This window comes from Peromyscus maniculatus, chromosome 4 (assembly GCF_049852395.1).
Source record: "Peromyscus maniculatus bairdii isolate BWxNUB_F1_BW_parent chromosome 4, HU_Pman_BW_mat_3.1, whole genome shotgun sequence".
NCBI classification, from domain to species: Eukaryota; Metazoa; Chordata; class Mammalia; order Rodentia; family Cricetidae; genus Peromyscus; species Peromyscus maniculatus.
The window spans coordinates 69,689,738-69,761,570 of NC_134855.1; the positions used below are offsets into that span (position 1 = coordinate 69,689,738).

Genomic DNA, 71,833 nt, shown 5'->3' on the forward strand with positions numbered 1-71,833 from the left:
ATGTGTGGACACATGTCCTCTGGTGGGTACTGGGGAGAGGAGGATGCTGTGTTTTGATCCCTAGAGATGGGCAGTGAAGTAAAACTGGGCTTAGCCACACCTGGGAACAGTCAAGAGAACACAGGACATGTAAGGATGGGCAGCAGGGCCAGGAGCCAGCATCAGGACCACTTTGAACCTGGAGGAGTTCCTTTCCAGTGCCTAGCAGCTATGTGGCCTTGGCCAAGTCTCTCTTCCATTCCTCCCCAACTCCTTTCACCCCTGGACCTGGTGTCTGCCCCACCTCCTTTCCCACATGCTGCTGCAGCATCACCAAGAACTCCTATCAACCCCCAAATGCCTAGGGATGAAGAACAGAGCTAAGAAAGTAGCTTGAGAGAGGCGTGCTGTTCTCAAACCTGCCCTTGTTCTCTAAAGCAGTAGAAGTCTGGACACTCTGCTGAAAGGGCTCCCAAAAAGGGTGACTTTGGCTCTGAACTTTCGTAAGGAACTGAGAGTATGTCTGTGAGGAAGTACTGTTGAGGTTGGGCTTGGGGGACCAGAAAGACATTGCTGGTAACCACCTGAGCTTTCCAAATCACCAGTAGCTGAGTTGGAACTGTCTCAGCTGCAGGGTAGATGTGTGACCCTGAGCAAGCCTCATAACCTCTCTGGACCACCTGGGAGGAGATCATGAGGACTGAGAGCATGGATGTAAAATGGCTCAGCAATGAGGCTGCCATGAAACAGGCTCTTAAACGGCTTTTGTTTGGAGACTGGCCTCTCAGTATCCTCAGCTGGTGAACAGCTGAGCTCTTACTGTTTTGGGAAAGTGAGTGGAAGCTGGATGCCCTGCCCTTTGACCTCCAGTTGGACAGAGTCAAGGGATATTAGAAGATCATGTGAGTGGTTACTGAGGCTGGCAACTGAGAAACAGGAACCCAGCCCACAGGCATGCCTCTGGGCAGGTTCCTTGGGGGAATCTCCGTGTGTGTGTGTGTGTGTGTGTGTGTGTGTGTGTGTGTGTGTGTGTGTGTGTGTAGGGGTAATGTATTTTTTATGTAGAACTGAAGTATCTAGAATGACCCAGATGGAACTGAGGACCATCCTGGGCATCCCCCTTAATTTCCTTTAGCCACTTATATTAGTTGTCTTGCTACGCTAACAAGTCACGACATACTTGTTGTGTGTAAAGCCACATTCAGAGTAGGGGGGATGTTTGGGGCTGGAGAGATGCCTCAGTGATTAAGAGTGATTCTGCTTTGGTAGAGGACCTAAGTTCAGCTCCTAGCACTCATGTCTAGCCAAAAGTAAAAAACCCAACGATTTATTTTTATTGTGTGTGTGTGTGTGTGTGTGTGTGTGTGTGTGTGTGCACGTGCATGGTCCTGCATGCCATGGCATGTGTGGGGGTCAGAAAGCCACCTCAGGCATCAGTCCTCATCAGGACTCTTGACCAGGTCTCCTGGACTGGGTTCTGGGGTGCTGGTTGCATCACCGACTACACCAAGCCAGAAGAAGATCTTCAAGCTTCAGGGAGCTTCAAGCTTCAAGCTTTCCCTGTCTTTGCCCTCCATCCCACAGAGGTACTGGGATTGAGATTTGAGTGTCTTATGTAGATGTTGGGGATCTGAACTCAGGTCCTCACACTTGCTTGGCAATCATTTTAGCCACTGAGACATCTCAGCCCTCAGCCCTTGGTACTTTGAATGAACCTGTACAGTCTTTTCACAGACTGATCTGCTTTGTTTTGGTGAATGTTTTCATGACCCCATTAAAGTTATGCCATGTTAGGACAGACAGAATGTAGGACGTGCCTAGTCTCAGAGGGACATGAAGATGGAGAGGCATCTGCAGCCAGCCATGTCCCTTTCCCCCTCTTGGCTCTGTTCAGATCAGAGTTGCTACTATAAACCTAGTGTTTTCCTTTCTAATTGCTCAATACTTGAGGGACACGTGGCGGTCTCTTGTCCCTGCCTAGATGATGATTACGGATTTTAACCTCTATGAGGAGAGCTGGTCTATGGTAACAATGGCTCATTCCTTCTCCATCTTTCACTTAGACCTCTCTAGGGCAGGCCATCCCTCCTGACCCTGTGCGTACTTGTGGTTCATCTGCCCAGTGTAGACTGGTAGGAATCAGCTTTCCTCTCTGGTTCGGCTGGCCTTCAGCATCTTCATTATTTATCTTTTTGATCCAGTCCATCATTACAACTTTGGTGAGAGAAACTTCTCTCCGCAGTGGGCAGCAGTTAATGCTGAGACTCATTCCAAAGAGCTGAGAATGAGCGGCTGTTGGGTGCTTAGCCCTAACTGAGACATCTCCATCAATACCTTGCCTCCAAGCCTAAGGGGACATGATGGAAGACAGAAAAAAAAAGTGAGAACCAGAAGACGGGAAGAAGTGCTGCAAAATGCTGTCTTCTGGCCACGATGTGGCATTTGTACCCATGAATTCACAACAGCCGGAATCATGTGCACAAGACTTGCACAAGATCAAGCCAGTCAAAATTCCAGAATGGATGAAGGACGGGTTCTTGAGGTTCCACCCACTGCTGAGAAGCTATCCACAGTTGATGGCTTCTTGGGGTGAGAGTCAGTTTTCTTTTGGGGTGTGGTTCCTGCTATGGTGCCAGTTTGCCAGTGGATGGTCCCATAGCCATGCGCATGCAGGCGGTGTTACATCTGCCTGATGAGTTATTGTTGAGGGCTTGGGGGAAGCGGGAGGGAGGGAGGACTGGGGGATGGATATGATCAAAGTGGGTATGAGGCTGAAGTGAGTATTGATGTAGTACTGTGGCTGCTTCCTCAGGGTCACCATTTGCCAAAACACAGGTTGCAAGGTGATGGAAAGTACCATAATCCTAAAATAGAACGTGCTTCCTTTAGAAATTGTTTTCAGTCCCAATCAGGGCAGGATTGTATGCATATGGAATTGTCAAAGAATAAGTTAAAATACTTTTGAAACATTGTGATGGAAATACATATTTACTCTACAATCTTTGATAGACAGATGTGTAAATAAAACTCTTCATTCCAATAACAATGGCAGAAAATCAAAGCACTGTAGGACAGACACACCTATAACCACAGCACAGGGAAGGGAGCTAGGAGGAACCCCTGGCTTGCCGGCCAGCCAATAAAGCCAGATCAAGGAGTTCTAAGACCAGAGACAGATCCAATCCTCCCCCCCCCAAAAGGTAGAGAGTGATTGAGGAAGACAGCTGACATCAACATGCACACACACACACACACACACACACACACACACACACACACACACAAATAAGGTGTGTATTAGCCGTGTGTCCTCTTTCTGTCTGTTAGCAAAGCTCCTGTGTGTTCCATGTTGCTGGCCTCAGGGAACTGCAGGTCCTGAGGCTCTGAGGCCTCATGACCTGGTTGAGCATCCCTTATACAAGTAGGACAGTCCAGCAGGCAGCAATAGATTTTTTCCCTCACAGGCAGAGAAAGATTGCTTATTAAGGAGCATACTGAATATGTCTTGATTTTAATCCCTGCTTTAAACTTAGCATAATAATTTTTTACAATGAAAGCTAGTCTATTCCACAATAGGTGCTGAGGGTCTGATCTTGCCATTCAACCAGGAGAAAGCCTGTTCCGCCCGCTAAGAAAAGGAAAAAACAAGTCAGAAGTGCACAGATGCCAGCCTGCCCCGAAGCCTCGCCTCTCTTCTGCAGCTACTCAGCTACAGCTGCTGCTTCCTGAATGATGTTCCGAGCACCTGCAGGAATGGGCAGTAGTGTGGCCAAGGCTGCCCTTCATCAGGAAGAAATAATAAAGTCAGTGAGCTGAAGCTACCGTGAGTGTAGACCCAGTCTGGTGGCTGCTTCATTGGAGTCAGTGTTTGGGGCACCAGGTGTTGGAAGGTGCCAGAATTCTCCGGAAGGTTCTTCCTTTAGAAAGTGGCTCCAACTCTGGACTAGGCAGGAGAAAGTCTCTGCAGGAGGCCTTGTTGTCTTTACTGTGGCTCTAGCCCCAGCCTAGCTCTGGGGGCCCCAGCCTCGCTCTGGGGTTAATGAGGGACCAGAGGTCTGCGGCCGCCCCTTGTCAAGGTGGCTTCTATAGGCAGCCATTCTGGTTTTCTAATGTGGGAATCAGAAAACTGTCCTTTCTAAATCAATGGACATAGGACTGGAAGCCGCTGAGTGCTAGAGGGCTCACCTGGGTACAGGAGGCCCTGAGCCCCACCCCCAGCACCCTGCCCCCACCCACAAAAATATTAGGATTTACATCCTTAGTTTTAGCTACTGGGGAGGCTGAAGCTGAAGGAGTTCTTGAAGCAGGAGTTCAAGGCCAGCCTGAGCAACCAGTATTAAATACCAAACCAATCCCCAAAACAAACTAAAAACAAAACAAAACAAAAAAACAACAAACAACAAAACCACAAAAACTGGAGATGTAGAGAAGTGATCTAGTGTTTTCCTTGAATGCCTCCGAAACCAAGCCAATCAAAACAAACACACGAACCCTCTTCACAGAAGCCTAATACATCTGTGGTTTTGTTTTGTTTTGTTTTTATAAAAGGCCACGGTAAAGAAACACACCAAGTAAGCAGACAAGTGGGGGGCGTGCTGCCACAGAGCTCTGGTAGGTGCCCAGTGCTCCTGTTGCTCAGGACAGTCAGAAGCCACTGTGGGGCCTGGGGACCTGGCTCAGTGGGTAAAGTGTCTGTCACAATGTGAGGGGGTCTCAGTTTGGCTCTCCAGCACCCACACAAAAGGTGTGCATGGTGGTGTGATTCTCCCCAGTGCTGGGGAGTGGGTGGGTGGGGAGGCAGAGGCAAAATGATTTCCAACCTCATTGGCTAGCCAGTCTAGCTGAATTGGTGAGGTCCAGTTTCAGGGCAAGACTCTGTCTCAAAAGGTAAGGTTGAGAGCAAGTGTGGAAGACACCTGATGTCAACCTCTGGTCTAAACACATGTATACACATGAGAACACACACACACACACACACACACACACACACACACAGAGAGAGAGAGAGAGAGAGAGAGAGAGAGAGAGAGAGAGAGAGAGAGAGAGAGAGGAGAGAGAGAGAGAGAGAGAGAGAAAGAGAGAGAGAGAGAGAGAGAGAGAGAGAGAGAGAGAAAGAGAGAGAGAGAGAGAGAGAGAGAGAGAGATTAGCATTCTCTTTGTCTTGATTGCCCAGGTACCCTTGCTGACCTCAAGCATAGAAGCCCCAGCTCCCAGGTGCCCTGGGGCCAGAGGGGCAGATGGGAAGTCTCTTCACAATCCCCATGGTAGGCCAAAGGGTACTGATCCATGAGTGTCTTTGGAGGCCAACAAAACGATGGCAGTAATCAGAGCATAGCATCCACGTAGAACACAGGCAAGCTCAGAGAGGGCTCTTTCCCACCTGCGACCTTGAAAGCTTGGAGTTGTCATTCCTAAGGAATGTGCCCCTCTGCAGGCTTCAGTGGTGGTTTGTCGCTTTCAACTTCAGGAATGCTCATGGTCACAGGGAGAGGGAAGAGAAACCCCCCAGGGAGGGACTGGGGTAGCCAGAAACAACAGGACTAGAGTCTGAGTTAAAGTATGCCTGGAGAAGGCTCTGTGAGCTTTGGCAGAGGAGGCTGGGAGGCTGCCAAAGGCAAGGCACTCACTCCTACATCTTGTCACCCTTTGGGCCACCCAGGTCTCTGTAGGGACAACCCTAATGTGGCTGACAGAACCTGGGATTGGGAGTCAAATGGACCTGAGCTTCAGTACTGGTCTTCCCAGACCATCTCGGGTCATGGACAAGTCACTTTCTGCTCATATGGGCAACAAGGTATGTCGGGGACAATGTAGGCTCGACCTGGCTGTCAGCCTTCCTGGCACACTGCACTTCTAAATAAGATGCATGACACACCGTGCTCCTGAATATTCCCAGAAGTCAGAACACCGAATTCCAAAGTAGCGTGCATAGCCCCGTTGCTGGCCTGTGGAGGACTCTGCACTCTCCATGTCTTCTTTAATGTGCTTCTTCCACATAGAGACCCTGGTGGTTTGAGCGCTCACTGTCCAGTCCGAGCTAACGTGCTAACCAATCACAGCCGATAGGCTTCGCCATACATAAGTAGTTGCTCATGTGCAATAAGGCAGATGCGCTTCCCTGAAACTGTCTCCAGAGTGGTTCTTCTCCGTGCCCTTCATGGAACCACAGACATTGCAGTCTTTTGAGGGGGGGACACCCCAGTAATGATGGCAATGGCAAAGGTAGAAGCTGCTGCATGACATTTTTGAGGAAGTCTCTCCAGGGGCAGTCTAAGAAGTAACTGCCCCTCAACCTCCCTGCCACAAGCGAGAAGACTTTCAGGAGGCTGTGGCCCAGCAGGATTGAAAAGCCCTGAGCTTTCAGGCACTGTCGGGGTTGGGTCCCCTAGAAGCTGAATTGAGATGATTATTCCTGTGCATGTTGAGATTGGGAGAGAGTGCTCAGGGAGGGGTGCAGGACAGGGCAGCAGCAGCAGGGGATGGTGTGCGCTCAGCAGCAGCTGGACATTGACTTGCTCCACAGAACCGAGGCAGGGATTGCGATATCCATGCTAGTCACAGGGCCCAGGCTGCCTTGAGACTGGGGTGACCTCCTAGGCATCTCTGTATGCAGTGGCCACAGCCAGGCAAGGACCTTCAGAGAAGGGTGCACTGTGAGCACCTGCACCCCTGGGTGGGGGCACCCAGTGAGTGACATCTGTGGCAGGCTGCTCTGTTTTGGGAAAATCATTGGCGTTTCCTTTTATTCCTGTTGCTTCTAATCTTAGCATACTGGCATGACCTGCCGAGGGAGCAGATCTAATAAGGGCACAGGGGACCACCCATTTTTTCCCTATATGTAACAGGCTGTCAACAGAGACTAGAAGAACACCCATTGCCCAGGAGTGTGTGGCTGGCAAGATCCAGTGAGTCCAGGTCATCAGGAACCCATAAACCAGACAAATGGATATTTGATAGAAATGTAATTCTGGGCTCTGAGGGCCTTCGCCAGCCCCATGGTGAAATACAGCTGCTGTCTGACCTCTGGGAGGATAAATCTGCCCGGAGCTTTCCAGCCTGAGTTCTGGAAAGCCCTGGCAGGCTACTTTCCTGGAGGAGTGCATGCACTCAGCATGGGGTGTTTATGCTCAGGCAGAGCTCCCAGACTCCATGGCCAGCCTGGGCCCAGCTCCTTTCCTGCCCCAAGTACATCTCAGTGCTGCCCTGGTGTCCTGGGGCTACCTGGAATGACCCAAAGCCAATGTTGAGAGGAAGAGCTGCCTCTCACAGCCTTCTAGTCCTTGTTGAAGGAACAGGTCCAGGATAGAGAGGTGACTCAGCTGGTAAAGGCCCTTGCTAATAAGCCTAATGGCCTGAATTGGATTCCCAGGGCTCAGATTGGTAGAAGGGGAGAACCAACTCCCCCAAGTTGCCCTCTGACCTCCAAACAAATGCTTCGGCATGAACAAGCCCTCCTCCACACACGTGCATAAAATAAATATGTAAATATACTTAAAGGAAAGGGTTAATATAGCATAATAGCTGCCACTTGGAAGTGGCCAGTAGATGTGTGAGAATATGGCAATGGACTTTTCAGCCCTTGACCTTGGGGGCAGTTGTATGCCAGCTTCAGAGTTAGCAGCTTTGGCCATCAGCAAGGGCTGATACCAGTCCTTTCCTTCTAGGGCTTGAGGAGGATAAACATGTGACTTCCTAGAGTACTCTGTGGGGCACCTGTCACAGAGTCACTGCTCCAGGGAGGTCACCCGTTATGAGGGCATACTGGTAATTTGCTGAGAGACTGACCAGTGGTGGCATAGGGGTATAGCTTACCGCCGCATAAACAGGGCACGATGGTGGTACACATCTGTTACCTCTGTGTTCTGGTAGTCGAGGTGGGAAGAACAGAAGCTCAAGGTCATCCTTGGCTATGTAATAAATTGTAGGCCAACCTGGGCTATGAGAGATACTATCTCAAAATAAATGAGTGAATGAATAAGAGAATAAGGAGGACACTGACTACATGACAGAGACTCAAAACAGAATCCAGGCCAGAACTGATACCAAGGCTATAACCCACGAAGCCTGCTTCCTGGTCACTACCTACCTACCTCTAAATAGCTTGTCATTTCCATAGACAACTGTTCTTGGCCTAAATGCCTCCCAAAAAATCCTGGCCAGCCAAGTAGACAGACATCTCTCACTGGTATAACAAGAGGTCACAGGGCTCATAACAGGAGGTGGTGGGATTGATTCCACTTAGAACAGCTCAGAAAATTAAGGCAGGACAAACAAGCTGCTTCTGATGCCAGGCAGAACACAGAGTGCAGACATATTCCAGCACCACGGACAGCTCCTTGCAGGCTCGTGGCTCTTTCACGGTGCTGCTGATTCCTAGAAGTTCAAAACCTGAGCTTAACCTCTGAGGGTGGTGGTAGACATCCACAGGTTGACTGAAAAGAATCCAAGTGTTTGCAGAAAACAAAGTGTGATTTGGTTTTTTTAAAGTTTGTTTCTACTTTTAAGATAGACTCTCAAACAGCTTAGGCTGGCCCCAAGTTTGTTATAAGGCTGAGAATGACCTTGAACTTCTGATCTTTCAGCTGCCACCTCTGGAGTGCTGGGAATTTAGGTGTGCATTACCACACCAAGTTTAAGTGGTGCTGGGGATTGAACTCAGGGTTCCCTGCAGGCTAGGCGAACACTCTCCCAAATGAGCTCCATTCTCCGCCATACATACACAATGTTCCCAAAGCAATTTAAGATGAAGGAGGTGCCTAGCAGCACCAGAAGGGATGAGATAGTTATTTTAGAATGTGTTTAAGCCGTGGTACGCCTCTTCTATCCACAGTAGGGAGAGAAAAGGGAGGAGGCAGGAGGAGAAGCCAAATGGGCAGAAAGGAGAAGGTCCTTGGAGAAAGGGTATGAAAGGGCAGCTGAAGGCTACAGAAAAAGAATCAGGGTGAGGGGTTGGGATAAGAGAAGGTTCCCAGCTGCTGTGGAACTTTCCATGGGCTCTCTGACACTCCCGGGGACCCATGGCTGCTGGGAAGAATGAGTGGCTTAGCTGCTTTTCAAGTTCTTCCAGAGCGCACCATGTTGAAGTTACTGAAACTGCACTCTGATTAGAAGCACCATCATAGTCTGTTAGAATAAAGCCATCCCTGCAACCATCAGAAGAGAGCTTAGTGAGGCTGAAATGGCCTGGCATGGGACATAGGTTTACCTAGAGCCTGTGGTCCTTCATTGCTGGTCCATGAGGTCACTCGTTGAAGACAGGATGTAAAGAGTGCCCTGCTGGGCCATTCAGCGTGTCACTGAGCAAGCTAGGCATCTCAATGTGCCTAGAAATCAACAGAGAACCTGTGCAGATCTCATCAAGGATGCCTCTGTGCATCAATGTTAAGGGTTTGGTGGCACTCAGTAGGCTCTGTTTGAAAAGGTAGAAAGCTATGAAACACCCCCAGAGACAATTCCCTCAAGATAATTAAAGTTCAAAAGCTTAAAGGCGTTAAGTTTCTGAATCTGGGGAGAGCTGATTCATGTGTGATACCTTGCAGCCCATTGGAGCTGGACGGTAAGGCGTGTGTGCTCAGCCAAAAGGTTGATGCTATTACAGTGAATTATAATGAATTAATCTGAGAGGTAAAAATACAATAATGTTGCAATGTTGTATGAAAAGGAATTCATATTTGGAGTTCTGTTACAGATAAGCATGGTGCCAGGGCTCTACAAGCTCTGATAGACTGGATTTCTGCCCAGCAGATAACCACTTTCCTCTCCTCTGAGCCCATGCTTTCGTCCCTACCCCATTGCAGGGTCAGTCGAGTGATTTATCTTGCCCAATAGAAAGTAGGTGGGAGTGACATTGGCCAAGTGTAGAGCCTAAACCTGAAGAGCCGGTGTGAATTAATCCAATGACCTCATCATGAGATGAGCAGGCTCCTTCATGTGAGGACATGAGTACACAGAGTCTATATCCTGAAGCAGAAATATCTGGGAGAAGTCAGGCTGGATCACAGAATGCTTGTAAGATCTATGGGTTCAAAAATAAAGTATTTGGGAGCTGGGGGGCATGGATCAGTAAGGAAAGAGTTTGTTGGCCAGACTAATAGGAAAGATGATTTTCCAGTTCAGTGAAAGACCCTGTCTCAAGGCAGTAAATAGAGAGCTATAGAAGAAGATACCCTATATACATACGTGACTTCCATGTGTGTATCCCTTACATGTGCATGCAGTACATATGCCACACATATGTGCATCACACATACACCACACACACACACACACACACACACACACACACACACACACACACACTCACACTCAGAAAATAAATGCTTGGTAGGCAGTGGACTTTGAGGGCTTTTGTTTTTCAGCAGAAACTACTAAATACAACACATGCTGTCTGATCTTACCCACCCCCTTCCACTTTGTGAAGAGTACTACACATCTCCACATTTTAAGAGTCCGTCTCAAGGCCACAGAGTGGAGAGAGCAGGTGGTTGGCCCCACACTGATCTGGAGGGACTGCCTGGGCTCCGTGGGGCTGGTGGGATCACCTGTGCAGTGGCATCAGGCTGGGGAGCCAGCCCTCGTTCTTATCCCCTCTCTGGTCCTTCCACTAGCTCAGGCTGGGATGAGAGTGGGATGCTGAGGAGTCGCAAAGAGAGCTATGAAGCTCCTTTCAAAGAGCCAGCAGGGGCTCCCCGCCCCATGGTTACTGGAAAAGGTCACCGTTGGCGATTCAGCCCACAGAACAATGACATTTCAAGGATCAAAGAAAAGGTTAAAATATTCCTATAAATCTATTCTTGGGACTTTTAAGTATTTCCAATGTAAAGGGAAAATGTCATTTCTTTTCCCCTCAAGAGTGGTGGAGGGTGGGTTGCTGGGAATGGGAATGGATGGGTTTGCCTGCAGAGGATGAACAGGGAGGAAGGAAGGGCTTCGTTCCAGGGTTTTCCACATGGAAATGAAGGTGCAGTTAACCCCAAACCTCATTTGTTTATGGAAATTGAATCTCCACTGGCCCCAGGAAAAGCTTCCCCAGGGGAGAGGTGGGCACTGTCCACCCAGAGCTGCTCCCTCTCTGAGAGTGGCTGATATACTAGTGCTCTAGAGGCCTCCATGGTGGCAGGACTGGAAGGAGGTGAGGCTGGTAGAGGCAGAGAAGTCCCAGGAACCTGGCAGTCCCCCTTCTGCACTTCAGATCCTTTACAAGTTATTTAGTTTTTTTTTTTTTTTCCAGTTTTAGATAGGGTCTCGTGTAGTCTAGGTTGCTTTCAACTGACTTTGTACCAGAGGATGAACTTGACCTTCTGATCTTCCTGTCACCACCTCCCTCCCCAATACTGTAGTACACCTGTGTTCTACCACACTCAATTGACATAGTGCTGAGGCTTGGCCCTTGGGCTTGATAATTGAGTTACAGCCGCAGGTTGAACATCAGGACCTTATAACCAGCTGCCCATGCATTTTTGTGATGAGCTTCAAGCCCCTCCACCCTAGGGGAGCCCAAGCCGACTCTCCATCTCCTGGATTCCATGTTTGAGGGAGTGACATAACCCTCCTCCTTGGTCAGCAGACACACCTAAGAGTTACATTCCGAGTGCCAGGTATTGTCCCTGGCACAGGGCTGGTAAGGGAGGGACTCTTACCCTTCTTGGGACAGTTTGTAGACTATTTGTGGGGACAAGTGTTAAAAGGGACAGGGACCTACTGTGGGTACATGACTAACACATTTGGAGGTCAGGTGTGAAAGCAACCCAGAGGAGGTTTTGAGAAAAGACTTCCCAGGGAGTCCATTTAAGCTGAAGCAGACTCACAGGGCATCTTTGTTCAAGACACAATTTGGGCAAAGGTTTGGGGATCATGGTGCACCCCAGGGAGAAGGCAGCTTGCTAGCAGCACTGCTTTGAGCCAGGCATCCTGCTTGTCTGTGTAGGGGGCCGCCGCTCCCCACAATCTTCCAAAAGCTTCTGTTATTCATAGTCCCCAAGCGTCACTCACCTCCCACGGCCCATCAGTCACCCAGCCCATTCTCATCTGCCTCCCAGACACCTCTCCTTGCTTTCCACCCCTGCTGTCGCCCACAGCTACCCCCCACGGGGCCTCAGCATCCTCCAGGGATAGGCCACCAGTCTCTGCAGCAGGGCTCCCTGTGGACAGGCTCCCTGTCTGCCCGGCCATCCTGGGCAGTTTGGGAGAGATATGCAGAGAAGTCCTCATCTTGGGCTCATTCTCAGTGAGATCCTTCTACTGGCTCCTGATGCCTAAAGGAAGAGGTCCTTCATGGCCATCAGGGCGCCACCCCAGCCTCTGAGCTCCTGGTCGCATTCACCCCTCCAGCCCTCAAGCATCTGGCTGCAGAGACCCATGTACTCTTGCTGCCTTGAGCATGTCACAGATGGATAAATGAGGCTAACAACCATTTCCTGGCCACCACAGCCTCTCCCTGTGTTCTACATTCACTATTCCCAGTGTTTGAAATCATCTTTGTGTATACATGTGTGTAGTGCATGTGGATACACATGCCTGTGTAGGCAAATGAAACTGCATTTGTGCAGAGGCCAAAGGAGGATGCTGGGTGGCCTGCTCTGTCATCTTCCACCCCAGTCCCCTGAGATATGGTCTCTTACTGATTCTGGAGCTAGACTGGTGACCAGCAAAACCTCGTTCTCTGCTCTTCCCCCCGGCCTCCCAGTGCTGTGTGGCCATGCCCAGCTGCTTACATGGGTGCTGGGGATTTGAACTCAGGCCCTCATGCTTGCACAGAAAGCACTCTTAACTGCTGAGTCATCCCCCAAGCCTGAGATCACTTTTTCAATATAAGGCTTCATTTTCAGATGCTTCTCTCATTAGAGTAAGCCTTCTCCATGGCCAGAGGAAGCTCACAGGCAATGCAGATTGTAACACTGTTGGCCTCTGGGGAGGGAGGCAAGGTCCCTGATCCTCACTGGTGGAGTAGGGCTCAATGAGTCTCTGGGGCTAGGGCTGGGGCTAAGCCAACAAATAGACCCCTGGCTCTGAGGAACCACAGCTGGAGCATGGGGTCTACGTGTCTGGCCACCAATGTAGGGAAGGTCCAAAAACAGGTTAACGGCATCAGCAGCCTCCATTTATCTTGCAATGAGCAAGCCCATGAGTCCACCTGTCTTCTCTCCATCCTGAAAGACACTTAGTATCCTCAGGAAAGTGGCTGGGTAGAAAGAGTCCATGTCCTTTAAAAGTGATTTAGTGGCCATGCCTGGGGAAGGCAAGCTGCAGGGTACAGGGCAGTGGGGAGTTGAGGCAGAAGTCCCCCTGGGGGCCTCTTGCAGAGGCAGGGCTGGAGAAAGTCAGACCAGAGAGGGGAAGGGACCCTAGTCCTGGACCAGCATGGACATTTGCACATCCAGTTCAATAGGCTGTTGGTGATGTGAGAGCGAGGCTGGCCTGGTGAATTTGAGGAGCAGGTGAAGATGGGAGACTGCTGCAGAGGGCCCAGAAGGGGACCAAGAAGCCCTGGATGCTGGTTGCCTTGCTGATACTGCTGTGTGGCCATGGATGGTTGGCTCAGCTTCCTCACCACATGGGTCTTGGAAACAGTGTCAGCTGGAGTCCATGCTCAGGGTAAGGAAGTGGTATGTCTGGGGAGGCACTGAGCTGGGTGTGATCTCAGGAGGGAAAATGAAGGTGGTGAGGGTCACTCTCCCATCTTTTTGACTTGGGACAAACTTCTTCTCTACTTATACCTCATGTCTGCCCAGGGATGCTGTAGTCCATCCATAAGCATTGAATCCCTTGGCAGTGAGTGTCTCCTATACCCAGAGGTCTGTTTGGTGATACAGATGTCCCCAGAGGTTGTTCATTCTACTTGCCCATCAATCTATCCACTGGTCCCTCTACCACCCACTGATAGAAAACAGAGTTTCTCCGGGTCCCCCCACAAGGTTAGATCCCCAGGGGAGATCGGATGCTAACTGTGGGACTATGGGTTGGGCAGTGAGAGGGTCCATGCCTCAGGTGGAGAGGCCTCTGGGGTGTCCCAGGTGAAGACTGCATGCAGACTCCCTGAGCTCATCATCCTCATTGCCACCCCACCCCAGCACATTGTTAACCATTAAGAAATTGCTGGTTGGACCTTCAAAACCCACCCGGACCTAGCCACCTCCGCCACCACTGAGCCTGGCTTTGCCAAGTTCTCCTAACTGGTACTCTTGCTCTGACCTGGGTTCCCTGCAGTCTGAACTCAGTATCATTTTACTTTAAAACATCTAAGTCAAACCACACCACTCCTGGACTCACAGTCCTGCGATGATGACCCGTTGCTCTCAGCTTCTGCGAGGCCAGTGTCCTCAGCATGTTCTTCACAGCCCCAGCCATCAGGTCTACTGCTGGATTCTCTACTGGCTCCAGGTCCTTGCCTTTTGGCATGCAGCCACCTACCTGCCAAAGCCTTTTATTTTAAACTCCACTTCTTAAGGTGCACTTTCTGACCCCCATGTTAGCTGGTGTGTCCCCCTTTCCTGACGGAGTCCTCTAGTGACAACTCATCCCTCTTAGCACACCACACACAGGGATGGACTGAGCTCCCCCTACCCCACTACCCCCCCCCCTCCCCGTGAGGAGGGAGCACCAGCCACCCCACACACTCGGTGACGACCAAACCAAAGTCTAGAGGCTGCTGTGAAGGGGTTTTGTAGACACCATTAAAGTCCGCCATCATTAGCTGACTTTAAAAGAGGAAGCTGGTCTCCCAGGGCTCCAACCTGATTAGATTATCCTCCCGTGGGACCAGGCTCTCTGCTAGAGGCGCTCAGGGAATGGAGGTGAGACAAGCTTTCCCTCACCGGCTTTGCAGACAGAGGATTATGTGGTTGAGAGTCACCCCATAGAAGCAGAGTCACCCCACCGTGAACCAAGGAAGAGCCTGAGGTGGCCAGCAGCCACATAACCTTGAAGAAGGTTCCCAGACTCCCCAAAGGAGACCAGAATGGCCCTCACCTCAAACAAGTTTTCTGCTTCAGTGGTCTCACCAAGACATAGGCCCCTTCCCTACCTCCCGTAATAAACCTGGCTGGTCTCCCAGCAGGGTGGGGTGGGATTTCTAGTGTTAGACTTTCCTCTGCCTTTAGGCTGCAAGCCCAGGTGACCTTGCTTCCCACCCAAGAATCATGAGTGCCCTCTCTGGTCCCAGAGCTTGTTCAAAGCTCTAGAGTGGAAACAGCCAGTCAGCCTGTAGATACGGTGAATCATGGTCTACAGGGAATGTGGGAACAGGGCTCGCCTCACCTCTGAGATGTCCATGTCCCTGGCTCCTGTGTCCTAGTCCTGAGAAGGCAGGGTATAAAGACAGAAGCCCAGAACCTCAGAGTATTAGATTACCAAAGGCCATAAAGATACCCTGAGTAATGGCTGAGGCGATGGAGACCCAGAGAGGGTAAGAGGCTTGCCTGAAGTCACACAGAAAGTGCAGGGGAGGAACCAGCTCCTTCTCCGCCATGGTCTCACCACGATAGAGTGAATTTCTAAGGGCAGCCAATCTCTGCAAAGGGGCAGGCCTTCCCCAGGGCCAGCCTGCCAAGGTCTGTTTGCAGCCATCAAGAGGTGGAGGCTGCACATAGAAATCAGACCTCAGAAAGGGCTTAGAGACAGCTACAAAATGGGCTCCCCTTTACAGATGAAAAATAGGCCCAAGTAACAGGCTGCACCCCTCGCATGTTGTATGGCTTCCACGCTCACCTGTTGTGTGACTTTCAGAATGCCACTAACCTTTCTGGGTCTCCATTTTCCCATCTTTCTAATGGGGATATATATGTATATATGTATATGTATGTGTATATATGTGTAAGTATACATATATATTAAACTTCCTAGGGTTGTATGAGGATCAAATGAGCTAATCTGAGAGAACTCTGAAATCTCTGCAGCGACTGTCCTCCTCACCATCACCACAGGGCACTTGGTTCCCAAGCAGGCTGCATGCTGAGGGAGCAGGCTTGGCTCCCTGGCCTGGTGGTCTCTTGCTTGTTTGGAGACTCTGTGTTCTAGGGCAGGTGACTGTGACACAGGACGGAATTCAGAGGTCTGCCTCGTGAGCTTAGGACTTGCTGGCTGCCGTGGCTCTACTACAATGTCCTCGTGATGGCCTGTATTCATCTAAAGTCCTCACGGTAGCCAGACGGTGGTGGCACACGCCTTTAATCCCAGCACTCAGGAGGCAGAGCCAGACAGATCTTTGTGAGTTTGAGGCCAGCCTGGTCTACAGAGCGAGATCCAGGACAGGAACCAAAACTACACAGAGAAACCCTGTCTCGAAAAAAAAAAAAACCTAACTAGCTCACTCACTCACTCACTCACTCACTCACTCACTCACTCACTCACTCCACAATATGTCCAAACCTTTAGTGTGAGAGCCCCAGACAGGGGCAAATGCACAGGAGGTGAGGGGAGATGAAAGAAAAGGCATTCCTACAGACATCCAGCTGAAGGTCAGAGGGAGAGAAGGCAGGGTGGTACCCGCAGAGGGAGACCTGCTGGGTGCTGGCCCAGCCTGTGCCCACCGTCTTCTGTGATGTGACTGGCACTGTTGTGTAGCTTCTGGAGCACTGGGTACTCCAGAAGTAGGAAGGGGCTGCTGAGTCTCCAGAGGAAATTTTGGCAGACTGTTCCAGATGTTCAGTGGAGAGAATAGCATCCTGGGGACTGGAAGCAGCAGCTGATAAGAGCTGAGCTACAGGCTGGCAAGAGAGTGGTCCTCATCTGGGGAGACACTTGGGGGTCAGTGTTTGACGCAGCCTTGTCTGTCTGCTGTTGAGTCCCAGCAATGGGCACATTATAGGAGGCGGTGAACCCAGCCCAGGTCCCAGGCAAGTGGATGCAGTATCTGGGGCCAGATTGTCTGCTGGGCACACTGGGGTCCACCTCAAGTCATCTTTGTGACTGGCCTGTGAGCAAACAGTGGGCAAATCCTGGTCTAGATAAGAGAATGGGGTTCAGAGACATGAATGTCACTGTCAGTCTCCTGACAGGTGACAAGTAGCTAGGCTGCTATTAGGTGGGGAAAGGCTTGGGAACCCTGAACCAAACAGCCTGAGAAAATGTTCAGGCCCATGGGAACATCACCCTTCACATTCAGGAGCCATCCTCACCCCGGGGCCTGCCAGCATGGTTGGGGAGGGTTGGTTCATCCCCTGGGCAGCAAGCACAAAACACTTTGAAATCTAGAATCCTCCATGCCTGCTGTGGTGACTCAGAGGCAGGATCCCGCCTTCCTCTTTGACCCTGAGAGCCAGAGGGGTCCATGAAAGGCTCAAGATCACATGCCAATTGAAGTCAAGGTCAGGGTTCAACTTCACCCCAGGAGGGCTTCCATGTAGATTCTGAGTTGTATTTTTGATTTTGAGTGAGTCTCATGCCATCCACTTTTGTCCCTAAGTGAAGCCGCGAGTTCTGGGAATCTCTGAGACCACCAGTCTATACCCAGCTTCCCAGAAGTCCCTCCAGAGGAGAGACAGGAGCTCTACAATGGAGCTGCTGCCTCCAGTGTGTGCAGACAGGACTTCCCTCATGGCTGGGAACATCACAGTGGGTTGGTTCCTTTGTTGTAAGTCCCTGAGGACTCAAGGGCGGGAACCCGAACCTTCTAGATCACTAGACAGGAACAGTGTCTGCAGTCCCTCTCTGGCCAGGGGAAGCTTGTTTCTCAGTCATTCCTGGGTCTAAGATCTTGGGGGGGGCGGTAAGGACTGTGGTGGGGTTGTCCTACTTGCCTAAGCTCCTTGTATGTCTGGCCCAGTCCCATGTCTGACTTGGGTACTCACGTCAATGAGGGGAAGACCAGATGCTTTAGACAGCAAGTGACAGGCGTTCAGGGACATAAACAAGAACTGGGTTGCCTCAGAGATAAGACATTCCAAAGGAGTTGCTTAATTCTGTGACTCAAACATCCCTCAGGCTCATGGCTCTTTCCCTTCTCCCTATCGGACATCCCTGGAGCGGGAGCAGTTCCGTGGTCACAAGGTGACTGCCACTGCTCCAAGTGTCACGGCCCCATCTAGATATGAAAGACAGAAATAGTCTGCTGGTGTTACAAGCAAGAAAGCCCACCCACCTCTCCCAGATGCTGCTCTCACCCGACGCCAGGGCTCTTCCCTCGTTTGGCTGGTCAGGGCGCCCCACCTCCTGACCACCCCAGAGCATAGCCCTATGATTCCTTTGATTGGTTTGGGTCAACTGTGACGCGCTCCCAGAGTGGCAGGGGTCCAGCCATCCCTGACCTTCTGTCATCAGGGAGGCTCCACCTTTTCCAGAGGACAGGTGAGAACAAGGGCTTGGGGGACAGGAGGCCCAGCGTAGGTCCGAGCTTAGATGACCTACAGCTCATCACTGCCCTGCCCCAGATCCCCGGTGGCTGATCTCAGAGCATTCTGCCTGCAGCCACGCAGGGGCTCTGTCCAAAGGCTATCTGGGAGGTGCTTGTGTCTTCCCAGCCTCTCAGAAGTGACTCTGGCGCTGGCCTCACTCAGCGGGAGCAGGAAGCCAGGGCTGGACAGTGGCTAGGACTCAGGGGTTCTGAGACCACCCCCATTTACTGCAGTTCCCCAGACTGCAGCTTTCTGGACAGGACCTCGCAGGGCTGCCGGGGGAAGTGAGCAGGGCAGCGTAGATAAGGGGCCTTTGGGTGACTGACCAGCTGGCTGATTCTTCTCCTGTGTTCTCAGGAAGGTCAGTGACTCCCGGGATCCTGCATTCTTGGTGTCTGGAAGGGAATTCAGGGTAACACCAGTATCAAGGAACTTGTAACACCCAGAGATGATGGAGCTTGGGAGAGGGAGATGGACTAAGGGCCCACTGTAAAGACAGAATCAATGACTATCTTGGTTCAAACAGAAATTATGAGGCTTGCTGACCTAAGCCAGATACAAGCCTTGCAGACAGCAGGCGCTTACGACTAGAATCAGGGACTGTGGCTGAATTATTCTGAGGAGTCACCTGGGGACCCATCTAACACAGACCCAGGGTATGCTTTGCCTAAATTGGGGGTCCCTATCTGTCTGCACATCTGCCTAGGAACAAGTTTCAATTTCCAGATAACCATGAGGAGTGCACGGTGTAAGGATGTGGCTAAGAGCTTGAAGCCCAGGGCCACACAGCTTCTTCCTCAGCAGGGTTCGCTCGGTCCCAGGGGCTCCAGGATACACACCAGCTTAGGACACATCAGCTCAGGAACACACTGCTGAAAGCTCCCCAAGGCTCTGCAGGCTGCAGGGTGCCACAGTACCAAGACTAAGACAGGCTGGCGGACAGCGTCCAGGCGCCATGGCTTTTCATGCTTTGGGAACTTGGAGGTTTGGAGAGCTGGGCTCACCCTGGTAGATTGAGAGGTTCTGTGGCCTGGACAGACCTTCCTCTGGACCCCTTCTTCATCCAGATTCAAATTCAAGGGGCCCCAGATTCAGTTACTAAAACTAGAACATCCATTTAAGTTTGAGATTAAAAAAAAAAAAAAACCCACGTTCAAAGAATTTAAGTAAAGCCAGGGACAGTAATACAGACGTGTGATCCCAGAACTCTGGAAACTGAGGCAGGGAAATTATGATTCTGAGTCCAGCTTGGGCTACACAGTGAGACCTTGTTTCAGATATTATCTAAATCCAGGCATGGTGGCACATGCCTGTAATCTCAGTACTAAAGAGTCATGGGTAGGAGGATTATCTCGAGTTTGAGGCCAGCCAGGGATGCACCAGAAGACAGTGTCTCAAACAAAACAAAAGTATAAGTGTATTTATTATAGTATATACCCTTATCCACCACTTACTTTAGCATGGATTATCTGATAGACTATTTCCGACAGATTAGTCCTAAGTACAGTCATGGGCATGGCAAGATGGAGCAGAAGTGTCAAGAAGTAAAGCACTGGGAACCTTTGACCGCCTGGCCCCTGTTCCTTTGCAGAATCCACATTGGAAGAAGGATGGAGCACTGGAGTAGGAGTACTCCTATCAGTCCTCTGCCCTTGAAGAAGGTATGGCCTCCCACTGCCTCCTGACAGGCTGCGGTGAGTGTTAGCTTTAAGGGTTAATTGGACGGGATCTAGGATAACTGGGGAGATTATCTACATAGGTTAGCCTGTGGGCATGTCTGTGGGGGACTGTCCTAGTTCATTGATGTGGAAGGATCAGCCCACTGTGGGCAGCAGCATTCCTTAGGCAGAGGGGTCTTGAATTGTAGAAGAGTGGATAGACGGAGGTGAGCACAAGCAGGTCAGCATCAATTCACGGTTACTCTCGCCTCTTGCTGCTTCTGTCACTGCATGTTATCACAGCTTTAGCAATGAAACCCGATCTTGATTGTTAGGCTGGTGGGACAGGGCAAGGGAGGTGGCACTCAGGTGTTGGAGTTCAAGAACGAAGGGAAGGCTTGAAGGCTCGGGGTGGGCCGAGGTGCTGTGAAGCCTGGCCCGTGCCTCTCCCAGCAGCCTCTCAGAGAAGCAGCTGCCCTATCAGAGCTCAGGAAGAAGGGCTGAGTCTCTTCCACAGCCCTTAGCCTATCAGCCTGTGTGGGGCCAGGGCCTTCTGAGATGGGGAAGGGCAGGCTGGGTAGGCCGCTGCTCTTCGGTGTCCCCGGCAGCCATGACCCTCCTTCCCTGCTTCGTCCTGACCTCTAGTCCACTCAACTCATGCAGATCAGAATCTTGACTCCAAGAGGGACTTGGGCTGACTTTAATAGAAATGAGTCTCTCCTGTGGCTCTGAGGCCCAAGCTGCCCTGAAAGGGTAATTAGTTGAGAGAGAAACATCAGCTCTACTCCAGGGTGTTCTAGAGAACTCACGTCCCTTCTCCCGCCTTCCCTCCCATTTCTCTGTGTCCCCCTTCCACCTCACACCTTAGGCTGTAGATGGATGTCCCCCACCCGTGCCTCTTTGGGGGTGTGTGGCTCTGGCAGCCCCTCTGATGGGCTGCGTCTCTGAGAGCTTCTTACTGTGTGATCATTAGTGACAGCAAAGTCGGAGAAGTCTGACCTCAACTCAGGGGAGAGACGGTGTGCCTAAACCACCCTACGGAAGGGCCCGGGGGACACGCCCTAGAAGGCCCTTCCCAGTGGGGGAGGGGGTGTCTCCTTGGGTCCAAGCTGGCCCTTCCCCTCTCTCTCCTATCTCTACTGCTGCTCTCCAGGGCTGAGGACACGGGGAAGCCAGGGCCTGGGTGGGGCTGACATCGCCAGACCCACGGCTCTCCTTCCTACGCGCTACACATTACAGGCGTTTCCGAAGGATTTCACGTGAAGCTTGAGGACCCACAGCCCACCAGCCTGGTGCTACCATTTTATGGAGGTGACAACTGAGGCTCCGAGAAGTTAGGTTGCTCAGTCAGTCACTCGGCTCAGAAGCGGTCGAGGCAGAATTCAAGCTGGGATTTGGGGCTTACTGGTCCTCTCTGGCTGCCCCTGGCTAGGATATTCAGCCAAGACTCAGGTGCCAGCTCTCCACCAGCACCCCCTCTTCCCATCATGCCCCTCCCTAGGCCTCTTCTTTCGTCCCTCTGGTGCAGTCATCCTCCCTCTCTCTTGCCCTGTCTGTCTCTCCCTCATCTCGACAATCAAGACAGATCAGTGCAGCTGTTGTACAAGGACACCAAGGGGCCAGCAAGCTCTGAAGTGAAATTAGATGTAATGAAGAACAAGAGTGCTCAGCTAAAAAGCCCTTGAGAAGTCCCCAAGGCCCCCTCCATGATTACCACTGAGGGCTCTCACACCCCACCTCTACCGGCCCCCAGTATGGCTTCCTCAGAATTTAAGGACTGGACGTAGGGGCTGGGATGTAGCTCGGCTGGTAGCATGTACAGAGCCCCGAGTTCTATCCTTAGTGCTGAATAAAAGTAGGTATGCTGACCCATACCTGGAATAGCAGTGCTTAGGAGAATCAGAAGTTCAAGGCCAGTCTGGGATGCATGAGAGCAGGGCCAGGGGTTGGGAGGAGTGGGGGGGGGGAGGGGGGACAGAACAGTGAGATGGTTCTGCAGGTGTGGTGGTTTGAATAAAAATGGCCCCCATAGGCTCATATATTTGAATGTTTGGTCCCTGGTTAGTGGAAATGTTTGGGAAGAATTAGGACAACAAATGTGGCCTTGTTGGAGAATGTGTGTCACTGGGAGTGGGTGTGGAGGCTTCAAAAGCCCACACCAGGCCTTGTATCACTCTTTCTCTCTGCCCAGAAGTTATAGATGAGGTGTGAGCTCTCGGCCCCACGCTTGCCTGCCTACCACCAACCACACTCCCCACGGTAGTGATAATACTCCTCTGAAGCTGTAGGGGATGGACTGCTTTCTCTTATAAGTTGCCTAGGTCATGGTGTTTCATCACAGCAACAGGAGAGTAACTCAGACAAGAGGTAAAGGCTTGCTGTCAGGCCTGCTCTGATGACCTGATTCCTGGGACCCACGTGAGCCAAGGAGAGAGCTGACTCCTGCAAGTTGTCATCTGGCTGCCACACACACTATGTGGCATGCATGCCCTGTGTGTGCGGCACACACACAATAAATAAATGATTGTAGTACTTAAAAAAAAAGAGTCACTTTAAGCCACGTGTGCCTGTAATCCCAACACTCAAAAGGCTAGGCCAGGGGACTGGAACTGAGTTTCAGGCTAGCCTGTGTAAGCAGATTTTTCTTTGGGCTGCCAGCTCACACACAAAAAAAAAAAATGATGGGGAGACTTATTATTAATTATGAAAGCTTGGCCTTGGCTTAGGCTTGTTCCCAACTAGTTCTGATAACTTAAATGAACCCATATCTTTTAATCTACGTTCTTTTATATGGCTTGGTCACCTTTACTCTGTACCGCCCATCCTGCTTCCTCTCCATCCGGCTGGCGACCCTGCTTTCTTCTTCTCAAAATCCTTCCTGTCCAGAAGTCCCTCCTTATACCTCCTGCCTAGCTATTGGCTGTTTAGCTCTTTATTAAACCAACCACAGTGACACGTCTTTACACAGTGCAAAGGAATATTCCACCACAAGCCTTGGCTACATAGAGAGACCCTGCTTCAAGAAGACAGAGTTTTCTTCAGTGCTTGAGCTCCGAGGCAGTCGGACTGGCCTAAGATACCGTTGGCATCTTAGGATGAAGCTGGAGTTTCGAGACAAAACAGGGGCTCCTTTAAGCAGGAGACCCTTCCTCACTGCAGCACGGCTCAACTACCCCCCACCACAGTTGGGACCAGGGGCAGGTGCTGAGGGGGGAAATCAGTAGTAGGGGTATCCCTAGTGTGAGGACCCAAACTTATGGATCGTGTCTAGTGAGCATCCCTCTGGTGACTGTCTCAGATGTTCTGGGGAGAACCTGGGGTTGACCTAACACACTGCTCTCATGGTTTGATATCTGTAGAAAATCAGGACGGCAGGAAGCACGCTTACCTCCAATGGGAAAGATGAGCCTCTGAGCCTCACATGGGCCGTCTACGCTGAGGTGGCCTCTTTATTCAGTAAGAGTGCACAGGAGGCCTGGGGAGAGGGCTGCAAGCTTGGGGAGCTGAGTATGAACGTCCCAGAATCCAGTGAAAAGCAGGGCATGGTGGCACATGTTTGTAATCCAGTGCTGGGCAAGCTGAAGCTAGGATATCTCTGGGGCTCACTAGCCAGCCTCACCTACTTGGCAAAGTTTCAAGCCAGTAAGAGACCCTGTCTCAAACAAAAGGTGGGGTATGCCAAAGAGTAACAGCTGAGATTATCCCCCGGCCTCACATGCATACACACACACACACACACACACACACACACACACACACACACACACACACATCTCCAAGACTGTACAAGGCCACCAGAGGCTTGATCTTGGAGCTAATTCAGGGAAAGAAAGGAGAAAAATTGGTAGATGGGGACCTTCCAGTTCAGGAGGCAGTGCCTTTCATGTCAAGACTTGTGGTCTGCAGAGGGCGGTTCTGTATCAGTTGTGTGACCCTGAGTGAGTGGCTCCATCTCTCCTGAAGCTCAGTTTTCACATCTGTAAAATGGGCTGGCACCTCAACAACTCCATCTGTAAGAGGTCTGGCCTGGTACCTGCACACTGGGCTGCTTAGAGGTCTCTGCACTTCTTCCCAATCTGCATCTGTCTTTCCAACGCTCTGGGGCGAGGTGACTGCCACCCTTGCTCCTTCTCTGAGGGATCATATTCTCGCACACTGGGGCCTGCTGTATGGGTTTCCATCTCTGAATGAGAGGGCACGAAAGAGCAGAGTCTGACTTGCTTCCCCCGACTTACTCTGGCGAATGGCCGACCCCGCTGGGGCTTGGGTTATAAACCGGGAAACCTGGTGAGCAGTTAGGCCCCAGCTCATGTGATGGCTGGTGGCTGACCTGGATCCCATCCTGACTGAGGGAGTCAGTGGATGGTACCCACGAGGGGACCACGTGAAAGCATACTGCTATAATTAATGCCGAGTGTCAGGGCCAGCGACTGCTTGCTGACGCCTTTCTAGAGAGTCGGGCTGACATCCATTTCTTGTCAGAAGGGCTTGTCAGAATAAGTTTTTCATTAAAAAGGGCAATTCTTGCCAGAGCCACAGAGTCCTGTTGTCCAGGGCTCTTTGGGAGACAATGGGCTCAGAATGAGCTCTGAGCAGTAACATTTGCTAATGGCTGGGGCACAGCTTTGAGTGTGGCTTCTCCAAGGTCAAGGGCCCACAGGCCTCTGTGGGATGATTTGCATGTGGAATGTCCCCCCCCCCCAGGCTCTTGTGTTTGGACACATTTTCAAACCATTAAAAGAATTTATTTTGTGTGTGCATGTGGGTATGCTCGCCACAGTCATGTGAGGGGGGTGGTGGCCAGAGGATAACTTGCATATTTCCATTTGGAGTCTCAGGACTGGACTCAGGCTGTCAGGCTTGGCGGCAAGCACCTTTACCTGCTGAACTATGTAGCCAGCCCACTTGTGTTTGGATACTTCGCTCCCAGTGGGCTGCTGCTTTGGGAGGTTTTCGAACCTTTGGAACTGTGGCCTGGTGAACAGAAATGGTTTGTTGACAGTGATAGCTGCCTCGACCTCTGGGATGGTAGGAACCCTCGCCATACACCCCTACCACCAGGAAAGTGATGGACATGCTCCCCATGGTGGGTGGGGTCATCCCTGGGCTAAGGGTCACAGGTTCTGTGAGAGAGCAGGCTGGGCAAGGCAAGGGAAGCAAGCCAGTGAGCAGTACGTCCCCATCAGCTCCTGCCTCCAGGTTCCTGCCCTGTGTGAGTTCCTGTCCTGACTTCCTTCAGTGATGGACTACAATGTGGAAGTGCAAGCCAAATAAACCCTTTCCTCCGCAGCTGGCTTTTTGGCCATGGTGTATCATCACAGCAGTAGAAACCCCGACTAAGACAGATGTGATGGTCCGTCTTCATTGCCAACTTTGGGGGATTTAGAATTCCCTAGGAGACACACCTCTGGGGGAGTCCATGAGGAGTTTCCAGAGAGGTTTAATGGCGGCGGGGAAGGTCCTGATTGTGACCGTCACCTACTCACAGAGTGGCTGCTGGGTGCCCGCTGTGCCCTTCCTCAATAGAGCTCTGGGACTTCAGAGGGGCTCACTATTCTAGCACGGAGACCTTCCATCTCCAGCCAGCTGGCAGCTCTGCTCTGCCGTGTCCTGGGGACTCAGGTAGTGAGTGACAATGGTGGCCCTCCTGAGGACTCTGTGGAGAATGTGAGGAGATGCCGACCTTGCCTGGAAGTCACCAAGCAGTCCAAGAAATGCCCTCGAAGCCTTCTCAGTGAGGGTATGGCCACACAGAATTCGAGACGAGTCCAGGTGAGGTCCACGGTGCCTCAGGAGAAGTGGAAAGAGCTCCTCAGGTCACTGTAGCTGGAGTACAGACATGCGTGGGGTGGGTGGAGGAGCGTGCGTTTCTGGCCCCTTTAGAGACCCCTGGCTCCAAGCCTGCCTGTTCGGAATTTGGAAGCTGCAGTTGAGGAAGGACAATGGGGTTGTCAAAAGACACACAACATGTCAGCTGCAAAGCTGGGACTGAACCAGGCCTTTGAAAACACTGCAGGCCGTGTCTTCTGTCAGTCCAGCGAAGAGAAGCATGAAGGGCAGAGTCCTGGAGCTGGTGGGTGGGGTGTGAGCACCTTCTGAGGTCTCTGGGTTTACACCCATGGCCTCTGTTAGTTAGGGCTACAGATATGAAAAGCCAGACTCCAATCCCTTCAGCCAGCCATAACCAGGAACCACACCATGGCGCTGCAAAAACAATTCACAACTAAAAGGTTCTCCCTGTTCCCTGTCCCCTGCAGTTCCTGCCTGTGGGACTCACTTAGAGATGTCCCAGATGGAGCTATCTGCTACAGCACAAAGCCCTGGTGCAGGGCAGGAGAGGGGGCTGCCATGCTGGGTACAATGGGCAGGGGCTACGGGGCAGGCCTGTGTTGAAGGCTGGGTGAGTGTCCTCATTTACATATTCCATAAACATGTGAGGCTGGCATTGTTTAGTCCCCAAATGACAAGGGAGCCAGCTGAGCCCCAGAGAGATGGATACACTTGCCCCAAGACACATAGTAGGCACCTAAGCCAGACTCACACACAAGGCTGTCTTACTCGGGACCATGAGAATTCCATCACATCAAGGTGTCCCTGGAGGGAAAAGAAAGAGAGCTGGGGAATTGTCTTCTTGGGGGCAAAGGCTTGAAAGAGGGGGGCAGAGGGAATGGAGAAAATCAGCTACTCCTTGGTACCTTCGTGCTTTGGATTTCACCCCAAGTTCCCCACTGAGTTGAACCCCCATTTGGAGGTTGGAATGGTGCTAAAGGTCTAAATGGGGAAACTGAGGCTCAGATAGGCTTGAGAAACCTCTTAGGCTAATGTGATGAGGCTGTAGCCTAGAGCTGTGTTCTGTCCCCGCTATCTCAGAAACTACTGTGGTTTGGATAGAATGCCTGTGAGTCCCTTCCTTCCAGAACTCTGAGACTGAAATGTGGTCCCCCCACTGCAAGCTATTAACTCAGTACTGAATCTGATTGAGGTGTTTAGTGGTAGGGACTTTGAATAGTGATTAGGATAAGGTAGGCTTACCAGGGCAAAGCCCACACATGATTGGATGCTGGCGGTTTTATAAGGAGAGAACAATCTCTGTCTCTTTGTGGGCCCCTGAGCCATCTCAGGACTCTACCAACAAGAAGGCCACCAGACACGGTGCCTTGACCTTGGGCCAGAACCCGGAGCCAAAATAAGCCTCTTTCTAATGTTCCCAGTCTGTAGCATTGTTATTTGAAGCAGAAAATGCTGTAATTTAGCGATTTTAGCATGTAGATGGAGTCTTGGTCCTGGGCCCAGCTGCTCCCACAGATAGGCAGTTCTTCTCCATTAGTGAGTGACAAGGGTCAGTGGAAATTTCCAGCAGAGTTGCTGTGCTATGAGGGTGCACACACGCATGGGCACCCTTCAGCTCAGCTCTCTCCTCCCTCTAGCTTTCCTTTTCTCTCGCTTCTGCATCCTCATCCCCCCCCCCCCGCCCCATCCCAACCCTTCATCCAGCCTCCCCAGGATGGGGTGGGGAGGGAGCTGGCAGGGGCATCCCAGGTTCCCTTCTCCAATCAGGTGGAGAAGCAGAAAGCTGCCTTGTCCTAGCCCTGCACCCTACCTTCCATCTCAAATCAGCTCCTTTCCCACGGCTTGCCACGGGAGAGGAGAAGGAGGGGGGGGCGATTATTTCTGTTTTGCTCCTAGAAAACTTTAAAATGCTATCACCATGGAAACTGCTCTGAGCAGCCATCCAGCCTGCTTGGGGGAAGGAGAGAGGCAAGGGGAGGGGGAAGGAGGAAGAGATGCTCCCAGCTCTCCCAGCTGCCGAGGCTCCACTCCATCATTCAGTTTAGGATCCCCAGCAGGACCAGGCTTCCCCCCTTTGAGGTGACCTGGCAGATCTGAGGTCACTGGGCTCTCCTTCCGCTTCCTGATGAGCCCCCTCCAGCGGCCTCACTGACTATGTGGGGAGCAGGCTCCGTATGAGTGTGAGAAGAGCACAAAGCTGAAACACAACCGGCCTTTTCCTTCCCAGGGACTTTCTGGCCAGAGGAGAAGGAGGAGGAATGGACAGTCCTTCAGAACCCACTAGTAACACGTGCCTTTGGTTACACTGCCTTTCTACAGCCTTTCATCTATCCTGTCAAAAAGACAGCCATCTTTCCATTTTATAGAGGAGGAAAGTGAGGTGGGGGATGCCAGTGAATACCCCTCCCCAGGCCCTGGACAACAGGGAGCAGATCTTACCTGGGCCTGGAGGTAGAGAGGATGCCTAGAAGGAAAGGGTTAAATACAAGAGGAAAGCTTCTTGCCACTTAAGTTCCCTGTGCTTCCTCTCAGAGAGAAAGGGATAGGAAGGAAATAGTGTGTTACTCAACATGGGCTAGGATATGCCACAATAACAAACGAAAAAGCCAGTGACTTGCTCAAGGATGCTCTACAAGTTGATGGAGAAACTGTACCTGCAGAATTCAGTCTACTGCATGCCAGGCACTGCAAGAGACATTTTGTAAATGCAGAGTTCTCACGGCCTTGCTTTAACTCCGAGTTCGCATAGGAGGAAGCTGAGGTCAGTGGGGTTACAGAATTTCCCCAAAGTTCCACAATCAAGAGGCCACAAAATGTTCTGGAACAGCATGGTCCTACTGTGTGAGAACTAGCATCAAGGTGCCATGAGATTGGGTGTAATTTATAGGGGAATTTGGGACTGGAGTGTGGGCCCCGATGGCAGCAAGACCAGTACAGTGGATGCCAGAGACAAGGATCAGGAAGGACAGGACAAAAGTGACTTTATCCAAGCCAGGATGCAGTTGGTTTGTCTGGAGCCAGCATCTAAGGCTTCTGGCACATGCCTGGAGCCAATGAAGTTCCCATAGCACTGGGATGGTTTGTTCTCTTACTAGTTTGCAGGGAAACTGTTGGGTAAACAGACCAGAGATACCGACAGCCAACTATGGTGAGCACAACACAAGATGGCCACCGTTAGGCTAAACCAGAGTAAGAGGTGAAGGGTAAGGCTGGGATTTCAACCCATGAGGGTCTGGTGTTGAAGCTGGTGCCTTGTTTCCACTAGTGTGGACTGAGGCTGCTCTCCTCATCTTGAGGATCCAGAGTGAAGACCCAAGTCACAGCCTGGCTGCCTTTTCATGCTGTTTCAAAGTCCCAGACAACATCGAAGATCTTGGCCAGGAGAGGCAATGGCTCATAACCAGCCCAGTGAATACCCTTCCCAAGGAAGTGACCATGAGAATGGGTCCTCCCTAGACCCAGAGGTAGGAGAGAGGCTACCTGGAAGGAAAGGGTTAAACAAGAGGGAAAAGCTTCTTACAGCTTTAACTGCCATGTGCTTCCTTTCTCAGGGAGAAAGAGAAAGAAAATAGGGTATTATTCAGCATGGGCTAGGTTATGCTGCAGTAACAAACATCACTAGATATCTGGGGCTCAGTATTCTGACATCTATTTCTTATTCATGCTACATTGTATCAGCTAGTTACCTCTGTGAAATACAACCACTTGAAACTTAGTGGCTCAAAAACAACCATTTAATGCGAAGTAATACAAGGGTGTCTGACCTTTCTACATTGTCGTCTAAAAATGTATTGGGTGCATTTGCAGCTAAACTGGGACACAAAGGGTCCAAAAGATGCCTGGTTGATAGCTCTTATTCTCTGTGTTAGTTGAGGGGTGACTCTGGACTGCTCCAGTTCAGAGGGCGTCTTGGTGGTTTAGAGAGGCTCTGTTCACATGTCTGGTACTGCCAGTGGGACAGCTGAGACCCCTCCCTCTGTGGTCTCCCTTTTTTCCAAGGAGCTATTGGAGGCTTGCTCACAGTGGTATTAGCATTCCCAGCTGGGAGGAAAGACCAGATCCAATGAGCACGCTTCTGCTTCCTCCTTTTCTGTTATCATATTGGCCATATTGACCAAAGGGGCAGAGCAGAGAATGATCAAGGGTCATGGGAAGGGACTCCCTACCCTCACAGAGGGGAGTAATAGGGGGCCGAGCATTACAATAGCCATCTTCCAACCTTCCAGTGCATCCCCATTTCTGCTCCTCTGAAAAGTCTAGCCTACCTCCACCTCATTCTGGAAAGGGAGGGGCTGAGTGCGGCTCCATTTTATCACTGTATTTGGTGAAGGCAAAAGAGGAGATGCTGAATGTCACATGGCTCTTAGAGCGCCCTCAAAGAGTGACACGTGACCCTGGGCATTGGCTGGAGCAGCTCATGAGGCCACATTCAGTTTCATAGGGATGAGGAAGTAAGACCACAAACATCTGGAGAACAGTGGTAAGGACTAGGCAGGTGTCATTCATGGAATACTTTCTATATGCTGGACCAAAGTGTGAGCCTCACGGTGTGTTTGCAGAGGAGGGATAATCTCTTAGCTACTAGAGTAGAGTGACCAAGAAGCCCACCCAAGGCCATCCACTTGACAAGAGGCACAGCGAGCCCTGGGACCTAGGAAGTTTGACCTCAGGTGGCATGCTGTCTATTGTCTCCCACCTCTTCAGAGAACATAGAGCAGTGATGTGGGGTGACTTCTTCACTTATCCATTCACCCCTTTGATCCTAGTTGTTTAAATACCACCACGGACAAGAGGTGTGAAGACAGGATGAATGAAATCCCTGCCCTGGCGGAGCTGTGATTTGGGGCATCCTCTCTGATCTCAAAGGTCAAGGGACCTTTAAAGCTTTGCTTGTGACAAATGGGGAGTTTGGAAAGTGAAGAGGCTCATGGGGGTCCCCAAGGATCAAAGGATCTGGGAGAGACCATCCCAGCTCCTGGGTTTCTCAGAAGGCCTCGTGGGCCTGCACACAAGTGCTCAGTGGAGAGCAGTGAAAGAGAGGAGCATCTCTTGGCTGCTCCTGCTCTAGAGGGTTGCCCCCCCCCACCATGAGGTCAAGCACTCAGGGAACCACACAGTGGATCTTCTATGTATAGGAGAGCTTGAGAAGAGGCCACAGTTGTTCTAAGTCACCCATGACCCTTATAGTGCTCAGTTTGTGTCACTGCAGATGGACACTGGGATCCAAACAGCTAGGTGATATGGTTCAGGCTTCTTTCTCTGTTCTCATCACTTTGCAGAGACCCATGCAGAGACCCTACTGCATGCCTGTCCCGTGGTCCCAGCTCCCCCAGGCTACCTCCAAAGGACAAGGATCTCACTACCTTCAGCAAGTGTCTGTCCCCAAGCCCTTTCTTATTATTTAGCTCACAAAACTCATATATCACCAACCACATGGGGCTAGCATATGCTGGGCTGCTGCGTCCTGGGTGCGATGGCACTCTGGTGGCCTTGGGCTGCTGGGCAGGAAGGCAGTACTACATGAGCAGATGGACAAGGCTCAGCCTGTCGGTCAGAGATGCTGGGCCTGCCCTTGCACTGGCTCCCAGAAAGTACAACTATTTATAAAAGATGAAGTGTGCCAGCCTGGGACATCTGCTCCTTCTGCCGGAGTGGTCTGTGCTCACCATAGGGCCCCAGTTTGAACTCCCATCAGCCCCCATCTCTGCCCCACCCTAATCTCCCAATGGACCATCTTGGGGGATGGTGGAGAATGGTCTGTTCTCTCTGTCTTTCTCTTTCAGATGCAGCTTCTAGGGAAGGAGGGTGTTTTCTTGGGGAAGGCGACATGAAGCCTTGCTGCCCCTTCGGAACAGTACTGGCTTCACCTTCTCTCTCCGAGCTGCTCTCTGGCCACTGACATCCACATCCCCTCTGACTGGCACTGTCCTGGTGGCAGGGATTAGGATCCGCCAGCACAGGGCCATGCAGTCCAGGTATAGCACACAGGCCTGGAGCTGGCTGTGGAACATTCTGGAACAGATGCAGAGAGGGGGCTTAGCACCCTGTCCCAGGGGTTTTTCTGAACTAGTCTGTTCTCACTCAGCAAATGGGTGGGAAGGAAATTTGTTCTTCAAGGTGGTGAAATATTCCGTGTCACCCAGGGTGAAAGTTTCACTGTGATGTGAGTGATGGAGCTCTGAGCCTGTGAGGAAAGGGATAAAGCAGAACCGTGTGTCTGAAGACCTGGGCTCTCCCACTGCACGGCCAAGTGGCAGGAGCTTGAAGTGGCACTGGAGTCCTCTGTAAGCGTCCCCTTTGTCACATGTGCCCCTCTTTGTTGTGACAATGATGTCTGTGGGCCTCCTTCAGGGGCTGCTGAGGGGTCTGGGTGGATTAGTGAAGAGGGAACCGTCCTGTTCTTTGAATTTTATGCAAGTACAGCCATGCCTGGACCAGGTAAGTGACACTCCTGTGTAAAAGGAACAAGGACGGAGAGGACCAAGTGAACAGATGTCAAAATATGAGCTAGAGGCCGGTGGGTGGCTCGGTGGGTAAAGGCGCCTACCTCCAAGCCCACCAACAGACGTTAGATCCCTAGGACCCACATGATGGAAGGAGAGAACTGACTTCCGGAGGTTGACCTTTCACCCCCCATGTGGGCCATGGCATTCACACCTCCCCCAACATCAATAAATGCAATAAGAGATTTTAAGTTGAATTGGCTCCATGCCTAGGAGCTTAATTCTGCTCCCTGCTTTCAGGGGGCTTCCAACCATGGAGCGTACTGCTCCCCAATGTGTGTGTTTTTTTCTCTGTAAAATGGGAACAACAGCATTGCATTTAGGAGGTGTGATGAGGAAGCCAGGTTTTCTAGGGATGCCTTGTGAGGTCATTGAGGTCATAAGGTACACTCACAGCCACCTGTTTGGGAGGACCTAGGACAGCCCTGCCAAGCGCTTGTACTTTGCCTCTCGTGTGTATAGACCAGAGGTCAACATCTGGCATCTTCCTTGATCACTTTCTACCTTACTGTTTTTGAAGCTGAGGCTCCCAGTGACCCTACAACCTGTAATTTGAAAAAGGAGTCTTGACATACTATCCAGGATGTCACAATGTGTGTAGGCTGGGCCTCAGATCCAACCACTGGCTCCTCTATAAGAGAAAAGAAATGGAAGTCTGAAAAACACAGTCTCTTAGGAAAACATTCCTCAAAGGCAGCGTGATGCCTTGGTAGCCACAAGCCAAGGATGCCTGGAGCCACCGACAGCTGAACTGGCAAGGGAGACCTTCCCTACAGCCCTCAGGGACAGTGTAGCCTGTTTGTACTTCTGCCCTCCAGAATAGGGGGAGAATGTTGTTTGACACACCCCCCGCCCCCGTCCCCCAGACTTGCAGAGCATTGGAAACTGCCAGAACAAGATGGGGCTCGTGCCAACCTACCAGATCTCCACAGGGCACTGAGGACGAATGAGGAGGCCTAGGGGAGGTAGAGCCAGAGACAACCTGCTGTGAGATAAAAGGGTTGTGGGGCCAGTGTAGCTATAGTCTGGAGAGAGGGAGGCAGACACCTGACCGTACCTCTAAATGCCATCGCAGGTTCTTACTTATTTCCTTCAGAAACATGTCTGTGTCTCAGGTCCCCTGAGGAGGTGAATTACCTGTGTCTGCTTCCAGGGCCACCAGCTCACCTGTGACCTCAGGTGGATCTTGGGCAGGCAGGTTTCACTGGGACCCACATTCACTGCTGAGCACAAGTCTGGAAGCAGGAGCCGAGCCCGAGGGAGGAGGCTTCCCTCCTGAGTGTCTCCTCTCAGCCTGCTGTGGTTCTGAATTAGATGGAGCAGAATGTTCTTGGCAAGAAACACGGGCTTCTGGGCTCTCAGAAGAACTGTGCCTATAGACACACAGGGGAGGCCTTGGCTGAAGACAGACTCGGTCTCATAGGGAAGGTGGAAAGACCAGAGGCTTCCCCAACGTGGTGGGTAGTGGCATTGGCAGGGGCCACAGAAGGTCGGCTGGTGGAGCTCTGACCTGGTCACCCTGTTTTCTTCCTTATCATTGGGCAGGAAAAGTGGCTGTACCTCTTAGGGCAGGATTATTCCAGAACAGGAGATTCTGTGTTGTTATCGCAAATGAACGCAAGGCAGGGATGGAACAGCTGGAGCTGGGTCTGGAAGGGGACAGGGTGACATGGTGCTAGGTAGGACAGTGTAGCACATGTTTCTAGAGAAGGAAGACTCCTAGCTGGAGGACAGTGGGGTGAGTCCCAATCCTGCAAGACATCTGGCGAGGTGGGGATGGATGGGGTGGGGTGCCACAGTGTGGGTGGGACCAGGCACCGGCACTTCCTGAGTCCTTAGCAGAGTCTTGAGAAGATGGGATTGCTGTGTCTACTTTAAAGCTGAGTCCACGTTCCAAGGGCAGTGTGTAGGTTGGACAAACTGCATGACCCCTGGGGGTCAAGTTGGGAAGATCTTGTGAATTAGAAAGTGGAGTCTGGACTTGAGGATCCAGGTAATAGAGAGCCATGGTGGATGCCTGAACATAGCATAGCACAGTGAAGGAGGTGCCCACACTGGGTGGTGGGAAGAAGATCAGCAATAACGCAGTAATGATAGTCTGCTTCCCCCTTGCCTTGTATGAGGTGTGCTCATGGGTGTGTGTGGTGTGGTCTGGCCGGGCTGGCCTGGAACTCACAAAGCTCTGCTTGCTGAAATCAAAGATGTGCTATTATGCCTGACCCATGCCTTTGTTTTTATTATTATTTTAAGATTTTGTGTGTGTGTGTGTGTGTGTGTGTGTGTGTGTGTGTGTGTGTGTGTGTGTATGGTGAGTACAGGTGCCTGAAGAATCCAGAAGAAGGCATTCACTCTCCCTGGCTTTGGAATTATAGGTAGCTGTGAGCTGCCCCACATGGGTACTGGGAACCAAACTCTGGTCCTCTGTGAGAGCAATACAGGGAAGTATATTCTCTTAGCCACAGGGCCATCTCTCCAGGCTAGAGCAGCGATTAGATGGTAACACAAAGTAACATCACATTAGAGGTACGGGCAGCAGAGTGTCTCTCCTATCTTAGCATCCCCCTTTTTAAAGATGATATGAATCTGAAGATCAGGCTGGAGCAGGGGCATGCCCAGGATGGAGAGAGGTGAGGAGTCCAGGGTGAGGTCAAATGAAGGAGAGTGTGTGAACTGAGCAGGCTGGAGGGTGACCCCTGGGACTGTTTGACTGGGACAGTGAGGAAGCTGGAGGCAGGACCTTACTTGGGTTGTGGGGCATCATGTTATTTCCTTGCTATGATGGAACACCCGACAAAAGCAACTTCAGGGTTTATTTGGGCCCCTAGACTGGAGGTGCAGTCCATCACGGTTCTGGAGTCATGGCAACAGGAGCTGGAGACAGCTCATCACATGGCTTCCACAGTCAGGAGTAATACGAGGTGCATGTCTGTGCTCAGTTCACTTTCTCATTTCTTTGGGACATTGTCTCACGTAGCCCAGGCTAGCCTTGATTGTTGAGGATGACCTTCATTTCTGAACCTCCAGTCTCTACCTCTCTACATGTTGGGATTGCAGGTAGGTGCCACCATACCTGGCTTGTTGGCAGTGTTGGGAATCAAACCCAGGGCCTGTGAATGTTAGGCAAGTACTCTACCAGCTGAGCTGCATCCCCAGCCCCAACTTTCTCCTTTTTATTCAGTTTAAGGCCCCAGACTGTGGGCTGCTGCTGCCTACAGTCAGGGTGGTTTTCCCTCTTTAGTTAAGCCTTTCTGGGAAGGCCCTTGTAGACACGCTCAGAGGCGTGTTTCCATGGTGATTCTAAATCTGTCATGTTGATAATGAAGATTAACCACTATGGGCACCAGCACCCAGCTAGGGACAGGAAGGCACCGGTGCACAGCTTGACTGCTACCCAGCTGTGCCGTCTTGGGCAAAGCGCTGCACCTCTCTGGTCTCTGTTTCCTTTTCTTTAATTATACATAACACACATCTCAAAAAGCCCAGGTGGCTACAATACAGTCCTCACGTCTGGCTTAGGGTGATGGCATCCACGGACAGTATCTCGGTTCCTTCCGGCCTCTTCTAGAGACGGGCATGGCTCCCTGCCAAAAGCCTAGCAGCCAGCTGCACATGGAACCTCTCCTGGGCCCGATGCTGGTCTTTCTGCAAATGCCATGTGTGCTTCGGGGACTAAGGGACACTTGCTGGTGATGCCATGCCATGGCAGAGACCACAGCATGGGCGGGAGGGTAGGGCCTCAAGGCCCTGGCGGTGGTGGTGGCGGTGGTGGTGGTGGTGGTGGTGGTGGTGGTGGTGGTGGTGGTGGGGCAGCCACTGGGAGCAGGCTGTGAGGAGCGAGCGGCTGGCTTTTCTATTCCCATGCCGAAGGGGAAGGCCATTTCTGCTCCAGATGCAGGAGACGCCAGGCTTCATTACTTCCAGGGATTCTGTCCATGTTCTTGCTCTCGATTCAATTAAAACAATCTGAGGTAATTAATTGAATTTGTTATTTGATTAATAAAGATAGAAATTTGGCTAAGTTGCCGTGAAGAAAGAAGCCATGTTGAGACCTGAGGACAGAGGATCCTGGAAGCCTCATTCTGTTCCCGCCTTCCTTTTGGCCTGATCCCCCTCATTCCTCTCGTGTTCCCACTGCGTCATCTCTGAGTCCCCCATCATTCCAGCTGGGACCAGGAGACAGGGCCTCAAAGTCAGGGATAGGGACTAGAAGGAGTGAGGAGGTGGCTAGGGAGCATGTGATCTGTGGGGGTGGGAAGTGGAAGTGGGGAGGAGCCTCCATACATCTGCAAGGGCTTCATGCTGAGAGGACAGAGGCTGGGCAGGCCAGAAGAGCCTGACTGTGTGCAGGAAAACTTAGGCCAAATGCAGAGCAATGAGGAGTGGGAGGGTAAGACCAGGGCAGGCGCCACTGTCTGTCCAGAGAAAGCTGTGCACAGTGGGAGCTGCCAGCATTGATTGCGGGTCAAACCAGAGAGGAAGAGCCAGGCCAGACCCCAGTGTGGGGAGTCACTGGGGATCAAGGGTTAAGACTGAGCGTTTCCTCTGCCGGGCAGTGGTGGCGCAAGTGGATCTCGGTGAGTTCGAGGCCAGCCTGGCCTACCAAGTGAGTTCCAGGAAAGGCACCAAAACTACACAGAGAAACCCTGTCTCAAAAAAAAAAAAAAAAAGACTGAGCGTTTCCTAATACGGCCCAAACCTAGCAACTCTACAGAATTCAGACCTGCAAATTTGATGAAAGTGCATAGATTCAAATGGCAAATGAAAAGCTAGGGGAGATATTTGAAGCTCACACCACATATGAAGGTTGAATTCCTTCCATACGTAAAGAGCACCTCTGAGTCAATGAAAGAAAAATTCCCACTTATAAAAGGTAGAGAATGGTTGGAAGGGATAGCTTGTAGGAATGGAACCACAAATGATATTTGCTTATTTATTCATTTATTTGTTTAGTTGGTATTATGGGAGAGAGGATCTCATGTGGCCCAGGATGACCTTGAATACTTGGTTTGACTGCCTCTACCTCTGAGTTCTGGCATTATAGACATGTATCATCTCACCCAGGCTACAAACGGCTTTTAAACATATGCAAAGTTGCTCATTCTCTTTCTGTAATGAGGGAAATGCAAATTAAAAGTGGGCAGAGATTCCATTTTTATACTTAAGATTGAGCTGGGCGTTGTGTGACACTATTCCTGGGGAGACATGAGCAAACGTCTACTCACCCCAGGTAGAGAACCAGGCACAGGCAGGTACAGATAACACCAAAGTCCGCTGCGGTGAACCAGAGTCTGCTGGAGTTACCTCAACTCCAGGAGTATAGGTTAGGGGTTACTTGCAGAGTGAGCTGCATCACAGAAAGTCCGTCCCAGAACAGGCAAGGACTTAGGAACGCTGGAACCCTGGATCTTTCTGCACAACCTGCAGGCAGCTCCACTGGTCAGAGTTTCCTCTCCTCAAGAGTCTTTACAGCTCATGGAACCCAGGGAGAAGGAGGGGCCTGTGAGTCCAGGAAGCTTCAGAGACATCCTGGGGTTTGAGGAATTTGCTTCCTGGGTCTTAATGAACTTTGCTTTAGAACTTCCTGAGTCTTAAGGAGCCTTCCTTAGGATACAATGTTTCAATTCAGAAGAAATTGCTACACAGCGCTCCACCCCTTCCTCCAGCCATTCCATTCTTTTTGCCTCCTGTCTGTGGTGTTCTCCGAGCCTTGGAGGAGGTGGTGTAGACGTCTAAGCCTTGGGCTACTTTGCTACAGCAACAGCTGCTTGTTCTCAGGACTGTCTCTGTAGGCCGCCACTATCTACAAAGGAAATATCATGACCAATTGCTGTTGACAGAGGTGCTTTAGGACTGGTCTTCAGCACAGATGTAGTTTGACAGACACACCACATCCATTTAAGAAAGCAATGGCTGTTGCTTCCCTTCCACCAATTTCTATCCTGGTTCACAGACTCTGGAGTGATTTCCCTTCTGTGGAATAGGCTTTAAATCCAATCGGAAAGTTGTTGGTTGTACCCCAAACAGTCTGTGCCACTAGTGGACCTGTAGATACATCTCTCTTGACATTTAGATGGTGTTTGCATGCAGCATCTTCAACCAAGTAGGACTATTGGTGAGACCCTCCCCCAGCAGCCTTCAATACATCTTTCAACATGATGAAAGCCAGCAGTGAGCAAGCGAGCGTCCAGTTTAGTCCCAGCCTAACTTCTCTATGTCGTGTGACCAGCTCATGGATTGTCTTCAGCCAGAGACTCTTACCTAATTCTGGTGTGCAGTCAACAGCAGTGGCAGTGACCTTATCATCTGGGGGGCTTTGGGGACCTTCCATCCAACAGCTCATGGGGAGGTTACCCACTCCTGGCACTGCCGTTTTTACTTAACCACTTTATGGCTTTGGACACTTGTCTTTCTCCAGACGTGTAGGATGCCCTCTGAAAAATGTTTACTGTTGTGTTTACCCTCCCCCCCCCCAGATGTTTGTGTAAATCTGTAAGACACTCTGGGGCTGAAGTACTGGCTCAGTGGTTAAGAGCACTTGTTCTTGCAAAGGACCTGGGGTTGATTCTCAGTACCCGTACGGGGCTTGCCACCTCCTTGGACACTAGGCATACATGTGATGCATAGATACACGTGAAGGCAAAACACTCATACACGTGAAACAGTAAACCAAATCTAAAAACTCTATAAGACACTCAAGCACTAGTGTTACATGACAAGACCTTTTTGCAGAGAATGTGCAGGATCTGTGAAGTCCCATCGTTGTCTATTTCAAATAAATGTAGTCAACTTTGAGGGTTAAGTGGATACTAAAAAAGAAATGTTACCAAGGCCCAGTGTGGTGTGAAAGGGTCTCATCGCTTTTATCAGTCCTTGAGTCAGAAGAGCAGTGTTGGGTATAGTCACGCAGACAGGAGACAGCCCCCATTTAGCCTTCCATGATCCATACACATTGCCCCACTGCTGATGTTGCTTCTGTCTTAGGTCCAAGAGCTTCACTATAACCTGCTGTGCCTGCTGCTGGAGCTGGATCTCTCCTTCTGACAGGCTCCAGGCCAGTGCTGTGGCCCTTAACTTTCCATTAGCCACACCTGACTGCTGAAGGGGCCCCAATGTAGCTGGAGTTTTCTTGGTTCTACCTGGCCTACGGTCAGGACAAATCTCTCTCACCCGCCAGTCCCTGCAGCTGCTCAGACCCAACCAAGTAAACACACAGAGACTTATATTGCTTAAAAATTGTATGGCCGTGGCAGGCTTCTTGCTATATGTTCTTATATCTTAAATTAACCCATTTCTATTAATCTATAAGTTGCCACGTGGCTCGTGGCTTACCGGTATCTTACCTCATACTTCTCCTCATGGCGGCTGGCAGCGTCTCTCTGCCTCAGCCTTCCACTTCCCAGAATTCTCCTCTCTCTTTGTCCCACCTATACTTCCTGCCTGGCTACTGCCCAATCAGCATTCTATTTATACAAAGAATTATCCACAACACCCCAATCTGAGTAACAATCTCTCTCTTCCAGCATACTTACCACACACTCTGGGGTGGGCATGGGGGGATTGTTGCCCATCCCTAGGACAGGCTTAATTCTTTTTTTCTAATAATTGTTGCTCAGGCTTTCTAACCTTTCTGGAGTTGACTCACACAGCAGTTTGTTGTGGCATATGTCTTTACACTGTATAAAGATACTTTACATTGTGATTGGTTTAATAAAAAGCTGAATGGTCAATAGGTAGGCAGGATTTCCAGGCACAGAAGACGCTGGGAAGAAGAAGGCAGAGTCACTATCCAGTGTAGAGGAAGCAGGATGTATAGGAGATGAGGAAGCAAGCCACGAGCCATGAGGCAATGCATAGATTAATAGAAATGGGTTCATTTAAGTTACAAGAGCTAATGGCACAAGTATAAGCTATAGGCTAAGCTTTCATGATTAATAAGTCTCTGTGTTGTTTATTTGGGAGCTAGCTGGTGGGAAGAGGAAAAACTAGCTACAGCAGTTGGCTTTCCATTGATTTTTTCCCCTAAGACTCCTTGACACAAATCTTGTCACGTTTGCCTCTGAGTGGTTTGTGCATATCTCTTTGTTCATTGTGTCTTTCTTTCATACCCTCTTGGTTGCTTCGTTTTTAAAATAAGGCTCATTGAAATGGGAAATAGACACCTTACAAACCCCAGGAAGTCCCTGAAACTTACCAGATTCACAGGATCCCTTCTTCCCCAAGATTATATAAGAGTAAAGACTACTGAGAGGTGATGACCTTGAACTTCTGATCCTGCCAGCACCCACTTAGTGCTGGGGTCACACGTGTGCACTGTGACACCAAGTTTCCGAAGTGCTGGGGATGGAGCCCAGGGCCTCCTGAAGGCTAGCAGCACTGTCCTGACCGAAATCTGTGGTTCTAAGAGCTGATGCTGTGTTCCCTGAACTCCAGTCCATGGCACCATATCTTCATGGAGGTTCTTGAAGAACTGGTGTGCCTCGGACCCCCCCCCCCGGCCCCCCCCCCCCCCCCCCCCGTCTCTCTGCCTCTATGTAAATCTAACTTGCAAGATGTCAACATGGCAGTAAGTCATGGGCAAGCACTTGATCTGCTGTTCTGGACACTGGGAAACCTCTGACCTGGGCAACGCCACTAGGAAGTCAAACTCTACCTGGCATTCAAGGCTCCAGCCTGACACCACATGCACTCTGGGAGATGCTGCTGTATGAAACTTTTCCCATATTAGTCAGGCCCTTCTCACTGCCTAGGATCACTGATCTTGGGCCTGAATCTGGGCCTTTCTTCTCCTTTTCCCAGGAGCCTTTCTTAGCTGTCCTAGGCTTGTTTCCAAACTCCTGGGGTACTATCTAAAAGAGACTGAAGGCAAACAGAACCAGTGTTCATTGCAAATGTCTGTGATCGTGCTCCTATGACCCTGGAGAAACTAGACATCCAAAGGAGGTACACATTTACTCAGAGCTCTGCTGGGAGCCATCTCCTTGGGAGGAATGGCTCCAGGCCTTCAGCTTTCTCACTGTCCACAGCCTCAGGAGATCCAGTCAGGGCTCTTCCTTGCAGGTTCCAAATTTCCCTTTAGCAGTTCATTGTGGAAACTGGCATGATGGTGCACATCTGTAACACAACAGTTTTCCAGGTGAATACAGGAAAATCAGGAGTTCAAGGTCATGCTTGGCTACACAGCCGAGTTCAAGGCCAACCTGGGTAAACAAATAAGTATTTAATATCACCAGCCCTCAAGAGACTGCATTTCCAGTCAGCTTATACAAGTCTTTTCTTCATTTGTTTTTTATTGAGATGGAGTCTCACTGTGTAGCCAGACTGACCTTGAACTCCTGATCCTTCTGCCTCTGCCTCCCAAGTCCTGGGATCCCAGGGAAGCCCCTGCGAACCCTTTCGAGTTGCTGATGGAAATGAGTCCATTTACATTTAGGGACCCATGCCAGGCTCCTTGAAATGCTATCATCATTCTAGAAGGCTCTATGTGCTCGGGCAATTGACTCACCTTCCCTGGAACCCGGTTCTCTTAGCTACAAAATACTAAACAAAAGATGGCAGCGGATGCTATCTGATGTGTGTACCTCTTGGGATTGTGATAACTAGGTGAGATAGTGTTGATAGAAACATGGTGCTTTGTGAGCTTCGGATGTGACTACCACTGTGTTGCGAGGTGACTAGTCCGCGTGTGAGGGGAAGAGAGCCAGCAGCCTTCCCTGGGCGGCGAGGGACGTCTGAGGCCCACAGGGGTTAGCTGGCCATGGTGACTCCAGACAAAGCTCTCAATCTGAAGCACAGGAGACCAGACGTGTTTCTCATTTTAGATTTTGGAATGTTTGCATATACATAATAAATATCTCAAGTGAGACTCAAGTCTAAACCTGAAATTCATGGTAGCTTCCTCTGTGCCTCACTCACAGTCTGCGTATAATTATAGACAATTTTTAAATGACTTGGGCACAAAATGGAGTTTCGTGGTTACTTTTTTGTCTCTGTGATGAAGTCCCTGACGACGAAAGCAGTTTAAAGAAGAGTTCATCGTGGCTCACAGCTGGAGGCTACTGTCCATCATTGTGAGGAAGACCGGGCTGGCGGCAGAGTGCCAGGAGGCAACCAGTCATGTCTCCTCAGTCAGGAAGCAGAGAGAGGTGAGCTCAGCTTGCTTTCTCCTTCTTATTTGGTCCTGCCTGGACCACAGCCCACTAGATGGTGCGGCCCACATCCAGGGCGGGCTTCCCACCTTGACTAACCACTCTAGATAGTCCCCGATAGACGTGTCCAGGGGCTGTCTCCTTGGAGATTCTAGATCCTGTCTAGAAGTTGGCTGTTGATAACAAGCATCGCACATGGTGTGGGATTTTCCATGTATGGTTTCATGTTAGTGCTCAGAACACTTTTGGATTTGAGGATGAGAGATGCTGAGCCTATGTTTACTGGGTACTTACCATGTGCTAAGTGCCTAGCCCAGGACATGATATGGCATTGTGCTATCAGATGCATGAGATACCCTTCTCATCAGTCAGGCAGAGTGACTGTCATACCACCTCCGAGTCAAATCCTTGTTACAGGTGACTAAACTGAGGCTCGGAGAACCCGGATGGTATTCCAAGGTCACAAGGCTCCAATGGGACATTCTGCACAGCTCTTCCTTTCATTACCTTATCTTTGCCTCAGCTATAGGTCAGGACAGGAGCCTCTGAACCGTCTGTGTTTCCTCCTCTTCCTCCCCACCACTACCCAATCCAATACTGCAGGCTTGGACCCAGAACGGAACCCTCTCTGCTTAGGCAGACATCACGTCCATGCTCCCCTCCCCTCCTGTGGCTGCAGCGTGTGGTGTTAACTGACAAGGAGAGATGGTTTGAGAAAGAAGCGAGCTCATTATCGGGCAGAAGACTTAGCACTTCCCCAGACTCCACAGCACCCTTGGATGTAGCTGGCTTGCCTCTAATTGCTGTCCCTGACACTTTTCTTCCAGAACTGGAAAACTGAGCCCGCACACAGGGCAGGAAAAATTGAAAAGTCCCAGGACCCGGTGGCCTGAGAGAGCCCTGCCTCCTCCATCTTGTGTCACCCTGCCACCCACCCGACATCATCCATCAGCCCTGCTTAACCAGGATGGTCCTAACCACGAAGGTCTCCTCATCCTTGCAACTCCAGGTAACAGGGGTACCTGGGGAGGGGGGAAGCCACCTTGATCCTGAGATGCCACCCTGGCCTCCATAGATGCCCAGAATCCAATTAAAGCCTCCATTAGAGCCAGGAAAGAGATGTGACTGGAGGTGATGGAGAGGGACGCACTTCTAATTAGACCCGCGGCCACACGCCCCTGTCCTTTCTAGAGAAATGTGAAGGATCAAGAGGAGTAGTAATTAAAACCTCCCAGTCCTACACAAGCTCTATCACCACGAGCTCTGCCTCCTCCCAGCTCCTGGGTCCTGACTGGTTCTCTCCACCAGCCAATCTCTGGGCAGGAGGAAGGTTGGAGGAAAGCCAGCAGAACTGGGCGCCCTGGTTCAAAGGCCTAGAGAGGGTGGCCCCCAGCTGAGTTTGCCCTACGTGAAGCCAGGGATCGTGCCACAACCCAACAGTCTCAGCACTGGAGAGGCAGAGGCAAGATGAGAAGTTGAAAGTCATCCTTGGCTCCATAGCTAGTTTTGAGACCAATCTTGGCTACAGGAGACCTTAACTCAAAAAACTAACCAACAGCTGCAGTGTGTTTGATACTATAGATAGTTCATTCCAATACTGGGACATTTGGTTTTCTTTAAAAACTCAAAGATCTGACAGCTCCTGGCTTGTCTCAGCCAGCAACAGTCCTCACTGGTGGAAGTCACGCAAGAGGCAGGCCCTCAGTGCACCGCCCTCCAACCTGGCTGCGTCATCTGTCAGTCACATGCGTTCTGGGAGTATCATCTGGGTCTTCAACCTGTAAGTGAAGGGCAGTGCCCAATGTTCATTCTGATCCCCTCCTTTCCTTCACACATGTGTTCCTTCTGGGCCCTCTGCCTGAGGAGACTTTCCTCATCTCCATTCAATGCCCCCCCCCAACATGAAGCATCTCCATGGCAGGAACTGTCCTGTTCTCTGGCTGCTGGGATACCGACCATCACCCACAACGCTTTTCCAATGTGTGATGGTCAACCTACCCCCACCACAACCCCTGCTCCAATGGGTTAGAGGGCTCCTTAGGAGCATGGCCCAGGTCGGTTGGCCTTGTCCTCCTCCTCAGGTCTTTAATAAAGGCAACTGGGAGCTTGTGGCCCCTTCTAGGCAGCCTGTCTGGGCCAACATAGAGCAAGTGGCTAGGGCCATACCAGCCGTTCTCTGGATCTGCCTTTGTAGCTTATCTTTTTATCCGGGCCTTTCCCAGGCTTCAGGCTGGAAACCAGGTACTGAATTATTGGGGGATTAACACATCACATTAAATAGACAGGAAGGGCCCCTGCAGTGGACAGAAACAGCCACAGGAGTAGAAAGATGTGTGGAGTTCAGGCACCTAACAGCAGGCAAGGTCTCCAGGGAGTTTTGGTTGTTGTTGTTTTATAGTATTTTTATTTATTTATTTATTTATTTATTTATTTATTTATTTATTTAGACAGTCTCATGAAGTCTAGGCTGGCCTCAAACTCTATATAATCAAGGATGACCAAAAAAAAAATTTACTGATTTGCTTTATTTTATGTGTGCCTACATGAATTTTATGTGCACCATATGGATGCAGAAAGTTACAGAGGCTAGAAAAAGGAACCAGAGCCCTTGGAACTGGAGTACAGGCAGCTATGAGCCACCATGTGGGGCCTGAGAACGAACCCAGATCCTCAGGAAGAGCAGTTGGTGCTTTTAACCACTGAGCCAGCTCTCCAGCTCAGACATTGATTCCTTACTTTCACCTCTTGAGTGCTGGTATTGCAAGCATGCATCACCATTCCTGGTTTGTACTGGGGATTGAACCCAGGGCTTGGTGCATGCTAAGCAAGCCCTCTACCAACTAAGCCACATCCCAGCCCTGAAAGATGTTTTAAAAGCAATGTCAATGAAGGGATGGGTAGGCTGTGTGATGACATGCACAACTGAAATGATATGTGTGGCCGTCAGTCAGCTTCTCTGACCTGGCTACATCTCAGCCTCATGGAGCTGTTCCCCAACCTGTATGCACACCAGTGTCCTCATATGACAAATGTGACATTAACATCTGCAATTTCTTTTTTTTCATTCATTCATTCATTCATTCATTCATTCATTCTTCTTCTTCTTCTCCTCCTCCTCCTCCTCCTCCTCCTCCTCCTCCTCCTCCTTCTCTCTCTCTCTCTCTCTCTCTCTCTCTCTCTCTCTCTCTCTCTCTCTCTCTCTCTCTCTCTCTCTCTCTCTCCAGGTAGTCTCTGGTAGTCAACTCAGTCTCACTATGTAGATGAGGCTGGCCTGGAACTCACAGTGATTCACCTGCCTCTGTCTCCTGAACGCTGGAATTAAAGATGTGCACCACTATTTCTTAAATTGTTTGAGTGTGTTTCACATCATCCAGCAACCTTGCCCCAGATACATACCATCCAAGGGCAGAAAGTGCCCATGTTCACACTAAAACTCATTTCTGATCAGAGAAGCATTGACCACAATGGCTTCCAAGTTAAAAAGCTGTAAAAACATACATTCCACTTTTGAGTGTGTGAACAGACTTCCAATCAATTGCAAGAAGTGTATTCACACATGCATGAATAAATGAGTGAGTAAATGAAGGAACGAATGTGGCAAATGTGTTTTTTCTGGTGCCTGGTACCTGATTGGTAAAGAGCCACCCCTTCATTTCTCCCTCCTGCTTTTTGCCTTCCTTTAGCTTGTATTTCCTAGGGTCCTACTTTGTGTCCTACAATGTCCCAGTGCTGGGGACACAAGAGAGTGCCCGACAAACTCTTCCTTCAGGCTGTTTTCTTTTGTGGGCAGAAAGATAAGCATCAGTCCGTAACTAACTGGGGAAACAGCAAGCTGTGTGCACTGGAAGTCAACTCAGGAGGGAAGGAAGCCAGTGAAGGGTGGGCCTAACTGAGGAGGAAGAGGAGGGGCAGGACTCACTGCTGCAGAAATGCCACTGGAGCTGGTGCCTGAAGGAGGACAGATGCTAACAGCTAAGGAAAGTGTCTCGGGTAGCAGAAGCCTAGCTGGGGTTTCTGAGTGGGAATGGCAGTGGTGGGGGGAGGCAGGGGGGTGACAGGGAATGTCAGAGGCCACAGTGAGGACTTGAGTGGGTGTTCGGTGTGATGAGGAGGCTTGGGGGGGGGGTGGTGTCTGAGCACCACCCCAAGGTCTCCCCACACTTAACTCATTACGTCTTTACCACGACAGTGCCAATCAGCCTCTATTCTTGTTTTAGAGGGAGGGTGAGCCAAGACTGAGTGGGGGGATTACCCACCCTCATAAAGAGAGATGGAGAAGCCAGGCCAGGAGCTGACACGGCCCAGCCGTGGGTAGAGAAGAGGAGGCTGGGAACTCAGACAGACCTGGGTGCCAAGCTGTGTGGCCTCCAGCAGGTTACTTAACCTGTATACTGGGGATAATGGTGGCCCTGGAAGACATAAGGTCCTCTGGGCAAAGGCACTTTGGTGGCCGGTGATTTTTCCTTTTGAGCTGATGGCGGCTGTCCCGTGTGTCCTCTTCTCCTCCCAGGAATGGCCGACGTGGCCTTAAAGAGAGAATCGGACTGCCGGCTCCTTTCTTCTTCTTGGGCCCAGTTAACCTTAGGAGAGCTGCAGGGGCCCACGTGGTGCAGGCCTGCTCCCCTCCAGCCCCACAGGTTCATGGCTGCCATCAGTGGTGACTTCTCACTGCTCCTACCTACCTTCCCCTCCCACAGAGCTCCACTTCTTGGCGGGCCTTAGGCAGGCAGGGCCGCCCTATAATGGTGGAGACCTGTGATACCAGCTTCATCCAGGGCCAACTGCAGAAGGCAGAGGAGATCTTGGCAGGTAGTCCAGTGCGGTGAGAGCTGCCAGCCAGGCTGAGGCTGGAGTCGTGCAGGAGACCCCAGGGGCTGAAGCAGATGGCTTCTTTCAGAGTCTAATTATCCACCCGCCTGGAACCGGCGGGGGCTAAGCACAACAGTGTCTGTGTCTCCTTTTCCCTGGAAAGGGAGGAGAGGGCTACGGCAGGCCCCCCTGGGTGTGGCTGGACAGAGGCCATCACAGTGGCAGTGGGTGTGCCAGCCTCACTTGTGGGCCCTGTTGTCTTCCTCCAGCCTGGGTGCTTGGGGACCCTGCTTGTGTTTGGTTCGCGCTGAGTCTCGGGTGCCCTGCATGTAATGTGGTACACAGTTGGTGCTCAATAGTTGGTTGCTAAAAAAGAATGGATGAGGAATGCGTTTGCCACTGTTTTGCTCTTCTGCCAGGCCTGCTTCTGGGCAAAATTGAGATGGCTAGTTAATCTCAGAGCCCTCCCCCCTGACTTCACACAACCATCTCTGTCCTTACTTGGCCGCGTAAGACCTCTTTCATCACTGGCTACCTGAGAAAATGCTTCATGTATTCAATTTATACCAGACTGAAAATGACCGACAGCACTCATCGGAACTGCAGAGGTAATATCGGCACCCCACACAGCAAGGTCCTCCAGTCTCACCTGAGGACCCAGGTGATGGGGGCTCCCTACCTCACATACGGACAGCCATTGCTAGATTGAGACTTCCTGCCAAGTAGCCATTTTGCCCATGCCTGCCCTCTGGAGCCAGATTCACAAAGTAGCATGCCCTTTAAATAAAGATGTCTGGACATGCATATGTCTGTCTGTACTCATCCAGTCCCCTAAACAAGATGGACAGCATGGTCAGCCCATCCTCTCAACAAGGCCTCTGAGGACTGGGTTGGTCATTGGCTGGAAAACACCACCAGCGTCTAGCGAGTGCTCACCGCTGGCCAGGCTCTGTCGGCAGGGGCTTTCTGGGGCTGACTTGTACAGTCTTCACCCAGGGCCACACTCTGGACCCTGCCACCAGATCCACTCGGGAGGACACAAGGCAGAAGGGTGTGCAGTAATATTTGCAAGGTGAGAGAGTCCAAAGCAACAAAGGCAGGATTTGAAACCAGATTGTCTGATTTCGTGAACGTGACTGAGCTCTGCCAGATACCTGATACTACCACTCCCACATGATTGTGTGTGTGTGTGTGTGTGTGTGTGTGTGTGTGTGTGTGTGGTCTTGGCTTTAAAATTATTTCTCTTCTTCCTCTTCTTTTCTTCCTTTTTTCTGAAACAAATTCTCAAGCAGCCCAGGTTAGCCACGGATTTACCATGTTGCTGAGGATAACCTTGAACTCCTAATTTTTCAAGTGCTGGCATCATAGGCATGAGCCACCACGCCCACCTTATCCTTTCTAATCTTGACAGCTGCAGGCCATAGCTTTCCCACGGAGTGATTCCTGCTGTCCGGATGGCCCCTCCTGTTGTGAACTTCCAGTGTCTGTCACCTCTCACCAGCAGCTCTTTGTCTCACCTGTAATTAAAAATTCACTGCGCAGTTCTCATTTTAAAAATGGTTTCGTTGGCCCACACATGTTGAAGGGGTAAAAGGTGACAAACTTGGACACACACTTTCACTCAGGGGATCATCGCCACCTGGAGGGGAGGGATGAAGGGAGGGCAGCTGTTAACACCTGTTAGTACCTGACCCGCTTCCCCTTTGCAGCTGCACCACAGCTGTTCACCCCTTCCTTACAGAGAGGCTGTTGGGAAGGGGTGGTGGTGGAGCATTCTAGAAGATCTCCTGTCCCATGAGTCTTTGCTCCCTCCCCTAGGACATCTCTCCTGCAGGCAGTGGAAGCTACTCTGGCTGGCTTCCAACTCTGTATAGCCAAAGATGCCTTTGAACTCCTGATCCTCCTGCCTGTTCCTCCCGAGTGTTAGGAGCTCAGGTGTACACCACTATGCATCCTTTCAGGCAGTGCTGCGGGTGGAATCCGGGGATTCCTGCATGCTAGCAAAGAATTCTGCTAACTGTGCCACAACCCAGCCCAGAAGTTGTTGTTTTGTTTTATTTGATTTTTTTGACTTTTTGAAAATTGAATATTCAAGTCAGTAAACCTTGGTCCCTCTGGCTGGGCATTATCTAATTAACCAAAGGTCTTAGCAGGAAAATGCTCATCTCCCCAGGAAGGCTGAGTCTAGCTGGCAGAAGGACACTTAGACCTGAGATGACCCGTCAACTCCTTGATCACCAACCTGCTGGTGTGGTTGACAGATTCTGGACTTGTGTGATTCTTTAAAAAAAAAAAAAAAAGGCCCCATTTGCCTCCTTCTACACACACACACACACACACACACACACACACACACACACTGCACTGTTCCTGTCTCTGAGGAGTAGCAGGAAGACCAAATGAATGCATCTCGACAGATACTATGTGAGAAAAGAGTGCACATCAGCCTCCACTTATGTGCTCAAAAATTCCCGCACTCCACCTGCCTTGTCCACCCAACCATTGTCATCATGTGTCGTGACTGACAGGGAGCTGCTGCACCCTGTTCCTGCCCAGCACGCAAGAGACTACTGTATAGATGTCACCAACCTAGACAAAGACCCAGCACAAGCTCCCGAGTGTGCTTCCTGCTGACTGTGTTTCACTTCACGTGTACTAAAGTTAAAAAAAAAAGTAAGTTGAAGCATCCTATGTTGGGAAACTCTGTGCTTAGCATGTGATTGTATTTATGGGAAACCCCAGAAAAGACAAACACAAAAATCTACTGTTGTAGAATTGTGTAGTCCAGGGCTGGAGTTGGGAGGATGAAGGCAAAGGAGCTCCAGGGTTTTGGGGGGAATGACAGAATGAGGTGTGTGTGTGTGTGTTTATGACTTTAACATCTATTCAGACTTATCCAATTTCACCCTTAGAAATGGGTGTAATTGGTGCTAAGACTGAACACAGCTAACAGTGGGAAAGTCTCGGGAACAAAGACAAGGATGAACTGTGGCCCAGGGACTTTGAATCCTGGGAACTCAGTGGTCACCAAAAGTCCACTGGAGTCAGTGGTTTTTCTGTAGCCAGATGTTTCTCTGGTGCTGCCCAGCCCTGAGGTCCAGATGAACCTCTTCCACCCATGGTCCCACAGCTGTTTATAAAATAATCACTCAGAGGCTTATATTAATTACAAACTGAATAGCCTATGGCTTCAGCTTCTTGCTAGCTAGCTCTTTCATCTTAAATTAACCCATTCCTACTATTCTATATTTTGCCATGTGGCCGTGGTGTTACCAGTCTGCTGACATCTTATTGCTCCTTTGGGGACTGCTGGCATCTCTCTCGACCCCACCCTTTTTCTCTCTGTCTCTCTGCTTAGATTTTCTGCCTGGCTGTAAGCTTTCTTGCCATAGGCCAACACAGCTTTACTTATTATCCAGTAGGAGCTACACATATTCTCGGCATACAGAAAGACATCCCACAGCAGTTTTTCAAGTTCATTGTCTCACGTTGATGGAGATTAAAGATTTGGAGTTATGTGGGAGTATGAAGGTGAGCGCACGCCTCAGTCAGAGAAATTATAGAAAGTGGGAAGTTATGGAAAGGAGAGACACTGCCTGAGAGAGGGAGGGGTTCCTAAGAGGTAAATCAGTTGAGCAGGTGGGTTAGGGTTTTGATCCAAAGGTTGAGGTGATTTCCATTAAGGCTGGTTAATTCTCTGGGCATATTGCAAACTCAACTAATGGAGGGCTCATGTGATCTGTAAATGTCCCCACAGCCCAGCTGGGGAGATGACCATATGCTGTTCACACTCAGCTCACCAAGGTAGGGGTGGTCGAGACCTTGCTTTCCACCCCTGTCTTACAGTTAGTTAGTTTTTCACCTCTGTCTGCTCCCTGTTAACCTCTAATCGCTGACCTTTCCGGTGTCCCTTTGGCTGTTAATTAGACTCAGTGCTCTCTGTTCTCCTGGTTACATGATCAGCTTGCTGTTTCACATTGGTGAGGGGCTAGCTCCATCACACTCTCCAGAATGCACCAGTTTCCTGTGGTTTCCTCATTGATATTCCTCATGGATTGTCTTTGGAGTGGTCCAGGGTGGTCTGGACTAGGTGGAATCTTCTTGTTAGAAGCTATCCTCACCCATAATGCAGTCTGTTAGATTTGATGCATTAGAAGCAAGGGGGAGGACAAGGAGCCTCTGCCTTTCTTCTTACCTCATCAGGGTGGCGACCTCAAAGCTGCAAGCCCTCTTCTTCCTCTCCCTTGGTGTTCTGATTACAGTCACTTCAACACCAGCCTTCCTTCTCATCCCAACAACTGTGATCAATGTGTACTTTTCACCGTGGGCCCCTTTCTTTCATTATCTATAGTGAGCAAACTCTGCTCATACCAGAGAGAAGTGAAAATGTATGTTCACATAAACATGAATTATTGTGCATAATAGTCAAACACGGACACAACTCAAAGAATTAACAGCTAAATGAGACTTGATATATGCAGATAATGGAATATTATCTGTCAGTCAAGAAAAAAGTGAAGTATTGATGCATGCTACAATGCAGAGGAACCTCAAAGACATTAGGATGCTAATAAGAAAGAAGCCAGACACACAGGACATGTTGTCTTGGTAACTTTTCCATTGCTGTGCTAGAACACCATGACCAAGGCAACCTACACAAGTATTATTTGGGGCTTATGGTTCCCGAGTCCATCACTATCATGGCAAGGAAGTGTGACAGTGGGTGGGCATGACGATTGGAGCGGGAAGCTGAGAGCTGAGGGCTCCTATCTTGAGTTACAAACAGGAAGCAGAGAGAGAGAGAGAGAGAGAGAGAGAGATAGAGAGAGAGAGAGAGAGAGAGAGAGAGAGAGAGAGAGAGAGAGAGAGAGGAACTCAAAACGGTGAAAGTCTTTGAGCTCTCAAAGCCCACCCCCAGTTACACACTTGCTGTGTATAACGTGTACATCAATTGCTTCTCTGTCTTTTGTCAAAGATTACGTACAGCTGCACTTCAATAAAGTTACATGAAGATTCTAATATGTATATAGAGCTTAACACACACACACACACACACACACATATATATATATATATATATATATATATATATATATATATATATATATATATTACAGTGGAAGTGCTGGAGAGATGGCTCAGCAGTTGAGAGTATGTACTGCTTCTGTAGAGGACCTGAATTCGATTCCCAGAACACACATTAGGTGGTTAACAACCATCTGCACCTCCAGCTCCAGAGAGATTTAATGCCCTCTTCTGGCCTCTGCAAACATCTGCACTCAAGTACACACACACACACACACACACACACACACACACACACACACACACACACGGGGTGTGGTGACACAAACCTTTAATCCCAGGAGTTGGGAGGCAGAGGAGGGCAGATCTCTGTGAATCCAAAGTCAACCTGGTCTACACAGCAAGTTCTAGGGCTATGTACTAAAACCCATCTCAAAAAAATAGTCTAAGAGGAAACCTACAAAAACGAGGGAATTTTCATGTCTGTATGTGTGCACATCCATCTACATACATAAGTAGATTAATGGGTATATGTACACATTGCTAGGAGCCTTGTATTTGCACACACATGTTAGAATCTTCATATATACATGGACATATATGTCAATACTCATAGATGAATACCCATATAACTATCAGGGAGCTGCTTCCTCTGCGTTGAAATGCCCTTTCCTGGAGGAAAGGAGGAGGCTCACAAGAGTCAAGAAGCTCTCAGAACTTACAAAGGCCAGGAAGCCCAGAAAGGTACAGGATTCACAACATCCCTCCCCAGGCTACAGAAGCAATAAAGGATTCTAGGGCAAGGGAGCTCTTCCGGAGACTGCACATTGTTCAGGGGGCTCCAGGCATGCAGCTTTCATGGCATGCTAGGGTGGGCTCTTCAGTGACGTATCTGTCTTTGAGTCACCCACACCCCTGTTAGTAACACCAAAGAAACTCATTGGCTCACCAAACTGGACGTGGGTGAAATCATTTCTGTTGTCTATAATCTCTGCTCTCTCTTGAGTAACTTAGCTCTTGTTCACATTTCCCTAGGAAAAATTACACAGCAGATACGCACATGCACATATATAGTAGCTACACTGTGCATACATATAAAATAGACATATATGCACACATACAGTAGACGCACACATAGGGAAGACATAGATTTTGATATACATACACACATGCATAATGGGTACTATTGTTATTCTCATGTTCAGATGAAACAGCTAAGGCACAGAGAGGCACAGGGACTTGCTGAGGGGAGGTAGAAGTCATATCCCACTTGACTACAGGATAGAGGGTCGGCTTTGGCAGCAGTGACCCAAAGCTGTTGGCAGGTGAGCAACTTGGGAACAGAGCGAGGCTTCCATCCTTGGCTGCCTTGAGGATCCTCGGGACTCCATGGGCCAGCATGAGTGCTGTTGCCTTCCAAGAGCACCTAGTGGTGTGGTCCTAGCAGGCAGGCTTGAGGGGGAGGCTGTGTCTTTATGCAGCCCTCCCTGTGCCCTGTGTCATTTCTCACCCGTTCTGTCCCCGAGGGCAGCCATTCCAAGAGCACCTCTGCCTCACGTGACAGAAAAAGTGACAGTGGGTAACTTGTCTCCGATCTGCGGCTCCTCTGTCTAGCAGTATACTGTAGCTGGAGTTGTTGGGGATTTCCAGGATCTGGTGCCAGAGGCGTACATACCCTCTGTCCTCAGTCTGCCCCAGCCATTCTCCAGGCCTTGGTGCAGGCTGGCCTCCTGCTCCCCAGCCTTGCTGGAGGAAGACCTCCCCCCCCCCCCCCAACCAAATCTTCAGGACACTTAGGATCCCTGAGCCTGAAGTACTGCTCTCAACAAGCCGCCCAGACCAGTAGCCTGGGACAGTAGTTGCCACAGCCCAAGCAGGAGTCGGGTCCTGGGAGATGGGTCTATTTCATGGGCCTCATGCTGTGTCCTCTCCCAGCCTTGGGTTCTTGTTTACAAAGCAGGGTTGGGCACCATGATGGAAGAGCCCTGTGGTCCCCGACGGCCTATGGTGCCAGCGTCAGTGGGAGATGAGCAGGGCAGAGGAGGTGGAGGCATGTTGGGAATGGGGCAGGCTGGAGGGGAATTTACCATCAAGTAGTTTACCGGGCGACTTAGGTGCAGCTGGTGTTGCTTGAAGCACCCTCTGGGTGCCAGGGTAGGGCTTGGCTTTATAAGCTTGGTCCCTCCAGTCCCCTTCAGGAACCAGCTCTGAAGGTGAGGGCCACCTGAAGGAGGAGCCTCTGAGGACAGTTTCTTCTTTCAGCTCAGGGAAAGGCTAGGCCTGGCAGCGCACCCCCCGCCCCCAGCAACCTGCCATGAAAGCTATTTTTATGGAGTTGCTCTCCCTCAGGACCCCCCCACCCCCAGGTTTCTGATGTTGGCTGCTGCTTCATCCTGTCTGGGCAGAGCAGGTGGGATTGTAGAGAACGAAGTGGGGATGAGGCCATGTGTCCCTTCATTAATGACAGGTCCACACAGCATGGGGCGCAGAGGCCATGCTGAGATTTGTCCCTGTGTTTAATTCATCTTCCAGGGGCTTGAGTTTAATGATATATTTATCTGCAGAAAAGAGGGGAGAGGCTGGAGGCAGAGAGCTACCGGGCCAGAGAGACAGGGTGAGAGACAGGGGGAAGGGGAGCATGGGAGAGGCATGGCAGTGTGTGTGTGTGTGTGTGTGTGTGTGTGTGTGTGTGTGTGTGTGTGTGTGACACAAGAGAGGCTTTCTAAGAAAGTTGTCTAAACTTCTTTATGATAAGACAAAAGAGACTTCCAGAAGAGAGACAAAGAGGCTGGGTACTAGGGCGTACACAGGTAGAGGCAGAAACAGCCACATGCTTGAGTTTTACCTTTTTCGGGGTGTTTTACCTGGCTTTACCTTTTTCAGCGTGTCTGACTTTGGATAAACTACAGTTATAACTCCAAGGTGCAAAGAATGAAAATAACTAAATCATGTAATTTTTTAAAAATGAGATTTAAAAGCCGAGGTATGTGGCCTGGAGATTGTGCTTTCCTAGCATGCATCAATTTGGGGGTATTAAAAAATCTGGGTGTGATGATGCATGCCTGTGATACCAGCTCTCAGGAGCTGGAGGTGGGAGGACCAAAAGGTCAAGTTTTTCCTCAGCTACAGAGCAAATTCAAGGCCAGCCTGAGCTACATGAGACCTGGTCTCAATAAATAAATATGTAAGTAAATAAACAAATAAATAAGGAAAGAAAAAGAGAGAGAGAAAGGAAGGAAGGAAGAAAGGAAGGAAGGAAGGAAGGAAAAAAGAAAGAAAGAAAGAAAGAAAGAAAGAAAGAAAGAAAGAAAGAAAGAAAGAAAGAAAGGGAGAGAAAGAAAAATTTTAAAAATGATGTGATCCTTGCTAGTTTTATGTCAACTTGACACAAGCTAGAGTCATCTGAAAGGATAGAGCCTCAACTGAGAGAATACCTCCATAAGATCTTAATCAGTGATTGACAGGGGAGGGCCCAGCCTATTGTGGGTGGTACCATCCCTGGGACTGGTGGTCCTGAGGTCTATAAGAAAGCAGGCTGAGCAAGCCTTGGGGAGTAAGTCAGTAAGCCACACCCCTAAACAGCCTCTGCATCAGCTCCTGCCTCCAGGTTCCTGTCCTGTTTGAGTTCCTGTCCTGACTTCCTTCAGTGATGGACTACAACGTGGAATTGTAAGCTGAATAAGCCCTTTCCTCCCCAACTTGCTCTTTAGTCATGGTGTTTCATCACAGCAATAGTAACCCTAACTAAGACAGATATGTAATCCTTGAAACATCCCCTTCCTATTATTTCTCTTTCTAGCTAGATGTCTTGCTCTCTTGGGGAGCAGGTGCTGGCATGGAGATGGGCCAACAGCTCAGGCACTCTGTAAACGTTGACCATGGGTGGACTGTGGGCAAGCCTTCCCAGGAGCGTCAGTCCAAGGAAGCGTTGGACAGCAGCTGGCGTCTGAGGTGGGTTGACTGTGGTATCTGAATGGCCTCCCAGATTACACCTGACTGTGGCCCCAGCCTCTGTCCCTCCCCAGATGTGCTCTGGAAACCGCTGCCCCTCCTTGTGACTCCTTGATCAGCCAGGCTGGTTGCCATGGAAACTGGTGGCTTTCCACAGGACAAAGCAGGGAGGCTCAGCAATGGACAGCAACTGAAAAACACATTGTGTGGCTTTAGAGTGAGCGTGGGAGGCTGTGGGGGCAATAAAGACTTCGCTGACACGTGTTTAGGGGAAAAATAATAACAAAACCTCCACAAGCCCCAGGTGGAAAAGGAATTTGAGTATATCCACGCTTCTCTTTACCTGTTAATGGCTTTTTTTTTTTTTTTTTTTTTTTTTTTTTTTTTTTTTTTTTTTTTGCCCCCGTGGATACCGATCCTAGCAAACCCCAGTGACAAGGGGCAGGTGGAGGACTAGGCTGTCAGGCCGGCAGCCGGGAGCTTCCTCATCTGTCCTGTCACCCCAGTGTACTCCTGTCAGGGTCCTGAGACCTGCTGTTCCTATGGTTACCCATCTGCATCAGCTTTGGAATGGCAGGCCTGGGAGGGGGGCGGGGCAGAGAGAAGCAGGCGACAGGATCCTTTCTAGGAGACTCTGAAACATCCTGGGCTGATGACAGTGTCCAAGGTTAATTTCATTTGTTAGTTTAAAATTTTAGGTTAAGGGTGTGCTAGCAAGACGGCGCAGCTGTTGTAGGTGCCCGACAACAGGGCTGGTGACCTGAGTTCATGAAGATTTTTTTTTTTCTTTAAATTTAGGGTGGTAAGAAGATTCAGGAATTCTCTCAGGCTAAAAACATAAAAATATACAAGAGAGAACCATCTTTCAAACTTCAGACAGGGGCAGTGTCAACTATGAAACCCAGGAGACCGACGAGGGGGGTCCAGGGGGGGAACTCCATCCAGCAGAGAACATGGGGAGGTAAGCCAGCAGGGCCCCGCAGTGTGCTGCCCTGAGCAGAGGGTGGAGTGGGTGGAAACTGAGGCAGCTGGGGCCGCAGGACATAACACGGGAATGGAGATAGTGTAACAGTCTTCATTGTGCTTTCTGAATCACCTCGTAGACCCCCCCCCCCACGGGAGTGTCTGCCAGTGTGTTTCCAGAAAGACTCACCTGAGGAGGGGAGATGAGTCCAGCCACCCTGTGGGCGGAGTCAGGCTGAATAAAAAGAAGGAACTGAGCTGAGTACCCGCATCCATCTCTCTGCTTCCTCCCTCACACTCCTGCTGCCTTTACTTCCCCACCATGACGGTCTGTGATCTCCAAACATGAGTCAAAGTAAGCCCATCCCCCCTTCTCCTCCCTTCCCTTCTCCCTTCCTCTCTCTCTTCCTTCCTTCCCTCCCTCCCTCCCTCCCTCCTTTCCTCTCTCTCTCTCTCTCTCTCTCTCTCTCTCTCTCTCTCTCTCTCTCTCTTCCTTAAGTTGTTTTTGTCGGGTATTGTCACATCAGTGAGGACGTCACCACCACAGACAGATGACAGACAGAGAGGTGACAGATGGAAACAGACAGACAGCTTTGAGTAGAGCTGTGTTCTCCATGTTTGAACTTTGCTATAATAATGCATGATAATGCATGAGGTGGGGTTGGAGGTGCAGCTGAGTGGTAGAGACTTGCCTAGCATGTGTGAACCCTTGGTTTGATCCTTAGCAAAGGGGCATGGGATGGAAATGGGGCTAGAATAAGTACCGAGTAACCACCAAAATCCAGTAGGCTGAGGGATTCTCTGAGCTCACGAGCTCATTGAGGGCTGGGACTAATGTTCTCCCACCAGAACAGATAGATCTCAAAAGATGTGGGTGTCAGATGGAGCCTTAGTGCTGGAGCAAATCAGACGTACAATAATGGCTGTTTTGAATCCACCAAACATAGCTCGAAAATCAAAAGTCAGAAGATCAAACTGACCTCAGGGACTTAACTGCAGGCCTAAACATTGATGATAAAACCCACTGTGCTCAACATCCAGCATGGCCCATGGCCCAAGAGAAAAATCAGCCTGCTGACTCAGACCCTCAAATGATAGATGCGATAAAACTTACAAATGGTGATATTAAAACAGCTCGTCTGACTGCCCAGTAAGACAGAGGGGAGCACAAACTGACACAGAGAGAGAAGTGAAAAACACAGAAAAGACACAAGGGAAACTTCCAAAGCTGAAACATACAGCGAATGAGTTGAAAACTGTACTGCTTAGGATTGAGAGCAAAGTAGAAACTGCTAAGGAAGAGGCCAGAGAGCTTGAAGATGAAGCCACGCAAGCCTCTGAGATAGAGCATAGATTCCATCAAGATGAGAGAGAGGGGGAGGGGACATGTGGAAACAGAACAAGATGGTGGATTAAAATCTAAACATATTATATTAAACATAAATGAGCTAAATACTAGAATGAAATAGAAAGATGGTCATTTGGGCTAAAAATAGACCAAGGTTCAATGATATGCCATTCATAAGAAACCCATTTTGATTTAAAAGGCTCAGATTAACAGAGACACATATGCTACACGAACACCAGAAGGAAGCTGGTATGGGCCTGTGGGTGTTAAGTGGACGTCAGAATAAAGAATATTGTCGGTCAGCTTATACAGTGGTACAGCAGTTCTGCCCCTGTAGGAAGTGAGTGGGTCTGGAGAGACAAGAAGCGGACACCAAGAGAAGTGAAAAGGGGAAAAATAAGATCTATACATGCTGCTGAAGAGTTCAATGCTCCTTCCCCAGTAACTGAGAGACCATGTCAATAGCAAGCAATCAATAGTAAGTAAGTGGTCAGAACTTGACTTAGATGACCTCTGGAACACTCTACATGGCACCAGCAGAGCACATACTTCTTCCAAGACTGCTATGTACTTGGCTGCAAGCAAGTTTCATTCCAGAGAAGAGGATTTAGGTCATGTGAGTGTTCTTCCTGATCACAACTAAAGCCAATTTAAATCAGAAACCTATAACAGAAAGATACAGTTCCTCACGGGCTGGGGAGCTGCTGGCTCGGGCTGTAGAGTGCTTGCTTGGTAAGCAGGCAACCTGAGTTTGCATCTCCCTCACCCAAGGTACAAGCCAGGCGTGGCAGTGTGTGCCTGTAACCCCGGTGCTGGGGAGGTGGAGGCAGGCTTCCTGGGGCCAGCCACTGTAACGGCATTGATGAGCGCCAGGCTCAGTGAGGTACTCTGTCCAAAAATTAAGGAAGAAGACTAGCAGCTTGAGCGCATGCGCGCGCACACACACATACACATTCCTCAAATGCTTAGGAATTTGAAAAGCACACTTTTGAATACTTCATGGATCAAGGAAGAAACCACAGTTTAAATACATTTAAAGGTGAATTAAAATTACATCATCATTTATGGAATTCAGCTAAGGCAGCGATTGAAGTAAAATCTATATCAATAAATGATTCTATCACAAAACAAGAAGATCCTTAAATCATGGGTCTGAGCTCCTAGGGGCTGAGGTGTAGTTCAGTGGTAGAGTACATCTTTACTGTACCGTAGGCCCTGGGGTAGAGAGAATCTGAGAGTCCAAGTGATGAAATTTGACAAAGAAGAAAAACAATCCATGTAAGCAGACAGTGTAAAGATTGGACCTGGGAAGTGGGTCATTTGGTAGATCGTTTGCCTGTTTGCCTAGTGAATGAAGCTCTGAGCTGGACCCCAGCACCACATTATGTGGGTGAGGTGGAGCACATCTGTTATCCCAGCACTTGGGTGGTATAGGCAGAAGGTTTATGACCAGAAGTTCAAGGTCATCTTCACCTACAGAGAGTTTGGGATCAGCCTGGGTTATGTGAGACCCTGTCTCAAAGTAAACAAATGTATATAAAGATAGGAGTAGCAACCAGTAAAATTGAAGGAAGGAACAGAGAAAAATTATTGAAATAGGGAAATGAATAAAACAGACAGATGTCTAGCACAGAAAAAAGATTATGTTTATCTATATCAGAAATGAAATCAGGAGCACTACTACAGTCCATATAGACACAGGATAATAAAAGTATCTGAACAGTATTTGACCTCTGATGAAGTGGACAGATGTCTTAAAAGGCATAAACAAAACAGATATGAATAAATCTGCAGCTTAGAATGTTCTCCCAAGGACATCCAGGCTTATATGACTCACTTGCAAGTTTTAGCACACACTTAAAAGAGAAAGAATATTAACACCACACGAATTGTTAGGAGACAGAAGAGTGAGGGACTCCCCATTCATTTCGTAAAGCCAGCTTTACTTTGGTACCCAAACTAGATGAAGACATTACAAAAAAATAAAATCAGCACACTGACATATACCATGAACTTAGATGCATAAACAGTACTATCAAATGAAGCCAGTGACATTTTGAAAAGCTAATAACACAGCATGCTCAAATGTGGTCTATCCCAGGAAACAACCCAAGAATCCTTCAGCAGATGAAGGGGTAGACAAGTCCCGCTGTGTCTGTACTCTGGATATGGATGATTCAGCACTAAACAGGCTGGAGCTGCAGATCTATGCAGCAGTTTAGATGAATCTCCAGGGCATCTTGCCAAGCACAAACACACACACACACACACACACACACACACACACACACACACACACACACACACACGCACATCCTGACCTTCCCAAAAGTTCCACATTGCAAGATTCTATTTGCATAACGTTACTGAATTAACAAATTGCAGCATTGTATGGCACCCTGGCTCCTGGGGGTTAGGAAGCTGGAGGCAGTGGGATGGAGAAGAAGGCTCTGAAGTGAGTGTGAGGGATCCCCAGGGAGACAGAGAAATCCTGCATTTTGAATGTGTCCGGGTTGATATCTTGCATCAGAAATTGTCTCCTAGGTTTTGCAAGGTTTACCACTGAAAGAAAGTAGGTAAATGGTATGAGGAGTCTCCCTGCTTCTTGTAACTGTATGAAAAACCACAGTTATTAGAGAATAAAAATTTTAATTTAAAAGAACTCACAGGGGAAGATAATGACTATATCCAGTGCTGCTAAAAGACTGGGAACAAGAATATCCGTTTGCTACTAGAGGGAATAAAAATGGGCATGGTTGCTTTACCCTGGTGGGGTAAAGGTGATTTCCACTGAGCCTGATGACCTGAGTTTACTTCCTGAGACCCATATGGTGAAGGGAAGGAGAGAACCGACTCCTGGAAAGGTCCTCTAACCTCCACACTCCGGTACACACATACAGACACATACAGACACAGACACAGACACAGACACAGACACGCACGCACGCACGCACGCACGCACAAATAAATGAGTAAATGGAGTTTTTCAATATTTTATCCAAGTTTTATTATAAGTGATAATAATTACAGCATTTGAAGGGGAGGAGCTAATTCCACACAAAATGGAAGAGTATAATATACCCATTAAACTGCTAAAAAAATAGAGTGGTAAGGCTATAACAGAGGTCACTTAAGGTCCCTTAGTGTTGTCATCATAGTGTGACCAGAATCACCTTCCCAGCTTAAAGCTGGAGATTCCAGAAGCTGTTTCATACTCTGGTGCAATGGAAAAAAAGAAAAAGAAAAAAAAAAGGAAAAGAAAAAATGTAATTTTAAAGTTCTTTTTCTTTTTTTGTTAATGGGGAGCTTTTGTCTTTGCTCACCACCTCTCCCAACAAGCCTGATTGCTAAGAGCTGATGGCAGTGGATTGGAGGAAAGAGTGTCTAGGCATGGGTGTGGCAGAGGGCATCAAGGATTCCAGAGGTCAACAAGGAAGGAGGGTGACAATGGGCTCCATTTGTCTAGAGCATAGGAGAGTGAGGCAGGGGCAGAGAGGCGCTGAGAGATGAAGTGGGTGCTGGGGTCACCGAGGAGGGGTCTGGACACAGCTCCACTGGTCCCACTGAGGCCTGTTTGTGTAGACTAGAAGCTGTGCAGACTAGCAGGTTGCCCAGTTAGGACAGAGGTTCCTTCTGGAAAAGCATTAGGGTAAACAGCCTTGGAGAAAAGGACTCACAATCCCCTGCCAAACGTCCCCATTCATGCCACCACTTAGAGGCATGCCTTCCCTGGGTGCTGTCACCTAGGCTGTGGTGGCAGTGGTTGCTTCAGTGATCCCTTGTTATCTATCCATACAGACCTAGCTGCTGTCTGTCCCCGGAGGGTGGCTTGGCTGAGCCCTGGCATTGGCATTGTAGCTGTTCCCAACCCAAACATCTTGGTCGGTGCACACAGGGTAGGTTCACATGTTTCTGCAAGTACACAGTGCTCTGTGAACTCCACAGGCTCCTCTGTCTGTGTGTGCTCCCTGTGTGTCTTTTCTACAGGGTGCTCCCTTGCATGTGCTCCTCACAGTGTGCTCCTGAATCTGTGCAGCTTCCATCCATCCATCCATCCATCCATCCATCCATCCATCCATCCATCCATCCATCCATCCATCCATCCCTCTGCACACACAGTAACCTCCCTAACACAGGACCTGGCCCTCTTTCCCCAGGCCCAACAGAGTGCTCCTCTTACTGTATTCATGTTCACTCCCTCCAGCTACATAGTTCCCATGGACACACACACATAACCTGTCATTTCCCACAACACCTTCCATGGCAGATATTGTCTTTTGAAAATCCAGTGTGTAAAATCAATTAGTTTCCATTGCAATCTGGAACTCTTTATTCTTTTGAAAAAGCAACCAGTGCCTGGGCTTGCTTGTCATCATTAACAAATGTCCCTGGAGTCCCTTTTGCCCCACTTTTCCAGACCTATCCACAGATGTTTAGTCCCTTTGGTAGTCAATATTTTAAATATACATACCAAAAAATGTAAAAAAAAAAAAAAGTATTAAAAAGAACCATAGAAAAATAGACTGGAGTGGGCGGGGCATGATTGTGATTGACAAGGTGAGCAGATGGTCTTACTCAGGGATCACACTGATTGGAGAAGCAACTGAATGAACTGAGGAAGTGGGCCAAATCGGTGTCCAAGGGAACAGTGTTCTTGACAGAGGGAACAGCAGTTAGAAGGGCCCTGGAATCACAGCCCAGGACATTTGAGGCAGAGCAGGTATGTCACTGTTGAAGTCAGTCACCCCCTGCCATCACTAGCGGCTCTAGAGTATACCTCTAATATACCCCAAACTTGTTTGTTTCACTGTGCCTCTGTGGCTGTCACCTGAATTCAGGTCACCATCCTCTCCATCTGGTGAAGTCTCTTCCATTTTCACTCTGACACCTACATACACATTTTTCCATCCATCTATCCTCCACACAGCAGCCAGAGTCTTTTGGCCATGGAAAGTTGGATTATGATTCTTAATCTATCACTCTTCCCCACAGTAATCACCTGCCCTTTTCAATAGGAATAGTCAATAACTCTTGTTTAGACTGGACCCATGCACATCATTGTTCTGTTGCTAAGGCACTTGGCCATGTGCCTTCCCTTGGTAAAGGAAACACTCATGGACACGATACATTAGATATGGCATTAGGTGAACTCACATAGTCATCTTTATATACCTGCCATCTTCCATAAGGCAGGCATCCCTTGGAAACCATTGGACACAGATGAGAAATGAATACAGAAGACCCAAGATCAACTAGTAGGGAGACCCACAACCATCCCTAGCTGGTGACCTTTGGTGGATAAATAAATAAACAATGTTGAGGCCCCTGAGCTTAAAGAGTTGCTACAGGGCATTATTGTAACAATAGCTAACAAAGGTGTCATTACACAGAAACTAAGATATAAGCTTGACACTGGCAGCCTGTAAAGTCCTACCTGCCTGTCCACTGTTGTGGAATATTGTTTTAAAATGTGCCACTGTTTAAGATGTTTATGCTGTGGAATATTGTTTAATGATGCAAAGATGCATTGCATTCTTCTGTCTAAAACATCTGGTCTAATAAAGAGCTGAATGACCAATAACAAGGCAGGAGAAAGAATAGGTGGAGCTGGCAGGCAGAGAAAATAAATAGGAGAAATCTGGGAGAAGAAGATCAGGGAACAAGAAAAGAAGGAGAGAGAACATCAGGTGCCAGCCACCTAGCTACACAGCCAGCCATGGAGTAAGAAGCAAAGAAAGGTTTATAGAAATAGAGAAAGGTAAAAGCCTAGAGACAAAAGATAGATGGGATGATTTAAGTTAATAAAAGCTGGCTAGGAACAAGCCAAGCTAGGGCTGTGCACTCATAAGTAAGAATAAGACTCCGTGTGCATTTATTTGAGAGGTGGGTGGCAGGCCTCCAAAAGAGCCAACGAGCCAAAGAATATAAAAATAACAACAGTCTACTTTGATCTTATGTGGGCCATTCTGCATTCTTCACACAACGTTTCAGCATCTGCTTCACTCTCAAATATACCATTGAACACTAACTATTGCAGAAGCCCCTGGACATGAAGACAAATTCTCTCTGCCTAGAAATCTCTCTCTCTCTCTCTCTCTCTCTCTCTCTCTCTCTCTCTCTCTCTCTCTCTCTCTCTGATTCCTTCAAGGGCAACTCCGATTTTAAAAGTCTCTGTTCAAATATCACCACCTTAGAGAAAGCGGTCAACTTGGTGTAGTGCTCACTATCTTTCATAGAACTTACTGCTTTCTGAAACTATTTTTAATGACATTGACTGGTTTAACTTACGATGCATGGAAATGTGCAACCAAAGTTAACTCACTGAAAAGGCTGCTGAGACTGATGAACCTCAGCAACATGGGCTGGGAGTATAAGAAGAGCACAGACTAGGAAACTGGAAAAGAGGCATCACTACAGGTCTTACAGACTTACAAGTAAATAATGAGTGCATAACAGACTTACAAGTGAATGATGAGAGGGTGACATGGATAAGCCTATGTCAATAAATGTAAAACTTAAAAGAAATGAATAACTCCCTGAATAACACAACTTTATAAAATAGATTCAAGACACAGCCAACCTGAGTAATATTTTATGATTAAAGCTGAAACCTATAAATTAAAATCTTTTCACCAAAAGAGAAGCTGTAGTAGGCTCAGATGGCTTTACTGGTAAATTCTTCTCATTTAAGGAAATTGTATCATTAATCTTATACTGTTTCAGGGAATATAAGAAACACACCCACACCCCCCCACACCCACACCCATACACCCCCCCCCCCACACACACACAGAGAGAGAGAGAGAGAGAGAGAGAGAGAGAGAGAGAGAATCACTTCTCAACTTTTTTTATGATGACAGCATAACTTTGATATCAAAATTTGTTAAGAACACTGAAAATCAAAACCAGTGATACATGAAATAGATACTATGTTACAATCAAGTGGGTTTGTCTCAGGAATGCATTTTAAAGATGATCATGCAGGGCTAGAGAGATGGCTCAGCATTTAAGAGCACTTGCTACTCTTCCAGAGAACACAAGTTATGTTCTCAGCCTCCATGTCAAGTGTCTCACTTGTTACTCCAGCTCCAGGGGACCTGATACCCTCTTCTGGCCTCCACAGGCACACACTAAACACACACACACACACACACACACACACAGAGAGAGAGAGAGAGAGAGAGAGAGAGAGAGAGAGAGAGAGAGAGAGAGAGAGAGAGATGATCATGTAGTTTTCCTCTTTTCCTATAAATGTTCTTCATGGTAATGATTACATGACAAACCAATCTTGCACTACTGAAATCAGCCCAAACTCAGAGAAGGGGCCATTCTGAGTGGCCCATGCATTCCCTACTGGTCCTAGGCCCTGTCACTTGGTTACTCTGCTCTGCCCATATGATCTGATGCTCTCCAAACACCCTCGCAAGGGCCTGCCTAGGTTCCACAGCACTTGCTGCTCCTTGATAGATTGACCTTCTCCCATATTTCTTCATACTGGCTCTCTCACTTCCATTCCTCTGAAGCCACGTGCTCAGTTTACCCACCTGCCCTAAGATTCTCTAAACCAAGCCCTGACCATGTCTAATGCCCTCCCCTGCTTCTATTTGGAACCTTAGCCACAACCCAACGCGCATGAGACGGTCTATTGTTTGGACTATTTTAAGTATCTGTCTTCAAAGCAAAAGTGTCTCAGGACAGGGCTTTGGACTGTTTTTACACCATGGCGTCTCCAGTGTCTAGAATAGCACCTGTCTCTTGGCAGGCACACTTCACACGTACTGGCAGAAAGAGTGAATGCTTCATGCCATTTACAGCAAAATCCCACTCAGCAAACACAAGCTGAGAACCAGAAGTGCTGGGACTACACAGTGACTCAGACCCCCATCTTCCCCTTAGAGCATGGGGGGGGACTTCAGAGGCAGAAGCAAATTGACCCCATGGGCCACATGTGGTTGATTTTGCTGTCTGAGGCAATTGAGTCTATCAACTCACAGCAAATGGTGAATTAGAAATGCTAAGCTGTTGCTTCTAGTGAGAATTCAAGGCGATATTCACCAGGCTCTGCTTACAATATTTTTTTTCATTGGTTAACACATAACTCTGTGTACAACTTTAAGAATCTTTTATGTGTGCTTATGTGCTATGTGTGTGTGTAAGCCTGTGGAGTCCAGAAGACTATGTGTCAGATCCCCTGGAGCTGAAGGTATTGGTGGCTGTGAATTCCCAGACATAGGTGCTAGGAGCCAAGTCCTTCTGCCGGCAGTATGTACTCTTAACTGATGACAAATATGTATTGTGTGTGTATATGCTATACACATGTTCATATGTGCACTATGGATCCACCTGCTCCCAACAAACACATTTGCCATCCCCTACCTGACACACGGCCAGCAGCCACAGCACATTCTCTCCATAGGGGACTTCAAAGCCTTCTGGTACTTAATGACACCAGACACCCTTCATCACTGCACTTGGGGACCATTTTAAACAGAAAAATCACCAAGGAAATGCACCAACTTATTCAGATTGTGGCACTAAGACCTCAGAAGGTGATAATTTGGGCTACCTGATGGGGACTGAAAGACAGAGGGTGCTGGGCCTCAGCTGAGGGCACTCCTGTGGCGTGACTCAACTCCAGTGCACGTGGATGCCCTGAGACTGACTCAGAGCCTGGTGAGTGTGCAGACGCTGAATCTGCTCCCTTTGAGGTTTGCCTGACCGGATCCTATGCAGTTTACCAGGCACAAAGGGACTCAGCCAGGAGAGAAGTTGGAAGATGGAGGAGATGGACAGAGAGGTTGCTCTTCGTTTCAGAAGAAGCCAAGGTCAAGATACCAGGCCTCAAACACCAAGGAAGACCTGGCTGAGCAGACCTGGCTCCCGCGGTTGCCAGGGAGATAACTTCCCCTCCTCCACCCATTGCCCCTTCTGCCAAACATATTTGCAATTTGCTAACCACAGCTGGTTTGAGTGACTCTGGTTGTCAGGTCTGATTTTGTTCTCTGAAAGTCGATTCTGATTTTTAATTCCTCCTCCACTCGCTCCGTGCAGCTGACAGCTCCCTGCAGCACTCACTGTAGCTGGGGGAAATCTCGGGAAAGAGAGGCTGCCTTCACGAGTGAAGACACTGATGTGAGCTTCCCTGACAGCTCGGACTAATTGTCTTGTCTCTGCTCACGACACTAACAGTATTTACATGGGAACAGCTAGGGTTTTACAGCTCCGAGCCACCTGAAATCCTCACCCTCCAATAACGATGCTCAGTGGTTGCCAAGGTGACAGCAGGGGATGGCAGGGATGGGGGAATGGGGTGGGAGAATCTCAGCAGGACCCCTCTGCAGTGGGAGCTCTTTCTCCACTCTCCTGCACCAGCCACCAGGTAAAAAGGCCACAAGAAATGCAGGGGCTTTGCAGATATTATTATTATTATTATTATTATTATTATTATTGAGACAAGTCTCACTGTGTAGCTCCCTATAGCTAGCTTGGAAGTCTCTATGTCTATCAGGCTGGCCTTGAACTTCCAGAGCTCTTCCTGTCTCTGCCTACCAAGTCCTGGTCAATTCGTTTTCTGAGAGCTGATTCAGCTAGACTGGCCAGCCAGTGAGGCCCCGGGATCTAGCTGTCCCCACCTTCCCAGCACTGGGATCACAAATCCATGCCACTACACCCAGCTTTTTAGATGAGTGTGGGAACTGAACTCTGGTCCTCACAATTGTGAGGCAGTCACTTTATCCACTGAGCCGTCTCCCCAGCCCTGGGCTCCCCTTTTCTCAGTAAGGACCTCGTTGAGGAAGTAGTCTGTAGAATGGCCAGGGTCTTGAAGTGCTCAGAGGTGTGGTGGTATTGTGTTCCCCAAAATATTGTGTATTCTAATAAATTTATCTGGGGTCAGAGAACAGACAGCCACTAGATACAAAGGCTAGAAAATGGTGGCACTCACACCTTTAATCCTAGCATTCCAGAGATAGAAATCCCTCTGGATCTCTGTGAGTTCAAGGCCACATTGGAAATAGCCAAGCATGGTGACACATGCCTTTAATCCCAGAAAGCCAGCCTTTAATCCCAGGGAGTGGTGGTAGAAAGATATATAAGGCGTGAGGACCAGAAACTAGAAGTATTTGGCTGGTTAAGCATGTGGCTGGTTAAGCTTCAGGCTTTTGAGCAGTAATTCAGCTGAGACCCATTCCGGATGAGGACTCAGAAGCTTCCAGTCTGAGGAAACAGGACCAGCTGAGGATCCGGCGAGGTGAGATAGCTGTGGCTTGTTCTGTCTCTCTGATCTACCAGCATGGACCCCAATAACTCGCCTCGGGTTTGATTTTATTAATAAGAACTTTTAAGATTCCTGCTACACAGAGGTGTATGTGGCTTCTGGTTTTTTGACTCTTTCATGTTTGATGTCCATTGCAGCCTGTCAGCCAGCACTCGTTTACTGAGCGTCTACTACACCTCCAGCCCAGTGTGGCCCTGGGGACAGGACACACAGTGAACTGGAGAGCTGGGGCTCCTGACCCCACTGATACACGATGTGGACACCAACACTCTGCATGTGTTGGTCCAACTCATTTAAGACAAGAGGCAGGTAGGAGAAACTGAGAGCAGGGGCTGCAGGGTGACCTAAGCCAGCTCAGGTGACCTGCGAAAGCTCCCAGGCAGAGGCGGAAGAGGAAACAGAAACCAGCTCTGTGGAATGGTGCGATTAGAGGAAGAATCTCAGCAAAGGCCCTGTGGCAAGAGGGCAGGTGAAGAGTAATTAAGCTCACGCCTCTCAATAGTAGAATGGCATTTAATAGAGGGATGCTGAGAAGAACGGGATGCTGAGATGAAGCCATATATACACACATAGCCAAGAAGAATGGACAGCTGAATTAAAAAAAAAAAAAAAAACATCAACAATTTCCAGAATTTAAAATCCTGAATCATGACATGACACTAGTGGAATTCAGGTGTTTCTGGTATATAGACTGCTCTCACCCAATGTGAGGTTGAACTGTTGACCTTGTGTACATCCTACTTCACAAATGAGTCTGTCAGATACGCTAAGCCTAGAGGCTGAAGATAATGCCCCAACACTGTGGAGAAACCTCGGATGACTGCCCAAGCAGCTGGCTGTTTCTGTCAACTCACAATTTTTTGGAAGTTGCTTACATGTACTTCCTGTTTTTATTTTTGTTAGCTAATATTATTTCCTTTTTGGGTCTCTGAGGGAGTTGAAGATTAGTTAGTTATGGTTGAAGATTAATTAGGATAGAAAGTGAATTAGATACAATAGGATAGATAATGGAATTATTTTCTCATTCAGAGAAATGAACTAGACATTGTTTAGGTATTTATTACTTGTATATATTGTATATAGTTATTGTACTTTTGTATATAGCTTTTCTTATGTTAGTTATAAGCTTTTTCCTTTTTATTAAAATAGAAAAGGGGAAATATGGTGATATTTTATTTGTATTCAAATGTTATTTGTATGTTAATAAATAAAATTGCCCAGGGGTCAGAGCTATTAGCAAGCCATAGGAAAACAGGGCAGTGGTGGCATACACTTGTAATCCCAGCACTTGGTAGGCAGAGCGAGGTAAGTCTCTGTGTGTTCAGGGATACAGCCAGTATTGGATACACGTGCCTTTAATCTCAATACCAATCATAGAAAACCTGAAGGTCTATACAGACAGGCCGTGACGAGGTGGTCATGTGGTTGGTTTTACAACCAATGAGAAGGCAGAACAGAAACACTATAAAAAGACAGACACATAGGAAGTAGTTCTGGTTTGGAGAGGTAGGACCACCGCAGGAGGAAGGGTAAGATTTTAGCTCTTAGCTCTGACCCCTTGACTTTCTTCTTTGCATTGGTTCTGTGTTTCTTATTTAATAAGACGGTTGGTTGCATCTACAGGCATGCCTGTGGAAACCTTAGAGGCTGTCTTATGATACCCTGCTACTGTTTTATAGATAAGAAGCTGAAATGTGGTTTGCTCAAGGTCACACTATTGGAGAAATTATTTTGGCCACTCCACGTAGTTAAAAGGATATTTATTTAATGCCGTAACTCACAAATTAAGTAATGGGTAGGTCGCAGGGTCTGGGGAAGGTGTGACGCAGTCCAGCGGTGTTCTCCGGAGCTCTGCACAGTCAACCTCCACCGTTCAGTGTCCCGGCACCAAGAAAGCGCACAGAGAGAGCGCTCGCCCATCCAGCTCTCGGGTCCCCCGGCGCCTCCCCTGGCGCCGCCTCGTAGGCGTGACAGTTGCCAGAGTCTCAATGGGGGTTGGAATTTCCAGATCCAAGCTGGAATGGCTACCCACTACATCATACAGTAAGGACCACAGGGGTATTGGCTCCTGGGAACCCCTGTCCTGTCTTGGTCTTGGTCTCTAGCTACCATCAGGCTCACTAGTTCCAATCTCTTTGGGCTTTGTTCTTGATCACAGGCGACTTACTGGATGTCATCTAGATGTTGACTCGGTGGGGGCGTCCCCTGAAGGATATTCCTGAAGGTCTAGGTAAGAGAGAGAAACTCCAGTGCAAGGAAGCAGGCTGCCTTGGCCACTCACATTTCCCAGGTTGGGATGGACAAGCCAGCAGAACCAGGTATATGTCCTGCCTTCTCCTCCCGAGACTGAGTCCATGCCTTCTTGTCATAGTCCCACTAGTGGCGAGATGGTGTGTGTGCGCACGTGTGCACACGCGCATGAGCGCGCACAAACTTCTGATGTCCTCCTTCAGTGGTAAAGTAGCATTTCCTGGTGGGAGGCTTTGCCAGAGGCCCCGATGGACTTGGGAATCCCAGGGCTGAAGGCAGGCAGCTCCACTAAAGAGCATCTTTTCCCCAAGGATCACCGTGGCTTTGCAAAGGGGGGGAGGGTATGGGTTTGGGCATCTTTGCACATTCTTGAGCCTTGTGAGTTTCCCTAGCTTCCCGAGTGCCCTCTTCCCCACAGAAGGAAATGCTTCCGTTCAGAGGAAATGGTCACTGAGTACATCGTGTCCTAAGTCTCCGTTGCTCTGGAGAACGTCAGTGCACCTACATGTCTGGGCCTCCAGGTCTGCAGGCACTCTGTCCCCAGCAGTCTGTCCCAGAGTCCTGAGGCCACATAGCCCCTTTCCTGCCTCCAGCCAACTTGGGCAAACACCCTCATACCCAGTTTATCCCTGGAAGAGAAAGATTTTTGTGAAGCAGAGCCCCCAGAGTCCTGGGTTCAAGTGCTGACTCTGACCTAGAGGTTTGACTTCTCCATGTACATTTGTTATGGGGGTCAGCAGCCCCCGTGGCTCACTCCACAGTACTGCCTAAGAAGATGAAATGGAATCCCAAGCCCCTCCCATTCCA

The 71,833-nt window shown here is 49.4% G+C and overlaps 1 long non-coding RNA gene across 1 annotated transcript; it reads left to right on the plus strand.

Moving 5' to 3' along the window:
- The first annotated feature begins 19,903 nt into the window (after positions 1-19,903).
- LOC143272928 (uncharacterized) lies at positions 19,904-44,684 on the plus strand. Its single transcript, XR_013050593.1, has 4 exons — positions 19,904-20,002; positions 42,257-42,401; positions 43,232-43,413; positions 44,061-44,684. It is a non-coding gene; the product is annotated as an uncharacterized LOC143272928 (long non-coding RNA).
- Positions 44,685-71,833: the final 27,149 nt, after the last annotated feature.